Source organism: Suncus etruscus, chromosome 2, assembly GCF_024139225.1.
Source record: "Suncus etruscus isolate mSunEtr1 chromosome 2, mSunEtr1.pri.cur, whole genome shotgun sequence".
Taxonomy (NCBI): Eukaryota; Metazoa; Chordata; class Mammalia; order Eulipotyphla; family Soricidae; genus Suncus; species Suncus etruscus.
Window position 1 is genome coordinate 19,753,287 of NC_064849.1, and position 64,679 is coordinate 19,817,965.

General features: G+C 49.0%; 2 protein-coding genes and 3 non-coding genes across 5 annotated transcripts; 4 read left to right on the top strand and 1 right to left on the bottom strand.

The window, feature by feature from the left end:
• The first annotated feature begins 20,817 nt into the window (after positions 1 to 20,817).
• Positions 20,818 to 30,686, top strand: NCL (nucleolin). Its single transcript, XM_049769307.1, has 14 exons — positions 20,818 to 20,991; positions 22,089 to 22,211; positions 23,402 to 23,882; positions 24,308 to 24,496; positions 24,581 to 24,667; positions 24,860 to 25,001; positions 25,820 to 25,944; positions 27,447 to 27,570; positions 27,882 to 28,039; positions 28,363 to 28,486; positions 28,690 to 28,823; positions 29,472 to 29,598; positions 29,880 to 30,103; positions 30,222 to 30,686. Exons 1-14 carry the CDS (start codon positions 20,974 to 20,976, stop codon positions 30,293 to 30,295), a joined length of 2,130 nt encoding a protein of 709 aa, XP_049625264.1. The 5' UTR covers positions 20,818 to 20,973; the 3' UTR covers positions 30,296 to 30,686.
• Positions 24,720 to 24,791, top strand: LOC126002446 (small nucleolar RNA SNORD82). Its single transcript, XR_007493146.1, has one exon. It is a non-coding gene; the product is annotated as a small nucleolar RNA SNORD82 (small nucleolar RNA).
• On the top strand, positions 28,906 to 28,985 carry LOC126002450 (small nucleolar RNA SNORD20). Its single transcript, XR_007493149.1, has one exon. It is a non-coding gene; the product is annotated as a small nucleolar RNA SNORD20 (small nucleolar RNA).
• Positions 29,646 to 29,778, top strand: LOC126002435 (small nucleolar RNA SNORA75). The gene has a single exon (XR_007493140.1). It is a non-coding gene; the product is annotated as a small nucleolar RNA SNORA75 (small nucleolar RNA).
• Positions 30,687 to 55,867: 25,181 nt separating the features above from the next.
• Positions 55,868 to 58,302, bottom strand: B3GNT7 (UDP-GlcNAc:betaGal beta-1,3-N-acetylglucosaminyltransferase 7). The gene is made up of 3 exons (XM_049768909.1): positions 58,279 to 58,302; positions 57,926 to 58,008; positions 55,868 to 57,716 (listed from the first exon to the last, which is right to left on the bottom strand). Exons 1-3 carry the CDS (start codon positions 58,300 to 58,302, stop codon positions 56,522 to 56,524), a joined length of 1,302 nt encoding a protein of 433 aa, XP_049624866.1. The 3' UTR covers positions 55,868 to 56,521.
• Positions 58,303 to 64,679: the final 6,377 nt, after the last annotated feature.

The window sequence follows — 64,679 nt, forward strand, 5'->3', positions numbered from 1 at the left end:
CCCCCAGTATCCCATATGGTTCCCCCAAGCCAGAGGCAATTTCTTAGTGCTTAGCCAGATGCACCCCTGAGCATCAAACGGGTGTGGCCCTCCCAAAAAAAAAAGAAGTTGATATATTGTCTTCCCAAAATACAGTTATGTCCTTTTTTTTTTTTTTTTTTTTTTTTTTTTTTTGGTTTTTGGGTCGCACTCGGCAGTGCTCAGGGTTACTCCTGGCTCTATGCTCAGAAATCCCCCCTGGCAAGCACAGATACCATATGGGATGCCAGGATTCGAACCATTGTCCTGCATGAAAGGCAAACATGCTATCTCTCCGACCCCGATACAGTTGTGTCTTAAAATTATAATTGAATCTTACTTTGTGCTTATTTTCATCATGGTCCATCTCAATATCTGCTCCTTGTGTGCTCAGGAGATCATGAGGCACAAAGAATTGAACTGGGGTTGGCCACATGCAATGGATACATCTTTCCTACTGTCCTGTGACTCTAGCAGCAATAATTCTGCTGAGAGGGCCCAAGAAGACTATCTCTACTCTGTCTCCTGCCCATCTTCTCCACCCTATTCCATCTTTTCTGCCACAATGAGGTAACCAGTCTGCTTAGTTTCTGGTTCATTCTTTTCTTTGTTTTTGCAGATGAATTCATCATCAAGCAGAAGCAGTTGTTTCAGCAGCAATGCTAGTTCAGAGACTCCAGCTGGCACTCCTGCTGACCATCTGCCTTCTCGTCAGAGGGGTACTCCATCTGGGACTATTGCTGCCACCTGCCTTTTCGTCAGGGGGAACGGGGATCGACCAGCCCTCGATATCAACATGTACCGACCAGTGAACCCATATCAACCGATGAGAATCACCTGGACCCTGCAAAATGGACTAACCCTTGAAACACTGTCTACTATCACCCACGTGACACCCCCCCCCCCCCGACACCTGGTGGCCCAACCTGCAGTCTTGTCTCCAGTTTCTGATTCAAGGGTATGGCAGAACCCAGCCCTTCAAGTCCTGTGAGTATGGATTCTATGCCTTCCAGGGCATGATCCCAAAAGGGCCCGTTATGTGGAGGGGCAGATTAAGGCCTTTTGTGGACAATGGGACTGTGTAACCTCAAATGACAGACTTTGGAAATGGGATTCCCAAAGCTCAGACCTAATAAGGCTATCTTATGTAAATCCAATGCAAGAAGGGTGGCTACCACTAGCAGTCCCCCATGTAAGCGAACAGACTTAGATAGAGTCAAATTACAGTTTATAGAAAAAGGCAGGCAGGACAGGAGATGGTCCTCAGGCTTAACTTGGGGTGTAGTTTACTACTACACGTATGGGTCTAACCAGGGGCCTCAAACTCAACTTACCTGGGGGCTGCAGGAGGCAAAGTTGGGGTGATCCTTGAGTGCAAAGTCAGTAGTAAGCCTTGAACATTGAGGGTGTGACCCAAACAACTAAAACAAAACAAAACAAAAAAAAGATTCCTCTAGGAAAGGGCCACAAAATGTTATACGGAGGGCCGCAAACGGCCTGCGGGTCAAGAGTTTGAGACCCTTGGACCTTCTTTACTGCTGGTGGGCAAATGAAAGACAGAACTTCTTTCTGACCCACTACTCCAACCACCACCATCCAGCCCTACCACCACCACCACCAGCAGCACTGCAACCACTACCACTCCTGCCACTCTACCTGACACTGCATCCTTGGACAACACCACTTGGTCTGAGATGGCACCAAGCATTGCCTACCTAATTAATATGCCGGACCTCTTATGGTCCATGGTCACTGCGGCCGAAAAAGCCTTAAGGTTAGCAAAGCCAGGTACAGAGCTGTGCTGGTTATGTTTTGATCCACACCCACTATATTACGAGGCTATCAGGTTGAATGGCTCATACTTTTATGACAGAGACAGCAACCCTGCCCAATGCAGATGGGATAGCTCCCAAGATTTTCAAGGGGGTCTTGACATGACTCAGGTTCAGGGAATGAGAAGGTGTGTTGGCATGGTCCCTATGGCACAACAACACTGCCAGTATAGATAGCTGGTTGTAGATGTAGGGGTGGGCTGTCCTGAGCATGGGAAGTTGATGATTATGCTCAAAGGCCTCTCTAACTCCATGCCTGACCTGCCTGGTCCTGACTAGTTCCAACGAATGGTGTATCCAAGTCATTATTGTGCCCAAGGCCAAATACGATAACATAACACTCTTTACGGAAAGCTACAACTCAATGGACCATCCCAGGGCAAAAAGGGAAGTCATCACCGTCATTAGCAGAGCAGCACTGGTAGGACTAGGACTGGTGGGGGCCAGAACCGGAATTGCAGCTTTAGCCACTCAGAGCCATGGGTTATCCTCCTTAAAGGCAGCCATTCTGGAGGATCTCTCAGATGTCAGAACATCTATTATTCGTGTAGAAAAGTCTCATTCCTCCCTGGCGGAAGTGGTCCTGCGAAATAGAAGGGAGCTTAATTTGGTTTTTCAACGACAAAATGGAGTTTGCGCAGCCTTAGAGGAAGAGTGTTGTTATTATACTGACCACACGGGGGTGGTGTGGGACTCAGGAAGGAAGGAAGGAAGGAAGGAAGGAAGGAAGGAAGGAAGGAAGGAAGGAAGGAAGGAAGGAAGGAAGGAAGGAAGGAAGGAAGGAAGGAAGGAAGGAAGGAAGGAAGGAAGGAAGGAGGGAGGGAGGGAGGGAGGGAGGGAGGGAGGGAGGGAGGGAGGGAGGAAGGGAGGGAGGAAGGAAGGAAGGAAGGAAGGAAGGGAGAGAGAGAAAGAAAGGAAGGAAGAAAGAAAGAAAGAAAGAAAGAAAGAAAGAAAGAAAGAAAGAAAGAAAGAAAGAAAGAAAGAAAGAAAGAAAGAAAGAAAGAAAGAAAGAAAGAAAGAAAGAAAGAAAGAAAGAAAGAAAGAAAGAAAGAAAGAAAGAAAGAAAGAAAGAAAGAAAGAAAGAAAGAAAGAAAGAAAGAAAGAAAGAAAGAAAGAAAGAAAGAAAGAAAGAAAGAAAGAAGAAAGAAGGAAGGAAGGAAGGAAGGAAGGAAGGAAGGAAGGAAGGAAGGAAGGAAGGAAGGAAGGAAGGAAGGAAGGAAGAGCCAGTCCCCTTGGCTCACCACTCTCATTTCATCCATTGCCGGCCCCCTGAAAATTCTCTTGCTTCTACTGACTTTTGGGCCCTGCATTTTAAAGAAATTGGCCAAGTTTGTTCAGGACTGCATAGATGCAGTATAGTTTTTGGTCTTTTTCTCTTTAGCTTTTGGTCTTAAGGCAGCAACGTCTCTAGTTAGATGCCAATAATGAAAGTGTGGTTTAAAGTGAGATTTTTAGTTTACAGAATTTTGTGCTACCAGGCTTGCAGAGGGACAGTTCCCCTTACCCGTACGGCCTCACTCAGGAACAACCCTGGAAACATCTTGGTTTGGTAATCATACCCCGGATGGGCCCTTAAAACAGCATGCCAAGAAACACTGCACGGTCTGAGGGCCAGGCTGAGCTGTGAGGTCAAGTCGATGAAAAGGGTGGTAAGACATTTCTTTACCATCAATTTTGCATTCCCTTTACTTAACAAAGGTGCTCACCCTTCCCCCTCACCCCCACCCCTTCGCAGATTCTCTGGTGGAGCCATGCTCTGTAGGCCATAACATAAAACGCTCCTAACATCTGCCAGAGAGACCCTGGAATACGACCCCAATTGGGCCCCTTAACTAGGTATTGTCGATTGCCAGTAGAAAACTCTCTAAGCCAGCTCTCAGCTTGGCACAGATGAGCCCAGAGATGGGCTCATTTGATGTGAAGCATACACGGTGGGCAATACTGGAAGCTTGAGCTCCTCTGTTAAGCAACCACTCATTGTCCCCATCCCAATTTTTTTTGTGTGTGTGTGTGTTTTTTTGGTCACACCCGGCAGTGCTCAGGGGTTACTTCTGGCTCCATGCTCAGAAATTGCTCCTGGCAGGCACAGGGGACCATATGGGACGCCGGGATTCGAACCGATGACCTCCTGCATGAAAGGCAAACGCCTTACCTCCATGCTATCTCTCCGGCCCCCATCCCAGTTTTTTGGGTAAATTCGTTTCTAGTCTCGCCATGGGAACACCAACTTTCTCCTGCCGTACAAAGATGCCACTGAATGGGGTTAACCCGAACCTGCAATGACTGCAACACATTCCATGATTGGAATAGTCCCTATAGAAAAAGGGGGGATATGCTAGATTGAAATTTCAGAATTAGTTTTGATTTAAGATGTCTTGATTTGAGTGGTGTGATATGCCCTATGAGGTTATGAGGGGGCAGGATTTGTGCCATTTCCTGAGATTTTTATTGGTGACTTTAAACCTACACAATCTGTAACACCTATGGAATGCTAATTATCATGTGAATTCCCTTAAATGCTTGTGTGCTTGAATGCTTGGGGTGTGACTACAGATCTCCCTGCTGCGCCTGGAGGTTGTGGTGGACCCCAGATGCTCTGAGAATCAATAAGTCTGCGTTGCTGTTTGCATCTCTAAAGGTTTGTGGTCTCAGGGGGCCAGAGTGATAGCACAGCTAAAAGGCGTTTGCCTTGCACAGGACCTGCCTGAAAGGACCAGGGTCCAATCCCATCTGGTTCCCTGAGCCTGCCTGAGCTAAGAGCCTGGAGTAAACCCTGAATGCCACCAGGTGTGGCCCCCAGAAAACAAACAAACAACAAAAACAACAAAAGGTTTGTGCTCTCTAATTTGGTAATGGGCTTCCCGACCCTGGACATCGAGCCCCTGGGTTCTACCTCGGGCCCTGGGCATCTTTCATATTGGGGCTCGAACTCTTTTTTTTTTTTTTCGGGCCACACCCATTTGATGCTCAGGGGTTACTCCTGGCTAAGCGCTCAAAAATTGCCCCTGGCTTGGAGGGACCATATGGGACGCTGGGGGATCGAACCGAGGTCACTATCTTTCCTTGGCTAGCGCTTGCAGGACAGACACCTTACCTCTAGTGTCACCTCACCGGCCCCTAGGGGCATGGACTCTTTTTTTTTTTATTTTTGTGGTTTTTGGGTCACACCCGGCAGTGGTCAGGGGTTATTCCTGGCTCCATGCTCAGAAATTGCTCCTGGCAAGCACGGGAGACCATATGGGACGCTTGGATTCAAACTGATGACCTTCTGCATGAAAGGCAAACACCTTACCTCCATGCTATCTCTCCGGCCTCATGGGCACGGACTCTTAAGGTCCATTTTACCAGGGGTTTGGATACTTGGGGGGCATATAAAGTTCTGAGGATTTTATTGGGGTCAGTCACATGCTATTACTCTGTCCCTTTTCCCCATTTTTTTCAATTGTCCTCATTGTTTATTCCCTCTATCCGTCCTCAGCCCTTCTGGAAGTACGACTGGTGTACTGATGATTGGTTCACATGTCAGGGTGTAATGCTTCTGCTCTGAGCCGCAGTGGTTACTGACATTTGCTCTCTTAGCTGGGATCCTGACTTGGTGGTCACATGAGTTGAGGAACATGGTTTACTCCTCCCTATGTAGGTCCCCCTCCTCTCCATGTCAGTTCCTCTCCTTCCATGTCTGTCTCCGTCCTCTCCATGTTTGCCTCCTCCCTGTGCAGGTCCTCCTCATCATGTCAATCCCCCTCCTCCTCACACTTCTTTAGTTGTGTAGCTTTTCTGGAACAAACATTACCTCCAGAGCTCCAGAAGGGCTGGCCAAGGGCACTTCAAGGGCAGGGCCCAGCACATTGAGGGGAAATCAGTGATGAGGGAGCTGGGAGTTAATATGATTGCTGCCTCTCGTTATTATCTTGGGCCTAAAGGGAAAGAAAAGTTCGGGGGCTGCTTCTATTTAGCAATCATCAAAGTCCCAAGGTGGTGACGGCAGAACAGTGAACCATATCCTAGTAAGTGCGGGTCACTGGCTCAGGAATGCCCGCTGCTACCTCAGAGTCTGGGTTCCCCAGAAAACAATGCTGGGATCTGGTGAAAGGCCTGGACCTCAGATCCCATAGATGGGGAGACTGGCCAGGAAGTACCTCAGCGCTGCCATCTGCTGGACGCCTCGGGCTACTGCACTCGCTGGGGATAAAGTTCTAGGGGGGCTGGGGTGCCTGGAGGGGTGTCCTGAGGGAAGTCACCTTGGCCATTGCACTGCTGTCCTGCTTGGAAGCTCTGCTCTCCCACACTCCCAGGAATTAGAGCGGATATCCCATAGAAATGAGGTAACCTGGGGCCAGAGAGATAGCATGGAGGTAGGGCATTTGCCTTGCATGCAGAAGGATGGTGGTTCGAATCCCAACATCCCATATGGTCCCCCGAGCCTTCCAGGAGCCATTTCTGAGCATAGAGCCAGGAGTAACCCCTGAACTCTGCCAAAAAACAATCAAAAACAAACAAAATACCCAAAAACTAAAAATAAACAAAAAGAAATTAGGTAATCCGAGGTAGTTGGAGCAATAATGGAGCAATAATACAGCAGGTAGGCCTTTTGCTTTGAATGAAGTCGACCCGGGTTTGGTCTCAGGAAGGGCCCCCAGAGGTAATACAGCAGGGAGGGCACTTGTCCTGCACACAGCCAATCCAGATTCGATCCTTGACACCTCATATGGTCCTCTGAGATCTGACAGAATGATTCCTGAGAGCAGAGAGCTAGGAGTAACCCCTAATCATTGCTCTGTGTGACCCCCTAAAAAACAAACAAACAAACAAGCAAACAACAGAACGAAATTAGAATCTAAGGTTCCAGGGGCTGTGAGGGCTTTCAATAAATCCTCTCAATTGTCCATGTACCAATTCCCCATTTTGAAGGATCCAAGGACATTCCCTGCCCTCCCCCCCATTCAAGGCCCCCTTAGGGACTGTGAGGCCTCTATGAGAAGAGTGGAAAATGGGGGGCAGAGAAGAGACAAGCTCTTAGCACTATCTCCCAGAGAATTCAAACAAGTTGGATGGTGCCTTATTTCCCCTTTCCACACTCTGAGTCCTCCTCTCTCTCTCCAGCTGTAGCTATTCTTGGCTCCCCACCTCAGTTCCTCCAAACTGTGGGTTCAGGGGTCGGAGAGATAGCATGGAGGTAGGGCGTTTGCCTTCCATGCAGAAGGATGGTGGTTCGAATCCTGGCATCCCCTATGGTCCCCTGAGCCTGCCAGGAGTGATTTCTGAACATAGAGCCAGGAGTAACAACCCCTGAGAGCTGCCGGGTGTGACCCCCCCCCCAAAAAAAAATCAAACTGTGGGTCCACTTTAAAGTCATTTCCTACAGCCTCTTGTTCAGTTCCTCCCAACAAGGTGAACTGAGCTCCTGCTGTGCTGGATCTCAGGGGAAATAAATCAAATGCTCTCTCTGTGTCCTCACTCCCTACACCTGGATTCTCCATGGATTCTGCTGCTTTTCTCTTTTTTCTGGGGCTGGGCATGGAGCCCAGAGCTCATGCATGTGAAATGGACTTACCTGCTGAGCCACATCCCTGCCCTTGGATGGACTGTCACCTTCTGATTCGTTTGGGCCAGCTTTTCTAGGTGGACAAACAATGTGATCCTGATCCTGGGTACTGGTTTGCCCAGAAGGTTAGTACAATTTTATTTGTCTGATTTTTTTTTTCTTGGATTTTGGGCCACACCTAGCAGTGCTCAGAAGTTACTCCTGGCTCTGTCAGATATTATTCCTGTTAAAAAAAAAGGGGGGGGGCAGTGAGGTGGCGCTAGAGGTAAGGTGTCTGCCTTGCAAGTGCTATCCAAGGAACGGACCGAGGTTCGATCCCCCGGCGTCCCATATGGTCCCTGCAAGCCAGGGGCAATTTCTGAGCGCTTAGCCAGGAGTAACCCCTGAGCATCAAACGGGTGTGGCCTCAAAAACAAAAACAAACAAACAAACAAACAAAAGAATGGGCCCGGAGTGATAGCACAGTGGCGTTTGCCTTGCAAGCAGCCGATCCAAGACCAAAGGTGGTTGGTTCGAATCCCAGTGTCCCATATGGTCCCCCGTGCCTGCCAGGAGCGATTTCTGAGCAGACAGCCAGGAGTAACCCCTGAGCAATGCCGGGTGTGGCCCCCCCAAACCCCCCCAAAAAAAAAAGAAAAAAGAAAAGAAAGAAATTACTCCTGACAGGCTTGGGGGACCACATGGTATGCTGGGGATCAAACCCGGGTTGGCCACATGCAAGGCAATGCCCTACTCGGTACTATGGTTCTGCCCCTTTTTATCTGATTGTTGTGTGTTTGTTTGGGGCCACACCTAATAGTGCTCAGGGCTTATTCCTGCATCTATGCTCAAGGATCACTCCTACAGGTTCTCAAGGAACCATAATGTGGTGCTGGGAAATCAGACCAGAGCTGCTGGGTTATGTGCAAGTAGCTTTGTTACATGCTCCCCTCTTGTCCTATCTCTCCAGCCTAATTAATGCATGTTTAATATGGGTTTCTTTTTGTGTGTGTGTGATATGATTTATATATCAGAGGTCAGGGATGTAATTGAATGGTAGAAGTGTGTGAGGGCCAGAATTGGATCCTCGGCACCATCCCAAACAAATAAAACTTCCCTTGGCTGAAATTGTAGCTAGGAGTAGGGTTAGCCTCCATGCTTGGTCACAGTGCTTGGCTAATCGGCCACAGGGCTAGCTACCTGTCACACTCTTGGTTGCTTTTTTTGTTGGATATAGAGCACATACACAGTGGTACCAGGAATGCCAAACAACACAACTGATGGAACCCAGTTCCATGCATAGGAGTTGTACCAGGGATCAAACTCTAGACCTCACACTTGTAATGTTGGCACTTTTGCTACCGATCTCCCCAGACCTTCTTCATCCTTTTAATCTATACAGTTTGGGCCAAAGAGTATATTGGGCCAAAGAGTATATTGGAGGTGAGATATTTGCCTTGCATGTAACTGGTATGGTTGACCCAGGTTCAATCCCTGGCACTGCCAAGGGTCACTCCTGAGTACAGAGTAAGGAGTAACCCCTAAGCACTGGTGGGTGTGACCTCCCCCCCCCAGAAGAAAATGAATGAGTGAAGTATAAAATTCAAGAGAAAGTGCCTGGGGCTTAAGATACATGCCTTGCATGCAGCTGTTGCTGGAAGCTTGGTGAAGTGGGGAGAAAGAGAGGAGGATTTGAGAAAAAATGTTTCTTCCTCTCTGCTTGACCCACCATGGCCACTGGGACTTGGGGAAATGGCCAGGTCAGGTCAGTCCTAACCTGGGTACAGGCTTTGAGGGTTTGTTGCTTTCCCTCATAGAAAAGTTTCAGAAAAAAAGAGGGGGGCGGAGAGATAGCAAGGAGGTAGAGCATTTGCCTTGCATGTAGAAGGACGGTGGTTCGAATCCCAGCATTCCATTTGGTCCCCCAAGCCTGCCAGGACCAATTTCTGAACGTAGAATCAAGAGTGGAACCCCTGAGGGCTGCCGGGTGTGACCCAAAAACCAAAAAAAAGGGGAAAAGAAAAGAGTTTCAGGAGGTGAAATAGTGAGGCAAGGTAGTTGTTTGTTTTGTTTGTTTTTGGGTCACACCCACTGGCTTTCAAGAATTACTCCTGTTTCTCAGGATCTCTTTTTTGTTTGTTTGTTTGTTTGTTTGTTTTTGGGCCACACTCAGCTGTGCTCAGGGGTTACTCCTGACTGTCTGCTCAGAAATAGCTCCTGGCAGGCACGGGGGACCATATGGGACACCGGGATTCGAACCAACCACCTTTGGTCCTGGATCAGCTGCTAGCAAGGCAAACACCGCTGTGCTATCTCTCCGAGCCCTAGGTTTTGAATTTTTTGTTTTGTTTTGGGGGGTCATACCCGGCAGTGCTCAGGGGTTACTCCTGGCTTTATGCTCAGAAATCGCTCCTGGCAAGCTCAGGGCACCATATGGGATGCCGGGATTCAAACCACCATCCTTCTGCATGCAAGGCAAATGCTCTACCTCTCTGGCCCCTGTTCTGTTTTATTGTGCTATCTCTCCGGGCCCCTTCTCAGGGTCTCTTAACTACTGAAACCTGACACCAGCAATCGTGATTGTGAAGGGCTTTTACTGGGAAAGACTGAGTTTAGTTAACTTAGCATGCATGGAGCTTGTAGTTTTCTTATACCAAGATTCTTCATGGGTAAGGTCTCTCTGTTTTTAGGCTAAAGGTTTTTCCTTTCTGTTTTCCCCAAATTTTGCTGTGCCTATGCAAAGAACAACATCTATTATACACTTTTAATGTATTTTTATCTCTTATCTTTAAAAAAAGAGAGCTTACTAAACCTTCTGCTATGATTTTAATTAATGATTTTATTGGAGATACAATAATGTCCACAAATATACTTGCTATTGAGCTTTCTCTTCCTTTTTCTTCTGTTCCATTTTATTTTATTTTATTTTTTTGTTTGTTTGTTTGTTTTGGGGAGTCACACCCGGCAGTGCTCAGGGGACACTCCTGGCTCCACGCTCAGAAATCGCTCCTGGCAGGCTGGGGGACCATATGGGATGCCGGGATTTGAACCAATGACCTTCTGCATGAAAGGCAAATGCCTTACTTTCATGCTATCTCTCCGGCTCCATTTTTTAGTTTTTTCTTTCTATTTTTTTTCCATTTTTCTCTATAACTTTGCTTTTCCTTATCTTGAAACAAATGGATTATGATCAGTTATGTCAACTATGTGATGCATTTTCTTTTTTTCTTTCTTTCTTTCTTTTTTTTTTTTTTTTTTTGTTTGTTTTTTGGGTCACACCCGACAGCACTCAGGGGTTCCTCCTGACTCCATGCTCAGAAACCGCCCCTGGCAGGCACAGGGGACCATATGGATGCCGGGATTCAAACCACCCTCCTTCTGCATGAAAGGCAAACGCCTGACCTCCATGCTATCTCTCCGCTCCGTGATGCATTTTCTTGAAATAAAAAAAATTAAAAATAATTAAATTAAAAAATATTAAATAAAAAAAATTACTCCTGGGGCCGGGCGGTGGCGCTAAAGGTAAGGTGCCTGCCTTGCCTGTGCTAGCCTCGGACGGACCGCGGTTCGATCCCCCAGCGTCCCATATGGTCCCCCAAGCCAGGAGCGACTTCTGAGCGCATAGCCAGTAGTAACCCCTGAGCGTCACCGGGTGTGGCCCAAAAAAAAAAAAAAATTACTCCTGGTTCTGTCTGTGCTTGGGATCATTCCTGGTGGTGCTGGAAGGACCATTTGGGATGCCAGGGATTAAATCTTGGTTGGCTGTGAACAGGGTAAGCACCTTCCTGCTGTACTATCATTCAAGTCCCTTCCAGTGATTCTTGACCATCCAGATCAGCATGTACTACGATGTGGTACTACGTGGACTGTGCTATGCTGTAGCCTTGGGGGCCTCCAGTACTACACAAAGATATTTGGGGAACTATGAAATACCAGTGATCAAACTATAACTGGCCACATGCAAGGCCTGAGCCTTAACCCTTGAACTGTCTCTATCCCTCTGGTTTTTTGTTTGTTTGTTTTTTGTTTTATTTTGCTTCATTTTTTGTTTTGGGGCCATACCAAGTGGCACACAGGGGTTACTTCTGGCTCTACACTCAAATTGCTCCTGGCAGGGGCCGGTTCAGTGGCGCTATAGGTAAGGTGTCTGCCTTACAAGCGCTAGCCTAGGACGGACCATGGTTCGGTCCCCCAATGTCCCATATGGTCCCCCAAGCCAGGAGCGACTTCTGAGTGCGCATAGCCAGGAATAACCCCTGAGCGTCACAAGTGTGGCCCAAAAACTAAAAAAAAAAAAAAATCGCTCCTGGCAGGCTTGGGGGACCATTTGGGATGCCGGGGTGTTGGGTTACTGATCCTACCCTAATCAATAATTGTGCCCTACCCTAGGGTGTGACCTGGTAATAGTATATTGGATTATTTCTTATTTGGCATTCTGCTCCCACCCTAGGGTGGTACCTGATTCTTGTGTATAAAAGCAAGGGTCTGTGGAAGGCTGGGGCTTTTTTGAGTGGGAATTCCACATCCCACTAGCCCCAGAAAAATATACTATATATATTTTTTCCTTCCTTCTTTCTTTCTTTCTTTCTTTCTTTCTTTCTTTCTTTCTTTCTTTCTTTCTTTCTTTCTTTCTTTCTTTCTTTCTTTCTTTCTATATATAGTATGTTCTAGGGCACAATTATTGATTTATTGATTAGGGTAGGATCAGTAAGATAATAATCTTATGGAAATGTTTTCATATATAACACCAGAACAAACCCAGGCAATTATTTTATCATTGTATTATCTCTTCGGCCCCTCCCTCTGTTTTTTTTGGGGGGGGGCACACCCAGTGATGCTCAGGGGTTACTCCTTGCTATTCACTCAGAAATCGCTCCTGGCTTGGGTGACCATGTGGGACGCCGGGGGATCAAACCATGGTCTTCCTAGGATAGCACGCGTAAGGCAGATGCTTTACACCTTGTGCCTCCTCTCCAGTCCTCCCTTTGTTATTTTTTTACTCTTTGTACAATATCATGTTATCAGCAGGTAAATAATTGTATTTTTTCATTCCAGACTGTATTTCTCCCCTGTTCTTGCCCCACTGAGATGGAACCTCCTGAGCAATTTAAAAGAGAGGTACAGGAACCAGAATGATAGCACAGTGGGTAGGGCACTTGCCTTGCACACTGCCGACCCAGGTTCAATCCTTAGCATTCCATAGAGTACCCCTAGCCTGCCAGGACTGATTCTTGAGAGCAAAGTTTCAGGAATAAACACTGGCCACTGCCAGGTGTGGCCCAAAAAATAAACAAACAAACAAAAAAAAATAAGGATGCAGATACCTCAGGGGCTAGAGAAATAGCACAGGGGCTAATGCACTTGTCTCGCATGCACTTGATCAGTTTGGTCCCCAACATCCTTGGGCATTGCTGGGAGTGACTCCTGAGCTCAGAGCTGAGAATAGCTCTCAAAGAAGACTGGATGTGGCCCACTTACCCCTCAAAAACAGAATGTTGGGGTCAGAGAGATATTACAGAGGGTAGGGCACTTGCCTTGCCCACAACTGACCCAGGTTCCATCCTGTTATACCATATGCTTCCCCTGCATCCCACCAAGAATACTTCCTGTGAGAAGAGTCAGGAGTAATCCCTGAGAATTGCTAGGTGTGGCCCCAAACCAAAAAATAAAACACAACCACAATAACACAATGGTTGATCAAACCCAAGGCTTCTGTGCTTTATTCACCTTTGAACATGAGTTGTACTTCTGCAGTGCTGTTACCTGACTGGGGAAGTTTCCCCCTTCTGCTACTGTGCTGAGGATTTGTGTAGTGGGGTGGGACACTTGGATTTGCCTCTCAGTTCTGGCCCTGAAACTCCTGTTATTCTAGAATGCATGGGCCTCATTCCTGAATGGGTATTTCCTTCCTTCCTTCCTTCCTTCCTCTTTCCTTCCTTCCTTCCTTCCTTCCTTCCTTCCTTCCTTCCTTCCTTCCTTCCTTCCTTCCTTCCTCTCTCTCTCTTTCCTTTCTCTTTCTTTCTTTCTCTTTCTTTCTTTCTTTCTTTCTTTCTTTCTTTCTTTCTTTCTTTCTTTCTTTCTTTCTTTCTTTCTTTCTTTCTTTCTTTCTTTCTTTCCTTCTTTCTTTCTTCTTTCTCCCTCCCTCCCTCCCTCCCTCCCTCCCTCCCTCCCTCCCTCCCTCCCTTCCTTCCTTCCTTCCTTCCTTCCTTCCTTCCTTCCTTCCTTCCTTCCTTCCTTCCTTCCTTCCTTCCTTCTTTTTTTTTGGTTTTTGGGTCACACCCAGCAGCACTCAGGGGTTCCTCCTGGCTCCATGCTCAGAAAATCGCTCCTGGCAGGCTCAGAGGACCATATGGGATGCTGGGATTCAAACCACCATTCTTCTGCATGAAAGGCAAACACCTTACTTCCATGCTATCTCTCCGGCCCCATGAATGGGCATTTCTTAGGCACCCACTGTTTACTAATATTGTGCAGTGATGAGGAGTATGAGTAGGAAAGCTGCTGCTGTGGGCACCTGAAAAGTGTGTCCTCATTCCAGGAGAATATCACAGCCAAGGGGAAGCATTACTATGGGTTTGAGACCCCATGAACTCCACTAAACAGTCTGTGTAAGAGCAGGAGTCAGCGGGCTGGAGAGATAGCATGGAGGTAAGGCATTTGCCTTTCATGCAGGAGGTCATTGGTTCAAATCCCGGCGTCCCATATGGTCCCCCATGCCTGCCAGGAGCCAGGAATAACCCCTGAGCACTGCCGGGTGTGACCCCCCCCCCAAAAAAAAAAGAGCAGGAGTCAGAGCTGCTCCTTGTGATACTTATGGGCCTATGGGTTCAGTGCTAAGGGCCACTGAGCCACATGGGCTATGCTCAGGGAATTGTGCTCTGCTGAGGACTGTACTGGGGGGGGGGGTTTGCACCTGTGGGGCATGTGCACTGTCACTTGAGCCACATTCCAGTTCTTCCTGTTTCAGGGACTGTAGGAGAGGAAGGATAGTGAGTGGACGGTGGAACTGAGGGATCGTGAGTGGTAGTTGAGGGATGGGGAATGGAGCTGAGGGATAGTGGAGCTGATGGATTGTGAACAGATGGTGGAGCTGAAGGATTGTGAGTGTGTGGTTGTGGGTGATGATCGTGAGTGGGTGGTGGAGCTGAAGGAGACTTGGAGCAGCTGCATGGAAAGACTGCTGCATTAGAGAGAGTCCCTGGCTGTCTGCAGGGGAAGGGCTAAGGGTGAGGATGGAGCAGAAGTGGAAGTGGGTGCCCTGTGAAATGAAAGATCGGGGAATTGTGGGGAGAGGTGGGAATTGGAAGGAAGTGAGGGAGCACCCTGAAGAGAAGGGAGGTATGTGAGAGCTTTCAGGGTGGAGGCTTGGGTGTCCTCAGAGCAGCTCCTCCTGCAGTGCTTCCCTTCCTGGATGATGGGCAGCAGAATCAAGGCTACCTGAGGAGGAGGCAGCTACCCAGAACTCAGAAACAACAACCCTGTGGCCCAGGCTCACAGGCACCTTGGTGTCTGCAGTCGGGGAGCTAAGTGGGGGGCCCTGAGCCTCTGAGGGGGCAACTGATGCCTCCAATGAACATGGGGCCTTAAGAAGATCAGGCAGGTGTTCTGAGCTTGGCCCCTGTGCCTGGAACCAGGGGCTCAGGCTCCCATGAGTTGGAGGGAAGGATCCCTCCTGTGGCTGAGTGACGCGGCCTCAAGGGACCCACTCAAGACAGAAATAGGCTGGCTGGCCATGGTTACATTTCTCAGGGCAGATATCCCAGACTTTAGGCTTAGCAGTCTTGGGGCACTTGGACAATTTGAGGCAGGGGGCTCCCCTGAAGGTTGGCCAGACCCCTGCTCTGCTCTAGAGCTTCCCATTGAGTTTTCTCATGGTTTTGGCCATCTTCCATCATGGTATGCCCTCCCTTATGGTCTGTCTCTCCTTCATGGTTAGTCCCTCCTTCATAGACTGTCCCTTCATCATGGCCCTTCCATTTCTCATGGCCTGTTCCTCCCTCAAGGCCCATCCCTTCATCATGACCTGTTCTTCTGTTATGGTCAGTTTCTTCCTCATAGCCAGTCCCTCCACCATGGCCAATCGTTTTCACATGGCTGGTCCCTCCCCCGTAACCAGTATCTACATGGTGGCCAGTCTGTCCCTCATGGTGCCCCTTTCTCATGCCACTGCATTCCATGGACAAGCCTGAGAGTGAGCACAGCCTGAGTGCTCTTGATCCTCTCTGGCATTCCAGCAAACCTTGCTGTGAGTAGCCAGGCTCTGCTGTGTTGGCCAGTGCTGGCTCTCCCAAGGAGCAGCCCATCCGTGTTAGGCTTCCATGGCTCCAAGTGCAGACAACTCCCCCCATAAAGCTGGGGCTGTGTGTGGCTCTGTTTCAAGGCAAAAGAGGTGGCAGTAATGGCCAGCCTGAGGTTCATAGCTGTGTCAAAGGGCCCATAAGTTCCTTGGTAGAGGAGAAAACACAGGGATTTGGGTTTTTGCCTTGAGTATGGCTGAGACAATTCAATCCCTTGCACTGCATGGGGTCCCTTGTACACTGCTGTTTTCCCCCATGCCCCTCAATATGAAAAATGGGGTTATAGGGGCCGGAGAGGTAGCATGGAGGTAAGGTGTTTGCCTTGCATGCAGGAGGATGGTGGTTCGAATCCTGTCATCCCATATGGTCCCCCAGCCTGCCAGGAGCTATTTCTGAGCATAAAGCCAGGAGTAACCCCTGAGTGCTGCCGGGTGTGACCCAAAAACAAAAACAAACAAAAAAATGGGGTTAATAGAGCAGGGTCCCAGTGACCAAAGGGGTGGAAGGAGTGACAAAGGACTTGTCCCTCCCTCCCACTAGCTCCTATTCTACCCTAAATTTCTCAGCTCTATAGCTCCAGGGGCCAAGGTGGGAGACTGGTCCAAGGGAAAGGTCTAAAACCCCATCCTGGTGCAGTGACTGCCAAGAAGGTGTCTGATAACAAAGTAGGAAACTACTCAAGGTCCAGCCCCAGGGCCAGATGATCAAATGAGCCTCCTAGGGACATTCTGTAGCTTCACACAGCCCTGAACACAGGAACAAAGAAGTCTGCGGGAATCTGGAGGTGCATTTATCAGAAATCACTCCTGACAGGCTCCAGGGACCATATGGAATGCTGGGATTTGAACCACTGTTCGTCCTGGGTCAGCTTCGTGCAAGGCAAATGCTACTGCTGTGCTGTCTCTCAGGCCCCAGTTTTTCAGTTTTTATAGTATTGGAAAAGTAGTTCAGATACACAAGCAAACATACTTTTAAGTCCTTTTCCTTTTTTTTTCCTTTTTCCCCTTGGGGTACCCTGGGCAGTGCCTAGAGGTATTTCCTGGTTCTGTGCTTAGGAGTTGCTCCTGGCTATTTAGGGGGACTGTGGGCTGTTCTCCCATGTTTTTGATCTTATTTATCTCTGGGGGGACCACACCCAGCTGGGTTCAATTTATTCCTGGCTCAGGAACTACTGCTGGTTTATTCAGGGTGGGGTGGTCTAAGGCAGTGCCTGATTCACTTGGGCCTAATTTAAAAAAAAAACAACTGGGAGCTGGAGCAATAGCACACCAGCATCCCATTGGTCCTCCAAGCCTGCAGAAGTGTTTTTCTTTCTCCTCTCTCCCTCCCTCCCTTCCTTCCTTCCTTTGTTCTTTAGGCCACACCCAGTGATACTCAGGGGTTACTCCTGGCTATGCGCTCAGAAATCGCTACTGGCTTGGGGAACCATATGGATGCTGGGGGATCAAACCGCGATCAGTCCTAGGTTAGCACATGCAAGGCAAACGCCCTACCGCTTGCACCACTGCTCTGGCCCCCAGAAGTGATTTCTGAGCACAGAGCCAGGAGTAACCCCTGAGCTCCACCAAGTGTGGCAAAAGAAAGAAAAGAAAAGAAAGATAGAAAGAAGAAAGAAAGAGAGAAAGAAAGAAGAAAGAAAGGGAAGGAAGGAAGGAAGGAAGGAAAGAAGGAAGGAAGGAAGGAAGAAGGAAGGAAGGAAGGAAGGAAGGAAGGAAGGAAGAAGGAAGGAAGGAAGGAAGGAAGAAAGAAAGAAAGAAAGAAAGAAAGAAAGAAAGAAAGAAAGAAAGAAAGAAAGAAAGAAAGAAAGAAAGAAAGAAAGAAAGGAAGGAAGGAAGGAAGGAAGGGGCCCGGAGAGATAGCACAGCGGTGTTTGCCTTGCAAGCAGCTGATCCAGGACCAAAGGTGGTTGGTTCGAATCCCGGTGTCCCATATGGTCCCCCGTGCCTGCCAGGAGCTATTTCTGAGTACAGAGCCAGGAATAACCCCTGAGCACCGCCGGGTGTGGTCCAAAAACAAAACAAAACAAAAACCAAAAAAAAAAAAAAAGAAAGAAAGAGGGGCCGGCGAGGTGGCGCTAGAGGTAAGGTGTCTGCCTTGCAAGCGCTAGCCAACCGACGTTCGATCCCCCGGCGTCCCATATGGTCACCCCAAGCCAGGGGCAATTTCTAAGTGCTTAGCCAGGAGTAACCCCTAAGCATCAAATGGGTGTGGCCGGAAAAACGAAAGGAAGGAAGGAAGGAAGGAAGGAAGGAAGGAAGGAAGGAAGGAAGGAAGGAAGGAAGGAAGGAAAAAGAAAAGTGCCACTATCACACCTTTACTATATTTTTTACTCTTATCCTTTAAGGAAAAAATACTACTTACTGAACTTAAAAACAAACAAAAAAAGAAAGAAGAAAAGAAAGGGAAGGAAGGAAGGGAAGGGGGATGAAGGAAGGAAGGAAACAAGGAAGGAAGCAAGGAAGGAAGGAAGGAAGGAAGGGAGGAACCTGGTGAGGGCAGAGAGGTAGTACAGTCATTTGTCTTGCATGGACTGACTGGGTTCAGTAACGGGCATCCCAGAGGGTCTGCTGAGGACCACCAGGAGTAATTCCCGAGTGTAGAGCTAGGAGTAAGCCAGGTGTAGCCCAAAAACTAAAAAACTTTTTTTTTGGGGGGGTGTTTGGGTCACACCCAGCAGCACTCAGGGGTTACTCCTGGCTCTGTACTCAGAAATAGCTCCTGGCAGGCTCGGGGACCATAAGGGATGCCAGGAATTGAACCGGGGTCCATCCTGGATCGGCTACATGCAAGGCAAATGCCCTACCACTGTGCTATTGCTCTGGCCCCTCAAGTTACTTTTGAGTCACCCTAGCAGACTTGAGACCATATGGGACTTCAGGGATTGAACCTGGGTCAGCCTTGTGTGATGTAAGTACCTTACCTGCACTATACTATACTATTCCTCAGTCCCATTGCTCTTTTTTCATTGACAATTATTTCCTCCCTTCGCTGTTCTGATGGGAGGGGGCTACCCATTGGGTTGGGTTGTTCTGACAATTTAGGTCAGTGCCAGGGATCAGATTTAATAGCGGGTCACATGCTGGGACTCCACAGCTTACTACTTTTCTATCCCAGATGCCTTCGATGGAAAGCCTTTGAGCAGCAAGCTGTATTGGTGCTGCCCTCTGCTCCTTCCACGGTCAGTCATTCCTCTTTTTGTGGTTACTATGACCAGGAATAGTATCCTTGGCTGCAGTGTGCTGTGGCACTAGGATCCCCACAGAACAGAGCTGTTGCAGTGGCACACTGGCGTGTGGTGTGTGCAGGGATCAGGCTCCCGATCCTTGTGTACTAGGCAGTCCTTTACCACTGATCTTTCCCTGGGCATTTGTTTATTTAACAGGCATCAATTCATCCACTTCACAAAAAATTTTCAACACTACTGACCCCAGGCCATGCAGGAGGCACTAGGAACAGAGCAGAGCTGTTTTCAGGCCTCTGGGATGGCCCCCTCCTTGGGCAATAAACTACCTAAAAACACGGGAGTAGGATTGGGGGGAGGAGTGTAAAGATTCAGGGTGATGTGAGATGGGGAGTCTTTGAGTGTACCTTTTGTGGGAGGGTTGGGGATGGACATGACAAAGAGCCAGGCATGTCTGTGTGTCTAGTACTCATCCCTGTCACTAGGTTGTGCCCAAAGTCGCAGAAACATGCCCTGTGCCACATGGCTAAGAAACAGGAATCTTGTTCCACCATGCCCTGGCTCATACAATCCGTTTTGTCTCTTGCCACCAAGGGTCCTCATAGTTCTCCATCTCACGGCTAAACATGTGCATCTCTCCAGGGGTTTTCTATAGATGGACCCCCAGTCTTGCCTCTGGTCAGAGTCCCTGGGGCAGGCAGGTGGTGGGCTTCCTACTCCCTCTGTCCCAGGCGTATCCTACTAACAATTGCAAAATAACTCGATGGCTCACAAGAATCCCCATGAGCTCTTGTTAAAATACCAAGCCCGGGGTCCCCAAAGCAGAGCTCTTTAATTAGAATCTCCAGAGACGACTGGAACAGGATCTCTTTAGTGGAATAACGTCATTGCAGAAAGACTTTCTTGTGCGTGTGACAACAATTGGGTAAAGGTGCCAGAGTAACCCGGACCATTTTCGTTTGGGCCTGGTCCCCACAAAGTTCTGTCCACAGTGACACATCTGAGCACGAGGCGAAATCTGGGCACCAAGGAGGGAACTTTCCTTTGGTTCTGCACCATGAGGCGATACTACCTTCAATCCTAAGTAAAAAAAAGGGGAGCTTCTGACGGTCGCTTAACCAAATTCCTCTCCCTAGTGCAGTTATGCCGGCCTGTAGCGTCCAAAAAGTCCCCCTTCCCAGCAGCCAGCTCACCGTGTGGATAAGCCCCCCAAAGCCCAAGTTTTCTGGACAGTTAACACTTGTGCAATGTTCAGCGAGATCGGAAATAAACTTGACTGTCTATTTAAACAGCCTTAGGGCTCTAGGTAAAGTGCTCAGGAGGACCACGACTTCCATGCAGCCTGCGGGGATTTTTTGGGCTCCAGGTTCGCCTACACGTGGGCTAAAGGGGGGGAAATCCCTGAGGTGAGGAGGAGAAACTACTGGTGCCAGCACTTCCGGAGAGCTCAGGTGGGGAGGAAATGGAGGTGCATTCCTCTACTCAAGGCGCCCCCCGGGGAGTCGTAGCGTGGAGATCGGGCCTGGGGAAGCACATGCCAGGTGAGACCACCCAGGTCCGCTGCACCAGGTCCAAGCGTCCAAAAGTCACCAATTCCCGGGACTGGGAGCGCTCGCGGCGCGCCAAAACGCCTTCGCCTCACTGCGCACGCGCCGCCTGTGAGCTACAGGGTGGGGAAGAGGTGAGGGTCGCGCGCCGACGGTCCAATCAGCGCTGGCTTCGCACAAAGCTAGTCCCGCCCTCCCGGGGTGGAGGTGGCTCCGCCGCCGAGCGGAGCCGAGCACTTCCGCTCCTCCCCGCCGGCGGAGCCCGCCCACTCCCACCGTGCCCCGCCCCGCGACGCTCCGAGGCAGCGCGGCTTCTGATTGGCTCCCGGGCCAGGCTGTAAACCCTGATTGGTCAAGGCGGGGTCACGTGGGCGCGCGCGTCGCCTTTCCACAGGCGCTTAGTGGGCAGGCTCGGTCTTTCGCCACTAGTCTCGAGCTCGCGCTGGTAGTCGAGCGTACGGCTCCGAGCTCCTCTTCTCCTTCCAGTCCCCAGCGGCCGCCATCGACTTCGCTCGCGGGGGTGTTCCTGTGAGGGCTCCGCTCGTCTCTGCGTCCGCCATTCCCAGCCGCCATTATGGTGAAGCTCGCGAAGGTAAAGAGAGGCTTTTGAGCCGCGCCAGCACGACGTTAAGGTTGAGGCCTGCTGCTCTTTTTTTTTTTTTTTTTTGAGGGGCGCGCGCACGCCGCCGCGAGGTGGAGAAGGAGGAGGAGCGGGGCCTGCGCGCCGTCCCGGGCGCGTTCGGGGGCGCCATGCTGGAGGGGAAATCTCGCGCGAGTGTGCGTGGAAAGTCTCGCGAGATTTGGCTTGAGGATGGCGCGGCGCTGGAAAAGGCCCGGCCCGGCCCGGGCAGGTGCCGCGCGTCTGGGGGGACTGAGCGGAGTGGAGTGGCGAGACTGAGGCCCGCGCGCTCGACCCGGAGGCCCCGCCCCCCACGCATGCGGCCCGCCACGTGCGCCGCCGCGTGTGCCCCGGAGATCCCCCCCACCCGACGGGGGTGGGCTGCGGAGGCCGCGCTGAGGGTCCCGGACTGCCCGGACACGTGGTGGGCCCCGGAAGAAGCAAGCAGGCAGGGCCACGTGCCACGTGCGGCCCCGCGCGCACACGTGGTAGCCGCGAGGTGACTGAGACTGACGGCCTGACTCCACGTGGCCCGCCGGGTCTGGGAGGGGCGGAGCGGAGCGTGGTGCCCGGGGCCTGCGGGGTCTCCCTGCCCTGCCCCTGCTGTGGCTTCTGAGGACAGATCAGGGAACGCAAGAAAGACGTCGGGCTTTTTTTTCAGGCCGCGACCCCATCCCATGCCATCAGCCTCGTTTGAAGAGTTATCATGGCCGCACATCTCCTTTGTAGGTTTATTACTTGCAGGACAAACCTGCTCGACCGTTGCAGGTTCTGGAGGTGTGCTACCCCCCAGAATTTGCCACTATTTGCCACCTTTTTTTTCCCTCCTCTTGGGGAGGGCTTTTCTTTTTCTTTTCTTTTTTTTTTCTTTGGCTTCAGGGGGAAAGAAAAAAAGGACCAGGAGGTGGCTAGCTATGATCCATCTCAAACTATAAGGCGCCCCACCACCTCAGTTTGTTCATGGGAAGTTGAAGTAGGGCAAGTGTTCCCGTAGTTGGCTTGAGTGTGTGCCCTGTCCGAAATGAAATGTTGGGTGTAACTGGAGAAATCTAATTTTCCCCCCCTTTCAGGCCAGTAAAGGGGACACCAAGAAAATGGCTCCTCCCCCCAAGGAGGTGGAAGAAGATAGTGATGAGGAAATGTCCGAAGATGAAGACGATGAGAGCAGTGAAGAAGAGGAGGAGGAGGAGGAGGTAATTGTATATATATAATTGGATGCCCTTTAATGTGGAAAGGTGTGAAGTTGCAAAATGGAGCTTCAGTTCAGATTCTGGGAACTTGGACATACTGGCTGTCCGGTAAACAGGACCAGGCATCGAGATGTGTATCATGAGGAAGATATGGATTGTGGAGACCTGGAGTCTTTCACTGTACTCTTTGGCCAATATAGGACTGGGTAGTATTAACTTGGCTTTTTGTTTGTAGTGAGGCACACCTAGAGGGACTCAGAGGGTGTTGAGGATCATAAGGGATACTGAGGAATGAACCCAGATTGGGTGTGTGCAAGACACAACGTCCTTAACCCTTGTACTATTGATACCACCTCTGCCCCAAGATTTGACAACGTTTTTGTTTGGTGTTTCGGGTTACACTTGTATCACTCAACAGTTTCTGGGATCATATGGGATGTCCAGGATTGGAGTCAGGTCAACCGCCTACCTGTAAGGCAAACATCTTTACCTTTTTTTGGGTGGGTTAGGGCCACACACAGGGATGCTCAATTATTCCTGGCTATGCACTCCTGGCTTGGGGGAACCATATGGGATGCCGAGAATCAAACTAGGTCTGTCCTGGATCAGCTGCATGCAAGGCAAATGCCCCTACCGCTGTGCTATTGCTCCAGCCCCAAGCCAGCAGTATGTAGGGCTTTCTGTCTCTGCTTAGGGGTTACTCTACATTTTTCAGGGAACATGAAGTACTGGGAATTTGGAATGGAATTTGCTGGATACAATGCAAGCATCTTCTTAATCCTTAGGACTCTTATACACTTAGGTTTTTTTTCTGTTGAATAATTTGTGTTGAATTTTATCTCATGCTTGTTTTCTTCCACATAATGGGAAGATGAGGGAGACACCCTGCTGTGCTAATGTCTAAAGCTCATGGTTTGGTTTTTGGGCCACACCCGGTAACGCTCTGGGGTTACTCCTGGCTATGCGCTCAGAAGTTGCTCCTGGCTTGGGGGACCATATGGGACACCTGAGGATCGAACCGCGGTCCGTCCAAGGCTAGCGCAGGCTAGGCAGGCACCTTACCTTTAGCGCTACCGCCCGGCCCCAAGCTCATGGTTTTGATCTGAGGTAGTGTGGATTTAGCACTTGGCACATAGGACATCTTGAGTTTGAGATGATAAAACCTTTTTTTTTTTTAATTATTTATCCTGAAGATTATCATCCCTCAGAAGAAAGGCAAGAAGGCTGTGGCAACTCCAGCAAAGAAGATGATGGTTTCCCCAGCTAAAAAAGGTGCAATGGTCACACCAGCTAAAAAAGCAGTTGTTACCCCTGGGAAAAAAGGGGCAGCTCCTCCATCATCCAAGAAAGCAATTACACCAGCCAAGGCTGTAGCGACACCTGGCAAGAAAGGTGGTGGCATGCCAGGTAAAGCACAAGTACCAGTATCTGGTAAGAAGGGGGCAGTCCCCCCTGCCAAGGGCGCAAAAAATGGCAAGAATGCCAAGAAGGAAGACAGCGATGAGGACGATGAGGATGATGAGGATGACAGTGAAGAAGATGAGGACGATGAGGACGATGATGAATTTGCGCCAGCAATGATAAAAGCAGCAGCTGCTGTTGCCCATGCTTCAGATGACGAAGATGACGATGATGAGGATGAAGATGAAGACGAGGATGATGAGGATGAAGAGGGTAAAGAATTCTTTTGCTATTTATGAAGTGGTAAATTTTTTTATTTTGGAGCCGCACCGAGTCGTGCTCAGGGGTTAATTTTTGTTTCTACACTTAGGCTCAGTGGGTTTGGGTGCCATACAGTATGCGAGGGGTCAGACCCCTCAGGTCTGGTGCCAAGGTAAATGGCCTACTTGTTGTATACTAATCTGATTCCATGAGTTCGCAAGCAACATGCCCAGCAGGTATACTTACAGTATTTCTGGCTCTGCTCAGTCATTTTTGTCGCGGAGGGGGGGGGAGCACGTGTACTTGCCATTATTAAATCAGACTTTGTCAAAGCAAGTGATTTAATCCCATTATTTGTTTCTTCATACTTTATAACTTAGTGTTGGTTTGGTCTAAGAATTCTCAAGTTTTGACGAGGTGGTTTCTGTTCCTTTTAGAATCTGAAGAAGAACCTATGGATACTGCCCCAGCGAAAGGAAAGAAAACTCCCGCAAAAGCTGCTCCTGTGAAGGCTAAGAATATGGCTGAGGAGGATGACGATGATGAGGATGAAGATGATGAAGAGGACGATGACGACGACGATGATGAGGATGAGGAGGATGATGAGGAAGAGGACGAGGAGGAAGGTAATTTGATTAGCATGACTTATTAGACTGAGGCACTTAAGTATGTGGTTACTTGTGGGTAATACTTGTTCAAATCTTGTCCAGAGCCTGTCAAAGAAGCACCTGTAAAAAGAAAGAAGGAAATGGCCAAACAGAAAGCTGCTCCAGAAGCCAAGAAACAGAAAGTGGAAGGTAAGGATGCTAGTAGCAGAAGAGGGGTCTGCTGCTTAATGACAGTGACAATAGCACAATGATGAATGACAAAGGGACTTAATGCTGAGACTTTTGATGTTACATTCTTGATGTCCTGATGTGCTGGATTTAGAAAAATTATTAACTTATTTCATACTCTCTGGCTCCACTAATTTAAATATTTTGGCATAGGCAATGAACCAACTACATCTTTCAATCTCTTTGTTGGGAACCTGAACTTCAACAAATCTGCCCCCGAGTTAAAAACGGGTATCAGCGATCTTTTTGCTAAAAATGACCTTGCTGTTGTAGATGTCAGAATTGGTGTGTCTAGGTAAGTATGGGGAGTCATTTGGCCTTTTATTCTATTAGAATCATAATTGTGCACTAGTATGTACAACCTCCAAGTCTTATTTAACTTTCAAAAGTAGCTCACAGTTTTAATCCTGAAATTCTCTAAAAAAGTTTCCAAATTGACATTTTTCATTATTTAATTTGGGATAGTTCACAATTTTAAATTATGAGCTTTTGGTGCTTGATTTAGTGAAATATATAAAGCTGCTAGCCCTGAATAGTGGTGATAAGCATACTTTTAGCCAGATGGAACTTGACTCTTCATGTCTTGGTCAGTTTTTTATTTGCCTTTGCCTGAGGCCATCTTCAACCCATATAGTTCCCCAAACACCTCCAGAATTAATTCCTGAATGGAGGCAAACAGGAGTAGCCCTTGGGCAGAGCATTGGCAGGTGGCCCAAAAGCAAAAACTTTTGATCTGCTATTGTGAATTGCGGGAGTGTGGGCTAAAGAGCTAATGCAGCAGGTAGGGCACTTGCCTTGCATTTTGCTGACCTGAGTGAACCTGGCAGCCCAGCCAAGAATGATTCATGAGCTCAGTGCCAATAATAAGTCCTGAGCAGAGCATATAGCCCAGGAACAACTTGCCAATTAGCAATTGAACAGCTAATAGAACGGAGAATAACACGGGTCTTCGTACTTAAAGGGTTAAAACTTCCTCAGAGAGACCCAGTTTTGGCTTTGTTTTGTAAATGCTGTTGCTATTTTAATTTAAATTTTACACTATCATAGTATTTTATAATTGTCCAGGAATATAGGTGCCTTGTATGAACTAATTTTCCTCTTACTGCTATAAAGGAAGTTCGGTTATGTGGATTTTGAATCTGCTGAAGACTTGGAAAAAGCCTTGGAACTTACTGGTTTAAAAATGTTTGGCAATGAAATTAAATTAGAAAAACCAAAAGGGAAAGACAGTAAGAAAGGTATGTAAGATTTAAGGTAATTGTATTAATAAGTGATTTCCAGTTAATTTGGGTGGTTTCATACCCTTTTTTTCTTTTTTTTTTTTCCTAAAGGATAAGGTGTTTTAATATATTTAAGTATATTAGAGGTCTGGTTCTGTCCCTCAAAGGAGCTAGACCTAAATCAGTAATCGTTTTACCTTTTATTCTGCACACTTTTTTTTTGGTTTTTGGGTCACACCTGGCAGTGCTCAGGGGTTACTCCTTGCTCTGTGATCAGAAATTGCTCCTGGCAGGCAAAGGCCTTACCTCCATGCTCTCTCCAGCCCCTCTGCACAACTTTTGTATTAAAATTTGTTTGAAACTGGAGATCAAAGGCTTAGTATTAGCACATTTTTAGATGGGGACACCACACTTTAATCATCTCCACACTGTCCCCTAGAACTGCCATGTTTGCCATGCCTGAACTTCCACATTCCCAAATATATCAATGGCCTGATGGTTTGAAATTTAAGTATTCAGGGACTGGAGAGATAGCACAGCGGCCTTTGTCTTGCAAGCAGCCCACCCAGGACCTAAGGTGGTTGGTTCGAATCCTGGTGTCCCATATGGTCCCCCATGCCTTCCAGGAACTTTCTGAGCAGATAGCCAGGAGTAACCCCTGAGCGCCGCCAGGTGTGGCCCAAAAACCAAAAAAAATTTTTAAGTATTCAGGAGCCAGAGAGATAGCATGGAAGTAAGGCTTTTGCCTTGCATGCAGGACAGTGATTTGAATCCTGGCATCCCATATGGTCCTCTGAGCCTGCCAGGAGCAATTTCTGAGCATAGAGCCAGGAGTAACCCCTGAGTGCTGCTGGGTGTGGCCCAAAAACCAAAATATTTTTTTTTTTTTGGCTTTTTGGGCCACACCTGGCGGTGCTCAGGGGTTACTCCTGGCTGTCTGCTCAGAAATAGCTCCTGGCAGGCACGGGGGACCATGTGGGACACCGGGATTCGAACCAACCACCTTTGGTCCTGGATCGGCTGCTTGCAAGGCAAACGCCGCTATGCTATCTCTCCGGGCCCCCCAATTTTTTTTTTAAAGTATTTAGGGCATTTGCCTTGCCACACAGCTGACTTGGCTTCAGTCCTAGCATCCCATATGGTCCCCCCACCCCACCCCAAGCCAGGAGTAACTGCTGAATTCTGCCAGGTGTGATCCAAAAACCAAAAAGGTTTGATAACCTGACACTAAACTTGTTCCATTCCCCTGGCATGTATACCCTATGGTCATCTGAATACTGCCAAGTATACCACATATAGTTGAGTGCCTTTAGCAAAGCAGTGGAGGATCATGACTTGATATCTAATTTTCAGAGCTACGTTAGCTTTGTGTTGGTAGAAGAGTGCTTTTAGCAGTGCTCTAAGGGAAGCATACCACGACACTGAATTGAGCCTAGGCCTCCTGCAAAACCAATGTGATTCCTCTGTAGGAATCAATTGCTCTTTTGGGAGGGTCTTTAAATCATTTTTGTTTCCTACAGAAAGAGATGCAAGAACACTTCTGGCTAAAAACCTGCCTTACAAAGTTACTCAGGATGAATTAAAGGAAGTATTTGATGATGCAATGGAGATCAGATTAGTCAGCAAGGATGGGAAGAGTAGAGGGTATGTTAATGTGTCTATTGAAATGTTGACTTATTCAAAAATGATAATGATGCTGTTTTTGTTTTTGGACAAATTTCTATTTGAACATTTTCTTCAATTCTGTATTACGTAGCATTTTTATTTGTGGAATGATTTTTGAAATATGAGCTATTCTGTATATAGAACTGGAATGTAGCTTATTTACAATGTAAATTCAAAGGCTGTCTAATTATTCTTATCCCGAACAAAGTTTCATTGTAAGATAGCATTTTTGTGTGTAAAAGGATTTATAAGGTTTTAGAAATCACAACTTCCCCTTTTTCCTGTTGCAGGATTGCTTACATTGAATTTAAAACAGAAGCTGATGCAGAGAAAACATTTGAGGAGAAGCAGGGAACAGAGATAGATGGACGATCCATTTCCTTGTACTACACTGGAGAGAAAGGTCAAAATCAGGACTACAGAGGTGGAAAGAATAGCACCTGGAGTGGTAAGTATTTAACATAATACCTATAACATTGTCAGTTGGTGGACAGAAGTCCCTTTAGGCATGTGCCCTATTTGCTGTGCCCTCACTTCAGTACTGTTATGGTAAGCACGCAGTAAGGCATCACAAGGCATCACGCATCGCCTTCCCCACGCTAGCCTAGGACGGACCACAGTTCAATTCCCCTGGTGAGCGTATTTCTGAGCGCATAGCCAGGAGTAACTCCCGAATGTCACCGGATGTGGTCCTAAGATTAAAAGGGGGGGGGGAACAAGATGTGGTATGAATAAGTCCATCATTACAGTCTCAATGTTTTCTTTTTATAGGTGAATCAAAAACTCTGGTTTTAAGCAATCTTTCCTATAGTGCAACAGAAGAAACTCTTCAGGAAGTATTTGAGAAAGCAACTTTAATCAAAGTGCCCCAAAACCAAAATGGCAAATCTAAAGGGTAAAGGATCAGCCTTTATATTGACATTTAAGGGTTGTGTATGTGTATAGATTAAAAGACTAAAAGTCCTTTTCAAGTGTTGGTGTAATCGGAGTTGTTCCCTACCATACACATATCAATATAAAATAAAACATAGTTTTCTTGCTCTTGAGACATAGCTGCATGTGCTTGCTAACATTGTTAACTGTTGGTTTCATTCGCAGGTATGCATTTATAGAATTTGCCTCATTTGAAGATGCTAAGGAAGCTTTAAATTCATGTAATAAAAGGGAAATTGAGGGCAGAGCAATTAGGCTGGAGTTGCAAGGACCCAGGGGATCGCCTAATGCAAGAAGCCGTAAGTTACTGTTGCAGGGTATTGGGATGTTCCTGATCTAGATAGATATGACCGTTTTCCCCGTGTTGTGAGGAAATCACACTGGACATGATGACTGATTATCTGAGAAATAACTGATGAAACATCAAGAAAATTCCTCTAGATAGTCAAGTTCTGATCCAGTTGTCTGGTCCCTGGCTGCAGTCACAGGAATTTGGACTGTTTATTCCTGCTTTTTGGAATTTGCTTTATTGGTTGGTTAGTAGCAGCTAAGTTGCTTTTACCTTTTTTACTCTTGGTGAGGGAAGGCCATTCCTGGTTGTACTTAGGTCTTGCTTCTGGCAGGACTCAGAAGTTTTGGGTTTTGGGGCCACACCTGGTATGTTCAGGAGTTACTCCTGGTGGGCATGGAGACCATATGGGATGTCAGGGATCAAATCTGGGCTAGCTATATGCAAATGTCTTGGGTAAATGCCCTATTTACTGTGCTATCTCCTGCCCTGGGACCTAAATTTAGCATAGTGCTTGTAGTGTCTCAGTGAGTGCTTGGTGTCACCATTTTTAAGTCACAGGCTGGCTTTTTGTCAGTGGTTGTGATGTCTATGCAAATTAAGCATTGGGTCATTACAATCCATGATTATAAATAAAAGACTAATTTTTCTCTTCTAGAACCATCCAAAACATTGTTTGTCAAAGGTTTGTCTGAGGAAACCACGGAAGAGACGTTAAAAGAGTCCTTTGATGGCTCTCTCCGTGCAAGGATAGTCACTGACCGTGAGACCGGGTCCTCCAAAGGGTAAGAGGAAGAAACTTCTGGGAATGAGAGTTCTACAGGATCAGAATGTCTTCTCATTGAGCTCCTTTCTGTCCACCAGTGGCAGTTTATGGATTCGCACGAGAAGAAGAGACAATTCACAAAGCTAGCATGCATTTGCCTTCTGTCTTGGGGCACATTTTGCTGTTTTGTGAGACATGGCACCTCAAGTGATTAATAAATCATATTGGTTACTTGGGTCTTTGTGCATCACTAAACTATGAAACTGCTTGGTTTAAGTGGGTTTTTTTTTTCTTTTAAAGGTTTGGTTTTGTAGATTTCAGCAGTGAAGAAGATGCCAAAGCTGCCAAGGAGGCCATGGAAGATGGAGAAATTGATGGAAACAAAGTTATTTTGGACTGGGCCAAGCCTAAGGGTGATGGTGGTTTCGGTGGTCGTGGTGGAGGCCGTGGTGGCTTTGGCGGCAGAGGTGGTGGCAGAGGAGGTCGAGGCGGCTTTGGTGGCCGAGGTCGGGGAGGCTTTGGAGGTAAGGAGGGGTCACCTCATACATGCATGTGTGTGTCTTGTGCTAGGCCCACAGTGACCTAGGAGGGGAAGATTTAGGGCAACTTCTCAGTCCTTCTTAAATGGTTTCTTTTTTACAGGACGAGGTGGCTTCCGAGGAGGCAGAGGAGGTGGAGATCACAAGCCACAAGGGAAGAAGACGAAATTTGAATAGTTGATTATATCCCTCGAGTTTTTCTTCTTCCGTTTGAAAGGACTCTGAGGTTTTTATTCTGTTACCTGATCAATGGCAGAGCCTTCTGAGGACATTCCAAGACAGTATACAGTCCTGTGGTCTACTTGGAAATCATATAGATAACATTTCAAGGGAGAATACTGTTGGTTTTGACTGGATATTCGTATAAACTTTTTAAAGAGATGAGTGATAGAGCTAACCCTTATCTGTAAGTTTTGAATTTATATTGTTTCTTCCTATGTACAAAACCATTTTTTCCTACAAATAGTTGTTTGTTTTGTGTTTGGGGGTGTAAAGGAAAGCAGAATGTTTTATGTTTTTTTGCTTCAGCTAATTTGGGACAAATTAAAAGTCCTGAACTCTGGTGCCAGACTTGTACTTACTAGTGTTTCTTCTAGAATGTTGATGGCACGTTGGCAAAACCAGCTCTACCACACCAGGTCCACCCTACCCTATTTCTAACAAAGATGCTTTGAGTTCACATGGCCTGGCCTTAAGATTTGGTGAAATAATTGATGGGCTGAACCACTTGATTTGTACTGTTGTGTCATGTATTGGAGTGTCCCTACTTGGTTAATTTTCCATAGTAATAGAGCTGCTGAGGGCATGGAGCTGGAGTTGACAAGAGTGGTGAGTGGTGAAGAGCTTTCAAGCTGGTGGTGGAAGGGAACCAGTGGAAGCTGTGTTCTGTGAAGTTTTTCAACTTAGCTTGCCTTGATCCAAAGGCCTTAAGGTTGCCACTGAATAGTGCTTAGTCTGGTGAAAAACATTCTCCACTGACCCATCTCTGACCAACAGGGTAAAGTCTGATATGAGAAGTCTAAGGTAAGACTTTTTCACTGTAAGTAACACCCTCAATTGGTGCAAAGATAGTTTGTGGGGTTATTTTCATCCCGTCCCCTATGTTCTGGTGTGGCTACAGAGATGGATTTCAGAGACTATCTGGCAAATATGATTATCAACCCTTGGAGCTACCTATCTTATGTGCCTGTTAGAATTAAAGGTTGTATCACTTTGGGGGGGGGTGTCACACTTGGCTCAGGGATTACTTCTGGCTCTGCACTCAGAAATCTCTCCTGGGAGGCACAGGATGCTGGGATTCAAACCACTGTCATCCTGGATTGGCTGCATGCAAGGCAAACACCCTACTGCTGTGCTTTTTTAATGAAACCATTGTGATCTATAAAGTCCTGCATAGTTGCATTTTCGATAAACAGTGAATCAGGGTCATTCCCATCACCAGTGTTAACCTCCCTCCGTTAATGAACCCAGAGTGCATCCTATACCACCATCCTTTGGACGACACACACACACACACACACACACACACACACACACACACACACACACACACACACCAGCCTGCCAGTGTAACAGGGCCCATTTAAAATTAGATTGTTAAAAGTTTAGGCATCTTGGGGGGCTGGAGAGATAGCACAGTGGCGTTTGCCTTGCCAAGCAGCCAACCCAGGACTTGAGGTGGTTGGTTCGAATCCTAGTGTCCCATATGGTCCCTTGTGCCTGCCAGGAGCGATTTCTGAGCAGGTACACACCCCTGAGTGCCACCAGGTGTGGCCCAACCCATTCCCCCCCAAAAAAAGTTTAGGTGTCTTGAGGCTGAAGCAGTGGTAGGGCATTTGCCGTGCACACAGCTGACCTAGGATGGACTGCGGTTCGATCCCTGTCTCTTGGTCCCCAAGCCAGGAGTAACTCCTGAGCCTCACTGGATATGGCCCAAAAAAAAAAAGTTGAGGTCTCCTGTTCTTTCTTCCCTTTTTTTTTTTTTTTTTTTTTTTTTTTTTGGTGCTCTGGTTACTCCTGGCTTTATGCACAGAAATCGCTCCTGGGGACCATATAGGATGCTGGGATTTGAACCATCGACCTTCTGCATGAAAGACAAATGCCTTACCTCTATGCTATCTCTTGGGGCCCTGAGGTCTCGATTCTATTGTCATTAATTTTGGCTGGTACATTTAGTTATTATATTTTCTCCACAAATGTATCTGAGACCCCTTGGCCCACACCCTTCTTATTTTTGTAAGAAATGGGGCCAGCGTGGTGGCGCTAGGGGTAAGCACCTTGCCAGCACTAGCCTTGGACAGACTGTGGTTCCGTCCCCAGCCAGGAGTGACTTGAGCGCGTAGCCAGGAGTGACTTGAGCGCGTAGCCAGGAGTAACGCCTGAGCCTCACCGGGTGTGGCCCAAAAACCAAAAAAAGAAAAAGAAAAATGCAGAAATATGTGGTAAAACTAACCTCTGTATCCCAAGGTTCTATGAAAAAGGTAGGAGACCAAGATTGTAAGGATTCAAACCCCATGTGTATTATTCAGGGACCAGAGTGGCTGACAAGGTCCCCTAAGCCAGGAGCAGTTTCTGAGTGCATAGCTAGGAGTATAACGTCTGAGTGTCACCGGCCCTTCCCCAAAGAACAAAAAAGTACAAAAAGTACATATATTACTCAGAAATGAGGTGACCCGGTCTGAATTTAGGCAGTATGTGAGACCTGCCAGAGGTAGGTAGAATCCCTGTTGGTTAATATTACTACTTTTGTAAAGATGAGTGGAATTGGTGTTGAACTTGGAGCATTTCGCTTTGAGAGGCAGAGATTTTGTTTGGTTTTTGGGTCACACTCAGCAGCGCTCAGGGGTTATTCCTGGCTATATGCTCAGAAATCACTCCTGGCAGGCCCAGGGGACCATATGGGATACCGGGATTTGAAACGATGACCTTCTGCGTGAAAAGCAAACACCTTACCTCCATGCTATCTCTGGCCCCAAGAGGCAGAGATTTTGAAGGACTTGTCTTTTGAAGTTCATTCCAGAACCTTTAGCCAAGTATTGGTACCTACATTGCCTGGAGTCCTGTAATCGCCTTTCTAGAAGCATGAGTTGGGAATGCTAATCTAGTGGATTTTGTTTCTGGGCAATACCTGAAGATGCTTAACATTACTCATTCCTTGCTCTGCACTTGGGGACCATATGAGATGCTTGGAATCAACCAGGGTCAGCCATGCACAAGACTAGTGCCCCATCTACCTGTATTGTGTCTCCATTTCCTGGTGCTCCAGTTGGAGTTTTTTGGGCCACACCCAGCATTGCTCAGGGGTTACTCCTGGCTGTCTGCTCAGAAATAGCTCCTGGCAGGCACGGGGGACCATATGGGACACCGGGATTCGAACCAACCACCTTTGGTCCTGGATCGGCTGCTTGCAAGGCAAACACTGCTGTGCTATCTCTCCGGGCCCATCCAGTTGGAGTTTTTGACCTGAGGAGCTTGTGAGTGATTCCTTAGTCAAGAGGAGACTTAATTTTTATCTAGTTGATTTAGTGACCTACTCAGAGGAATTAATTTGGGCTTTGTAGGAAGGATGCAAGTCAGTACTCACCCTTGTACCCCCACAGTATAGCAGATGTACCACAGCCAATGTAGAATCCTGCAGAGCAGTTCTTTGCTTTCTGTGAGGAAAGGTAGCAGTAATTCTTAGTGCTGGTTTATTCTGATTCCTTGTGCAATGAGTGACTAGGAGGTTGGGTGGTGGTCATACGGTGCTGCTATGCCAGAGGGGCTCTAGGGACTAGTTATGCACCAATTCTGCATGCATTTTTTTTTTTCAATTTTGGGTCACACCCTGTGGCACCCAGAGGTTACTCCTGGCTCTATGCCCAGAAATCGCTCCTAGCAGGCTCTGGACCTTATGGGATGCTGGGATTCAAACCACTGTCCTGCATGCAAGGCAAAATACTTACATCCATGCTATCTTTCCGGCCCCAATTCTGCATGCATCTTGTGTGCTTGCTGCCTCTGCTTCCTATACCTGATTGTGAATTTGATTTTGGTGAGGATTTTGCAGCCATTTTAGAAAAGAATTCTCTTAGCCAATGGTACTGTTTCGATTGTCCAGCAGGTGGCAGCACATCTGTAAGGATGTGGAAATGTGCTAGGTGTGCAGAGGGAAGCTTTATAATCTTTGGCTCCTATCTCCCCTTAGCTAAGAGTGCCAAACAATCTCTTTGATAAAGATGCTGACACTTTACCCCAGCTTGCTGAGGGCCTCATGCCTACCTTCTACCTTGGAATCCACATGGTGACACTTGTTAACCATCATGTAAGTTCAGCTGTCAATCATCAGTTCCTTTGTAGCTGATAAGAATCCCTCAAATTTCAACCTTATGGAACTGGGCAGACTTCAGTGTGGGGGCAAGCTTTAGAACTTGGCTTAGATAAGTAAGACATTTGTGTTCAGTCCCTGTTAGGTGTAACTTTAAACACCATCAAGAAAAGGCTTTGGTAATAGACGCATCTAACGTGATGTCTGGGGCTGGAGAGATAGCATGGAGGTAAAGTGCGCAGAAGGACAGGGTTTCAAATCCCGGCACCCAATATTGTCCCCTGAATGCTGCCAGGTGTGACACCCCCACCCCCAAAATGATGGCTTCTTGTGGTTACCCAATGCTATGAGATCTGAAGGCCCTGGTAATGCCACCTAGGTCTCAGTTAAGACCATGAGGAGACTGGTACTAGCAGGAGGTAAGTCAGGACAAGGAGTTGGAGTTTTAACAGTGCAAAGAATATTATTTCTTGGCAATGCTTACGGACCATGTGTGGTGCTACATAAGCAGAGCAAGTGCCCTATCCTGATATATGGAAATATTCGGAGAAAGGTTCAGAAGGCCTCATTAGATTTCCCAAGAGAATTCCTACCAGCCTCAGAACACTGGAAACTTCATTTGCTGGGTAGGGGAGTGACAGACAGTATTGAGCTATACTGCATTGCTTAGGCAATAATAAACCTATAGTCACTACAAAAAGTAGTTTAAACCCTGTTGTAGCATCAGAGCCCTTTGTCCTCCAGCTCAGGACTACGTGGCTGCATCCCCCTCCAACCGGCGGGTCATCAGATTCAGGTAGTGGCGAGTAAATCATCCACACAGGTTCCAAGAAATATCAGAAATATTCATGCCTGGGCCCGGAGAGATAGCACAGCGCCATTTGCCTTGCAAGCAGCTGATCCAGGACCTAAGGTGGTTGGTTCGAATCCCGGTGTCCCATATGGTCCCCGTGCCTGCCAGGAGCTATCTGAGCAGACAGCCAGGAGTAACCCCTGAGCACTGCCGGGTGTGGCCCAAAAACCAAAAAAAAAAAACAAATATTCATGCCATAGCCCCACCACGGGTGTGTGGCCTATTATAACCATTTATGCTGGATCCTTATTCAGCCCTGCATTGTACCTTATTTCTCAGCCATCTGCTTTCTCCATGCTGCATCCAGGCAAAATCCCCTTTTGCCCCTCAGGCAAAACATTTTATAACCTTCTGAGACCAGAAATGGGAAGTAAGGTTACACCCGAGGAAATGGTGTGTGTGGTTACACCTGTAACTAAGTTCAAATCTTTTTTTTGTTTGTTTTCTTGGGTCACACCCATTTGATGCTCGGGTTACTCCTGGCTCTGTACTCAAATCACCCTGCCTCCATGCTATCTCTCCAGCCCTGATAAGTTCAAATCTTACTGGGTTTTAAGGAAATGATAGCTGAATTACTAAAATGCACAATTTAGGGCCTGGAGCAGTAGAGCAATAGTGTCTTGTACATGGCTAACCCAGGTTCAAAAGATGTGTGCATATGGGGCCGGTGAGGTGGCGCTAGAGGTAAGGTGTCTGCCTTGCAAGCGCTATCCAATGAAGGACCGCGGTTCGATTCCCCAGCATCCCATATGGTCCCCCCAAGCCAGGGGTAGTTTCTGACCCCTTAGCCAGGAGTAACCCGAGGATCAAATGGGTGTGGCCCCCCCAAAAAAAAACAAAAAGATGTATACATATAAGTGTTTAAAATAGTTCCGTTAGGGCTAGACAGATAGCATGGAGGTAGGATGTTTGCCTTGCATGCAAGAAGACAGTGATTTGAATCCTGGCATTCCATATGGCCCCCTCGAGGCTGCCAGGTGTGACCCAAAAAAGAATCTATTAGGTCTAACTAAAATAGGTGCTGAGAGAGGCTTGTTGCTCTTGACATGATGCCCTAGATGCCAGTAGGTGTAGCCCCAAAGTTTTTTTTTTTTTTTTTTGCTCAGGGGTTATCCTGGCTGTCTGCTCAGAAACAGCTTCTGGCAGGCATGGGACACCGGGATTCGAACCAACCACCTTAGGTCCTGGATCGGCTGCTTGCAAGGCAAACACCGCTGTGCCCCCCAAAGTTTTTTTGTTTTGTTTTTTGTTTTTTTGGACCACACCCGCTGATCCTCAGGCTTATCCTGGCTTGGAGAACCATATGGGACACTGGGGGATTGAACCTTGGTCCATTCTCTGTATCATTCCAATTTTAGTATGTGCTGCCCAAGCGAGCACAGCCTCAAAAAATTTTTTTTGTTGTTTTTGGAGCCACACCCAGTGACGCTCAGGGGTTACTCCTGGCTATGGGCTCAGGAGTCGTTCCTGGCTTGGGGGACCATATGGGACACGGGGATTGAACTGTGGTCCGTCCTAGGCTAGCACTGGCAAGGCAGACACCTTACTGCTTGTGCCACTGCTCCGGCCCCTGACTGCAAGGGCAGCCAGAGATAGTGAAGGAGTGAAGTACTTAATAGTTTGGTCCCTGGTACCACATATGGTCCTTCTAGCATTTCCAGAAATAAACTTGAGCATGGGGTGTGTCTACCCCCCCGAGAAGGGGAAAAAACCGTCAGGCAAGAAGGCTTCCCAGACACTCAGTGATAGCTAACTTTTTTTTTTTTTTTTTTTTTTTTTTTTGGTTTTTGGGTCACACCCGAAGTGCTCAGGGGTTACTCCTGGCTCTATGCTCAGAAATCGCTCCTGGCAGGCACGGGGGACCATATGGGATGCCGGGATTTGAACCACGGACCTTCTGCATGAAAGGCAAACACCTTACCTCCATGCTATCTCTCTGGCCCCAATAGCTAACCTTTTTAAGCCCGAGTACCAAAACTGCTGCATAAAACTGCACAAAATTTCCTCAAAGTGCCAGCACTCCAATTAAACCTTAATAACAAGATTTTACTGCATATCTTAATTAGGAACCTTCTTGTGTGCCAGCTGCAAGGCCTTCTCGTGCTACCGCTGACACTCATGCCATAGGTTTGCCATTGCTGCCCTAGAACAACTCAACTCATCTGCTCAGAGCATTGATAACCTCAGGCATTTCTCAACACAGTGTATTCCATCAGTCAGTTTTAGGCTGAACTAAAATGCCCTACTACTCAAAAAGACAAATGCTAGGACAAAATTCAGGAGTGGTGCTTTAACCATCACAATGCAATAGAAAAGTCATTTGAGGGGCCGTAGCCATAGCACAGCAGTAAAACATTTGCCTTGCATACGCCAACACAGGACGTACCCCTCGTTTGAATCAGTCTATGAGCCTGCCAGGAGCGACTTCTGAGCACAGAGCCTGGAGTAATTCCTGAATACCACTGGATGTGACACCTCCCAAAAAACATTTGACATCAGCCTGGAAAGGAAAATAGCTTAAAAGGTTGGAGTAGGTCTGTTGTGTGAGCATAAGGGTATCCTGGTACTGCATGGGCTATCAAGTACTACCAGGAGCAACTTTCAAATTGCCTGGTGGGATCTGGAGTGATAGCACGGCTTGGCACATGGCCTGCCTGTGTTAAATCCTAGCATGTATATGGTCCCCCAAGCCTGCCAGGAGTAGCTCCCCTGATGTTGGATTTTTGCCCAAAAACAAAAACACAACTACCAGGTATAAGGCCAAAAAAATCTAAAAAGAGGGACAGAAAAGGGGCCGGGCGGTGGCGCTGGAGGTAAGGTGCCTGCCTTACCTGCGCTAGCCTAGGAGACGGACCGCGGTTCGATCCCCCGGCGTCCCATATGGTCCCCCAAGCCAGGAGCGACTTCTGAGCGCATAGCCAGGAGTAACCCCTGAGCGTTACCGGGTGTGGCCCAAAAACCAAAAAAAAAAAAAGAGGGACAGAAAAATAAAAATTAGGGGCCAGAGGGATAACATACCGGTAAGGCGTTTGCCTTGCATGAAGGACAGTGGTTCGAATCTCAGCATCCCATATGGTCCTCTGAGCCTGCCGGGGGTGATTTCTGGAGCCAGGAGTAACCCCTGAGCACTGCTGGGTGTGACCCTCCCCCCCAAAAAAAATTAAAATTAAAAAACAGGCCGGAGTGATTGTACATCCTTGCATGCAGCTGACCTGGGTTTATTCCCTCATACCTCATATGGTCCCCTGAGCACTGCAGGTATGGCCCAAAACATTAAAAAATAAAATAGACATACAATCAAGTATGGAAATGTCAATTGAGAAAAGTTAAGCATATTAAAATTTGCATGTACAGATAATGTGTATGGGGAGGAAAGTTTGTTTTATGTTACTCCCTCCCCCAACTTATTTTGCTCACCTTTAGAAGCAGACTTGCCCACATGGGAGAGGTCGTTGGCTTCATGTTTTGCTGACCTTGAGGGGCTAAGGAGGGTCAGGGGCAAGAGGATAGATTGGGAGAGATTCTGGAGGAGAGAGGATTTAGCAAGAGTGGGCTGGTAGAGACATGGTTGAATGCAGGGCTACTTAAAAGGTTAAGAACTTAGGAGCCACACATGATGGCTAGTGCCTTAATAAAGTTGATGTCTCCTGAAACCTGACTTACTGTGGATCATTTCCTTGTGGGCTATCCTGAAGCTTCAGACATGCTGGCTGGAGGAAGTTGCAGGCGCATGGCCCGGGCTGGAGGAGAAATGCCTCTCTCCATCCCTCCATCTCACCATCCAGGACTCTAATATGTTTATCTACAGTTTTGTATTGTTGGGATCACACCAAGCGGCCCTCAGGGGTTAAGCACTCAAAAATCCGCTTCTGGCAGGCTCGGGACCATAAGGGATGCCGGGATTCGAACCACCATCTGTCCTGGGTTGGCTGCGTGCAAGGCACTACCACTATGCTATCTCTTTTTTTTTTTTTTTTTTTTTTTTTGGTTTTTGGGCCACACCCTGTGACGCTCAGGGGTTACTCCTGGCTATGTGCTCAGAAGTTGCTCCTGGCTTGGGGGACCATATGGGACACCGGGGGATCGAACCGCGGTCCGTCCAAGGTTAGCGCAGGCAAGGCAGGCACCTTACCTTTAGCGCCACCGCCCGGCCCTCACTATGCTATCTCTGACCCGTTTATTTTTGTACCACATCTGACAATGCACTGAGTTTTTGGTTCAAGGGGATAGGATGCTGGGAATTGAACCTGGGTTGGTTGTGTGCAAGGCAAGCACCCTATCTGCTGTATTATCAACTTCAGTCTCAGGAGGAGGAATAGTGATTAAAATACAGAGGATTTCTAAAGAGAGACCCAAGGAAAGAACCAAATAAAAATTCTAAGATTGGGGGCGGGAGTGGGGCCACAAGCGGTAAAGCCTTGCCCGCGCTAGCCTAGGACAGCCTAGGACTGATCGTAGTTTGATCCCCTGGCATCCCATGTGGTTCCCCAAGCCTGGAGCGATTTCTGAGCGTGTAGCCAGGAGAAACCCCTGAGTGTCACTGGGTATGTCCCCAAAACAAAAAATTCCTAGGATTGAGTTGAAATACTACAAGAGTTAAGACACTTGCCTTGCAAATAACTATATAAATAGTCATTATATATATTTTATATATATATATATCTGGCCCCGCAAATGACTATTTTAACACATTATTTTAAAATACCTTTTTTAGCCAGTCCTAGGGATAATTCCTGCTTCTGTACTTAGTCATTTATCATTGGTGTGTGCTTGAGGATGCCAGGGATCCCTGAGTCAGCCAAGTGCAAGACAAATACAATGCCTCCTGTCCCAAACCTTTAAAAATATTTCAGAGTACATTACAAAAAATAAGGGACTTTCATTTATTATCTATATACTACCTTAACGGTTCTTTGAGGGGCCATAGAGGTAGCATGGAGGTAGGGAGTTTGCCTTGCATGCATAAGGACATTGGTTCAAATCCCGGCATCCCATATGTTCCCAGGAGCAATTTCTGAGCATAGAGCCAGGAGTAAACCCTCAGCACTGCTGGGTGTGACCCCAAAACAAAACAAAAAATGGTTCTCGAGTGCAGTGGTGTTTGCAATTAATTGATCACAGCCAGCTACAGATTTCTTTGTTCCTTCTCCACTCCCACTGCTTCACTGGACTAGAAAATGGTTCTTTGAGCTGGAGAGGTGATGGTACAGTGGGAATTGCTCCTGACCAACTCAGCTTCAATTCTTGGTACCCATATGGTCTCCCAAGTCCCACCAAGTATGATCCCTGAGAGGCTAGAACTTGGAGGGTGATTGCCTTGTATGTGGCTAAGCCAGGTTTGATCTTCTGTATCTCATATGTCCCTTGAGCATTGCCAGAAGTAATTCCTGAGTGCAGAGTCAGGAGTAGTCCTGAGTACTGCCAGTGAACCCCCAAAATAGTGATTTCTGAGCACCTCTAGATGTGACTTATTCCTCTCCCCTGTACTCCAAAACCTAGAACCTGGGGCCAGAGATAGTACAGCAGGTATGGTATTTGCCTTGCATATACAAAGGGTCCTTACCTTGGATGCAGCTGACTCAGATCCAATCCTCTGTCATCCTACAGGGTGATCCCCTGAGCACCACCAGGAGTAATGCCAGGAGTAAGCCCTCAGCACTTCCACAGGTGGCCCGAAGTCAAAAGTCCTATAACTGAAAAATATACAGGGATGTCATTTTATTGTTCTTCACTTTATTGCACTGTATAAATTGGCATTTTGCAATACAGTTAGCAGGTTGGTGCTTTTGTTTTGTTTTGTGATAATGCTGTTCTGACTGTGCTCAAGTGTCATTCCCAAAGCTGTGGATCAAGGTGAGGCTGGGGAGTGAAACCAGGCTTCTTTGCATGCAAACTATGTATTTAGTCCTTTTTGGAGCAATGAATGTTTCTTTTTTCTTTTTTTTTTTTTTTTTGTGGTTTTTGGGTCACACCCAGCAGTGCTCAGGGGTTACTCCTGGCTCCATGCTCAGAAATTGCTCCTGGCAGGCATGGGGGACCATATGGGATGCTGGGATTTGAACCGATGACCTTCTGCATGAAAGGCAAATGCCTTACCTCCATGCTATCTCTCCGGCCCCAATAGCTCCTGGCAGGCACGGGGGACCATATGGGACACCGGGATTTGAACCAACCACCTTTGGTCCTGAGTCGGCTGCTTGCAAGGCAAACGCTGCTGTGCTATCTGAATTTTTCAAATCGAAGCATGTACATTGATTTTTCAAAGAATGTTATTGCTCATAACTTACATGTCCCCCTGGTAAGCCAAAAAAAAAAAAAATACTTGGGCTTGGAGAGAGAGCACAGCGGCAGCACAGCGGCGTTTGCCTTGCAAGCAGCCGATCCAGGACCTAAGGTGGTTGGTTCGAATCCCGGTGTCCCATATGGTCCCCCGTGCCTGCCAGGAGCTATTTCTGAGCAGACAGCCAGGAGTAACCCCTGAGCACCGCTGGGTGTGGCCCAAAAACAAACAAACAAACAAAAAACCTCAATTTGCCTCACTTGCATGTGGGGCCAGAAGGGTGGTGCAAGTGGTAGGGTACTCAGCCTTGCACAGGGCTGAACCAGGACGGACCTTGATTGGATCCCCAGCGACCCATGTGGTCCCCCAAGCCAGGAACAATTTCTGAGTGCATTATTCAGGAGTCACCCCTGAGTGTCATTGGGTGTGGCCCAAAAACAAACAAACAAAAATAAGTTAGGATAGAACAAAAGTTAGAACACTAAAGCCCTATAATAGATCCACACTTAGTCTCAGCAGTACTTAGTGAAAATGGACCACACAATTAGAAAAGGGGGGGGGGTGGAACATGGCGCTAGAGATAAGGCATCTGCCTTGCTAGCACTAGCCAAGGACGGGACCGCGGTTCTATCCCCCGGCGTTCCATATGGTCCCCCCCAAGCCAGGAGTGATTTCTGAGTGCTTGGATGGCAAGGATCAAACCCTGGTCTGGGACCGGAGAGAGAGCACAGCAGTAAGGCACTTGCCTTGCATGCAGCTGACCGAGGATGGACAGTGGTTTGAATCCAGGCATTTCGTATGGTCCCACATGCCTGCCAGGAGCGATTTCTGAGTGCAGAGCCAGGAGTAACCAGGAGTGACCCAAAAACCAGGGGGAAAAAACCAGGGTCCATCCTGGGTCATCCGAGTGTAAGGCAAACACCCTACTGCTGTGCTATCACTCCAGCCCTCTAAGGCTATTTAGAGAGAATCACCTTGAATATAAAGACAGGTAAAAAAGAATTCAGAAACATAGGCTGTAAGGTGCTTACCTTGACCTAAGCCAACAGAAGTTCAAACACCTGAAGTCACTTTCTTTTTCTTTTTTTTTTTTTTGGTTTTTAGATCACACCCAGCAGTGCAGGGATCTCTGAAATCTGTGCTCAGAAATTGCTCCTGGTAGGCATGGGACCAAATGGGATGCTGGAATTCGAACCACCATCAGTCCTGGAACTGGCTGCGTGAAAGGCAAATGCCCTACTGCTGTGGTATCTCTCTGGCCCTGAAGTCACTTTTTTTTCTTGTTTGGTTTTTTTTTTTTTTTTTTTGGTGGGGGGGGTCACACTTGGCAGTGCTTAGGGGTTACTCCTGGCTCTATGCTCAGAAATCGCCCCCGGCAGGCTCGGGGGACCACATAGGATACTGGGATTCGAACCACCGTCCTTCTGCATGCCAGGCAAACTTCCTATCTCCATGCTATCTCTCCAGCCCCCTGAAGTCACTTTTGAACACAGCTAAATAGCCTCTGAGCAAGGTGCAGATACAGCCAGATGCAGCCCCCCTCAATATAAAACAAATGAGGAGATGCACCGTATTTGTGGATTGGAAGACTTATCTGATAGTCTCCACATTTGTATAGATTGAAAGTGATCATCTAGAAAACCCCTGAGGTGGGAGAGGGGTCACATGGGATTCAGGGTCCAGCCCAGTGCCTTGCATTCCAGACTTGTATTCTACCACTTAAGCCAAGCCTCTGGCCTTCAGGACATTTTTTCCCCTAATATCTTTAAGCACCATGTTATAAACAAGTTTGTAGTTGAGTTTCAGTCATAGAAAGTACATCCCCCTTTACCAGTGCAACTTTCCCTCTGCCCCCCCCACCATCCTCCCCCACAGGACACTTTTAAAATTATTTAAAATTTATAGTCGATGGGTCCAGAGAGATGGCATGGAGGTAGGGTGTTTGCCTTGCATGCAGAAGGATGGTGGCTTGAATCCCAGCATCCCATATGGTCCCTGAGTCTGCCAGGAGTGATTTCTGAGCATAGAGCCAGGAGTAACCCCTGAGCGCTGCTGGGTGTGACCCCCCCAAAAAAAATTATAGCTGGGCCAGAGCAAATATATAGTGGCAGATTTTGTGCCTTTGTGCCTTGCATGCAACCAACACGGGACCAACCCTGGTTCAATTCCTGGCATCCCATATGATCCCTCCCTCACCCCAACTTTCCAGGAGTTTTGGGGCCAGGTTGATGGCTCAGTGGGCTTGTGTAACCCCTCCCACAACTTCCACCTGTCTTACCTGGATGGAAGGGGTCTGTGTTTGTGAATAAAGGGGTTTCTTGAGGGGTAATAGGGGGTTCAGGGAGAGATTCAGCAAGAGATTCAGGAAGAAGCTTCAAGAGGAAGAAGCAGCATGGAGAGATAAGAGACAGGTTGGGTGCAAAGAGGCTGTTTAGCTTAAAAGCCACACATGGTGGCTAGGGCCTATTTATAATAAAGCTTCATGTCTCCTGAAATCTGACTGCTGTGGGTAATTTCTTCACTGTTACCCTGGACCCTCAAATCCACCAGGCCAAAGAAGCTGCAGGCGCCTGGCCTGACTGAGAAAGGCCTCACCATCCATCCACCATCATCCAGCACCATCAAGGAGTTATATTAAATTATTTAATTCTGGGGCTGGAGAGATAGCATGGAGGTAAAGCATTTGCCTTGCATGCAGAAGGTCAGTGGTTCAATCTCGTATGGTCCCCTGAGCCTCCCAAGAACGATTTCTGAACATAGAGCCAGGAGTAACCCCTGAGCGCTGCCAGGTGTGACCCCCCCCCAAAAAATTTAATTCTACAGGCCTGATCTCAGGCTTTGCATGCAGGAGTTCTAAGTTATTTATTCATGTTATTGGGGGTGGGGGGGGAATCATACCCAGCAGTGCTCAGGGCTTACTCCTGGCTTTGCACTCTGGAATTACTCCTGGCAGTGTTCAGGGGACCATATAGAATGCCAGGGATCTGCCATGTGATAACACAGCAATAGGGCATTTGCTTTGTGCAGTGCTGACCCAAGATGGCCCGGGTTCAATCCCTAGAATCCTAAACCTGAGCACAGACCCAAGAGTAATCCCTTGAGCACCTCCCTGTGGCCCAAAAACCACAAAAGAAAGAAAGGAAGGGAAGGGGAAGGGGGGGATGGAAGGAAGAAGGAAGGAAGGAAGGAAGGAAGGAAGGAAGGAAGGAAGGAAGGAAGGAAGAAGGAAGGAAGAAGGAAGGAAGGAAAGGGGGGCCGGAGCGATAGCACAGCAGGCACAGCAGTAGGCGGCTGACCCAGGATGGACGTGGTCCCATATGGTCCCCTGAGCCAGGAGCGATTTCTTTTCTTTTCTTTTTTTTTTTTTTTTTTTTTTTTTTTTTTTTGTGGTTTTTGGGTCACACCCGGCAGTGCTCGGGTTATTCCTGGCTCCAGGCTCAGAAACTGCTCCTGGCAGGCACGGGGGACCATATGGGGTGCCGGGATTCGAACGGATGACCTCCTGCATGAAGGGCAAACGCCTTACCTCCATGCTATCTCTCTGGCCTCCAGGAGCAATTTCTTGAGTGCAGAGCCAGGAGTAATCCCTGAGCGCCTCCAGGTTTTTCCCAAAAATAAAGGAAGGAAGAAGGGAGGGAGGGAAGGAAGGAAGGAAGGGAGGAAGGGAGGGAAGGGAGGAAGGGAAGGAGGGAGGGAGGGTAAGAAAAGAATGCCAGAGATCAAACCCAGGTTGGCTGCTCAGCACCTCCCTCATATGAGTTCCCCAGGAATGATCCCTGAACACTGTCAGGTGTGGTGGCCCCTAATCCTTAATCCTCATCCCCTCAAGAAAGACAGAACAGTGATGATCTCTGTTGGAAGAACTCAAGAGAATTTGTGTTGATGGAAAGTGTCTAGATAACAGCTGGGGTCTTGCATACTCAGATGTAAGTATGAAGTTGCCAAAATACACAAAAGTAAACCATATGATTTTGTGCGCGAGCGTGTGTGTTTTGTTTGCTTTGAGCCACAACCAGTGGTGTTCGGGTTCAAAGCCAGGAGACTGTCTGTAGTAGTGAAATCAAGTATATGAACATCCTATGTGTGACCTCTGATCACAGCCACAACAAAAGGGATGGGAAGGGAAATAAATGCAAAGGGGGCAGAATGACAGTATGGTGGGAAGGACATTTGCCTTCCACATAGCCGGCCAGGGTTTAATCCCCAGTATCCTGAACCCAACAGGAATGAATTCTGAGTGCAGTTAAGAGTAACCCCTGGGGGCCGGGCGGTGGCGCTGGAGGTAAGGTGCCTGCCTTGCCTGCGCTAGCCTAGGACGGACCGAGGTTCGATCCCCCGGCGTCCCATATGGTCCCCCAAGAAGCCAGGAGCAACTTCTGAGCGCATAGCCAGGAGTAACCCTGAGCGTCACAGGTGTGGCCCAAAAACCAAAAAAAAAAAAAAAAAAAAAAAAGAGTAACCCCTGGATGGGGCCGGAGAGATAGCAAGGAGGTAAGGCGTTTACCTTTCATGCAGAAAGTCATCGGTTCGAATCCCGGCATCCCATATGGTTCCCTGTGCCTGCCAGGATCAATTTCTGAGCATGAAGCCAAGAGTAACCCCTGAGCACTGCCGGGTGTGACCCAAAAACCACACACACACACACACATACACACACACACACACACACACACACAAAGAGTAACCCCTGGGCCGGAGAGATAGCACAAAGGCAGGGTGTTTGCCTTGCATGCAGAAGGTCGGTGGTTCGAATCCCGGCATCCCATATGGCCCCCCACGCCTGCCAGGAGCGATTTTTGAGCCTAGAGCTAGGAGTAACTCCTGAGCGCTGCTAGGTGTGACCCAAAAACCAAAAAAAAAAAAAAAAAAAAAAGAGTAACCCCTGAGGGACTGGAGTGATTGCCTTGCATGCAGCTGTCCTAGGATAGATGCAGGTTGGATCCCTGGCATCCCATATGGTCCCCTGAGCCAGGAGTGATTTCTGAATACATCTGGTTGTGGCCCAAAATACAACAACAAAAAAGAGTAATCCCTGAGCACCACCAGTGGTTTGTTTTGGCCCAAAAACAAACAAAAAGGAAAAAATTGCTATAGAGTGATCTTTGATACTTATAAGTCTGTACATCTAATTGTTTCATTTTTCTTTGATAGAGTATTAGAGAGATGGTACAAGAATTAAGGTGTTTGCCTTACACACTGCCCAACTGAATTTTATTTGCTTTGGGGTCACACTGAGTGATGCTCAAGGGTTTCTCCTGAATCTGCACTCATAGATCACTTTTGGTAGCTTGGGGTACCATATGGGTTACTAGAGATTGAACCTGGTTGGCTGTGCCTTGCACACTGTATCACTTTTGTCCTGTGTAGTGATTTGGGGGGGGGGGTGGGGGCAACACCTGGTGGTTCTCAGATTTACTCCTGGCTCTGTGCTCAGAAATCACTCCTGGAAGGCTCAGGGGACCATATGAGATACCAAGGATCAAACTTGGGTCCATCCTGGGTCAGCTGCATGCAAGGCAAACACCCTACTGGTATGCTATTGCCCTGGCTTTGTGATATTTTTGTTGTTGTTTTGGGGCCACATCAGGCAGCACTCAGGGATTATTCCTGGCTCTGTGCTCAGAAATTACTCCTGGCAGGCTCAGGGGACCATATGGAATGACAATGGAACTCGGGTTGACCGCATGCAAGGCTAATGCCCTACTCACTGTGCTATTGCCCCCTTTTATTTTTTGCTGTTGTTGTTGTTTCATGGGCCATATCCAGCAATTCTCAAGGCTTACTCCTGGCTCAGCATTCAGAAATTATTTCTGGAGCCGGAGAAATAGCATGAAGGTAGGGTGCTTGCCTTGCATGCAGAAGGATGGTGGTTCGAATCTCGGCATCTCATATGGTCCTCCGAGCCTGCTAGGAGCGATTTCTGAGCGTAGAGCTAGGAGGAACCCCTGAGCGCTGCCGGGTGTGACCCAAAAACCAAAAACAAAAAATTATTTCTGGCGATGCTGGGGGACCATATGGGTTGCCAAGGATTGAACCCAGGTTGGTTGCATACAATGCAAGCACCTTAATGTGCTATTGCTTTGGCCCCATGTGGTGATTCTTTAAGTTCCAAACCACATTTTAAATTGCATAAAACAAATGGAGATAGAAAGCTTGTCTAGGTCTTTCAGGAAAGAAGAAAATCTACCAGGTCAAATATGTCTTTGACAAAAGATTATTTTCCTGGATAGGGCGTGCAGATACTGAGGAGAGGCCCTCAGAGAGATCTAGATCTGTACAGGGGGCTTCTATGAGTGTTTCTCTTGTGAAAAACCAGCAGGGAGGAGGCAAGACCTCAGTTGGTTTCCTGTACTTTTTGGGAGTTACCTCCATCTCTTTCTCCTCCTCCAGGCCCCCTGCATCAGCTCAGCTATTTAAGGGGGCATCTAAGAACCAGTGTGAGGGACTCAGCTTTTCCTAGTCTCCCCCATGTGTACAATTCACAAATCAATTTCTCCTTACTTTCCCTTTCTTTGGATGACAGTTGGGCCTACACTCACTTAGTGTTGCTCAGGGCTTACTCCTGGCTCTTCGCTCAGAGATCACTCCTGGTGGTGCTCAGGAGATTATACATGGTGCCTGGGATAGAATCCAGATTGGTTGCAAATAAGTCAAGTGCCCTACCCACTGTCCAGTCTCTCTGGCCCTCCTACATTTCCTTTTATCAGTCTGCCTGATGCTTATTTGATGGATTGTCCAACCAGATGATTCATTTGCAGCCAGACTATCTGGATGTACCACCTAACTGGAGTCTGGCCTCCTGGCCAGCATCTGGTTTGAGCTGAGTAGTGAAGCTATGGTGAGTGGCCAGCTGTACCTCAACCTCCCTACAGGTCTTCTGGGTAATATGCCTGAGTTTAGAACAGTGGCCTAGCTGCCTATGCAGATCCTACCTACCACCTGGTGCCCAGGTGGTTTTTGTTTTTGGTTTTTGGGCCATACCCAGTGACACTCAGGGATTACTCCTGGCTATGGGCTCAGAAATGGTTCCTGGCTTGGGGGACCATATAGGACACTGGGGGATCCTAAACACTGCAAGAAGCTCACAGAGCTTCGCAGAGCCCTCACAGAGCCAGAAGTCCCCAGTCTCCACCCAAAAACTACAGGATATGGCCCCAAATCCTCCTCCAACTCTCAGTTAAGCCAGAAAGAAAAGAATAAAATAGGGGCCAGAGAGATAGTAAAATGTGGAGGGCACTTCACCACTGCAAAAAAAAAAAGAAAAGAATAAAATAAAAGGGTTCAATCCTACTGGAACCCCGTTTCCATAAAACAGATCCTGATGAACAGTCTGCTGTGGAACATTCCAGTTGTTTTCTTTCTTTTTGGGGGGGGGGTCACACCCGGCAGCGCTCAGGGGTTACTCCTGGGTCTATGCTCAGAAATCGCTTCTGGCAGGCTCGGGGACCATATGGGATGCCAGGATTCGAACCATTGTCCTTCTGCATGCAAGGCAAATGTACTACCTCCATGCTATCTCTCCGGCCCTCCAGTTGTTTTTTTTTTGGGGGGGGGGATGTACTGTGAGGGATGTTGTATGCATGCGTGTGTGTGTATGTGTGTGTGTGAGTGTGTGTGTGTGCACACAAGCAACACTCCCAGCTGTCCTTGAGGACTATTTGCGGTGCCTGGGATCCATCCTGGGTGGGCTGTATGCATGCAAGGCAAATAATACCTCTCTAGCCTTTTCCAACCTGTTTTTGTTTGTTTGTTTGTTTGTTTTTGGGTCACACCTGATGGCGCTCCTGTCAGGCTCAGTGGACCATATGGTATGCGGGGATTCGAAACACCTTCTATCCTGGGTCGACTGCGTGCAAGGTAAATGCCCTACCACTGTGCTATGTCTCCGGCCCCTTCCAACCTGTTTTGAGGCACACCTGTCCCTAGAGAACGTGAAAGACCCAAACTTCCATCAGTGACTAGAATCTGAGCTCCTTAGGGGCACCATGCTCTCGTGGCCAGCTGGGGGCGCTCTTGTCCATCCCTGTGTAACACCAAGCGCAGACTGCCAGTCCTTGCCCTGTCTCAGGCTGGTGCTTGTGAGGGAGAATCTGGTTAATGCCCCAAATCCTGAGAGCCCTGATTCCAATACAGTGGAGACCACTTTCACCCCAGCACAGTGCGATTAACCCTAGTGCCTGCTAGAGGAGTATGATGTGGGGGTGGGAGAACCTGGAAATATCCACTATAAAAATTGACCCTGGGGCATCCAAGGCAGAACTGGGGACCTTGCACCTGAGAGTAAAGGACTTTCTTAGAGAACTTTCACTGATAAGCTGCCATCCAACTCCAGGGCTGACTTGGGGAGAACAGAATTGCATGTGTGTAGAGGAAAACTGCAAAGGATTAAATCAAAGATAGCTTTCTCTCACCCCCTTCCTGAGCCCTGGTGAACAGCTTCTCTTGAGGCTCCAACTCCCCCATTGCTAGGGGTCCCCTACTGACAAGGTGCCTGGCCGCTTCAGGAGAGCCTGGCAGACACTCTTGGGGGAGAAGCATGGCAGGTGCTAGAGACAGGCCTGCAGTGACCTCTGGAAGACCCTGTCCCTGATGCCAGCACCCTCTATCTGCCTGGGATTCCAGGCTGGGGGTGAGGCACAGGAATTCCTGGCATTCCTGCAGCCTTCACCACACCTGAGTAAAACTGTGAGAAAAACAGCATAAAGATTGTATCTGAACCTCAGTCCTGGCCAGGAAGTCCTAGTGGGGTGTCTGCCTAGAGAGTTACACAGACTGTACCCTAGGCTGCTTGCATTCTCAAGTCCAGTGCTATGCAAGCAGCTCTGCACTTCTGAAGAATCAAGTAATTTTTCAAAGCTTACTCAAGGGGAGGGTTTGCTTTTTTTTTTTTTTTTTTTTTTTTAATTTCAGGTGGAGCTCCTAGGGGGAAGGTCACAGCTCTGTTCAGCTCACTGTCAAGAGAGAATGCATGCTTTGAAGGAGAAACCTGCATCCTCTGCATTTCTCCTGCATGACTACCGTTCTACCTCCGCCAGCAGCTGGGGAAAGGTGCTTTGTGGGGAAAGGCAAATAAAGAGCTTTCATACAGAGTACAAAAATACCCAAGCTTAATTTTACTTTCCTATGAGGGCAGACACTCAGCCAGTCTTCACAGACTGTCAAAGAGCCCAAACTGACATGGTGGGAAGGAATTGAATTGCCAGCTAAGGAAAACTGGTTTTTCCAGCAGATGAAAGTCAGGGGGAAGCCTCTGGACAAGATAAGCCTATGCCCAGGGCAGTAATGCCTGCGACTACACTGGGGTTGGTACCCAAGGGCAAAGTGGTTCAAATTGGAAGATGAAGGCATTGTCTAAGGCCCTGCAATGGCGAACCTATGGCATGCGTGCCAACTGTGGCACGCGAAGGCCTTGCAGCTGGCATGCAGGAAGGTCCGCAATTAATAAATTTATAAAATTTACAAAGAGTTTTTAGATACTAAAATCTTATTATTAAGGTTTAATTGACGTGCTGGCACTTTGAGAAAATTCTTTGGTTTTGTGCAGCAGTTTGGACACTCGGGCTCAAAAAGGTTAGCCATCACTGGAAGCCAACCAATACATATAGGGCTTCAGAAGGACACAAAGCTTATTTCCAGGCTCTTTGCTGTTTCCCAAAAGACTCACATGTTTGCACATTGGCTATGAAGCTTATGAAGTCAGTGTAGTCGCTGGGGACTACTCTATTTGTGGTGCTAATTTGTTTATTTTTTTGTTTTGTCAAGGGCCACACCTGGCGGCGGCTGCAGCGGTGGCGGCAATGGTAGTGGCGGCAGTGGGTTATCCTGGCTCTGCTCTCAGAAATCACTCCTGGTAGGCTCAGGGGACCATGTGGAATGCTGGGAATTGAATTGGGGTCATCCTGTGTTGGCCAAGTGCAAGACAAACACCCTGCCATTGTGCTATCTCTCAGGCCCCAGGACTTGTTTGTTTGGAGGGCCACACCTGGTGGTGCTCAAGGCTTACTTCTGGCTCTGCACTCTGGAATCACTCCTGGTTCAAGGTAGTATGGAGACCTTACCCATTGTCCTATCTGCCCACCCCTTTTAAAATAATAATAGTGCTTGGGGCTACTGTTTTGCTTTGTTTTGATGCCTAGGGTTTATTTCTGGCTCTCTGCTCAGGAATTACTCCTGGTGGTGCTTTGAGAGATTATATGGGATGCCTGATTAAACTTGGTCAGTCATGTGCATGGTAAACTGCAAGGCAAAAATCCTATCTGTTTTTACTGTCACGCCCTAGGGCTACACACTCTCTCTCTCTTTTTTGGTTTTTGGGTCACACCGGTGGCGCTCAGGGCTTACTCCTGGCTATGCACTCAGAAATTGCTCCTGGCTTGGGGGACCATATGGGATGTCGGGGGATTGAACCATGGTCCATACTAGGTCAGCTGCGTGTAAGGCAAATGCTCTACCACTGTGCTATCACTCATGGGGCTACTCTTGACTTAGTGCTTGGAGGTCATTCCTGGAGGTGCAAAGGAGCCTTGCTGTACTAAGGATAGGACCCTGGTCATCCATCTTTGAAATCTGCCCTCCAGTCCAGTGATCTATCTCTCTAGCCCCAGCTCACACACCTTTTGTCAGGCAGGGGGGTGTTTGTATGTGTGTTCTTATAGCAGTACTCACATATATCCGCTGTTTGTGGAGTTGACATGGTGACATGGGGGATCTCAAAGCATAGAGCTTCTGGGACTATATGTGGGAACTGCTTGTCAGGGCAGCCCTGGGAATCAAATCTGACCCTTGAGGCCAACTCTGTGACCATTGGGCTGTCCTCTGGCCTCTTTACAATACTTGAAATAATGGCCTAACATTTTGTTTGTTTTGTTTCGTGGCTACACCTGTGTTAAGAGATCTCTACTGGGGGCCGGGCGGTGGCACTAGAGGTAAGGTGCCTGCCTTGCCTGCGCTAGCCTTGGACGGACCGTGGTTCGATCCCCTGGCGTCCCATATGGTCCCCCAAGCCAGGAGCAACTTCTGAGTACATAGCCAGGAGTAACCCCTGAGCGTTACTGGGTGTGGCCCAAAAACCAAAAAAAAAAAAAAAGAGAAGTGGGGAATAAAAGGTAAAATAAATAAAATCATTTAAAAAAAAAAAAGAGATCTCTACTGGCAAGGCTTGAGGAAGTACGTGTGGTGCTAGAGGTCTAACTCAGGCTGGCTTTGTTCAAGGCAAGCACTCTGAATCCCTGTACTGTCTCATTTGCCCCTTAAGTAATAATCATCTGAGGAAGAAATTCTCATACTGCAGGCTTCCTCAAACACCCAAACCCCATACTTCCAGTAATACACATAAATTTTTCTAGGAGTTTTGGGTAACATTCCTACCCCACCTCAGATGCATGCAGCTATTCCTGAGGAAAAGGAGGCGGTGGAATCTCCCTGGCTGGAGGGAGCAGAGACCTGAGTTTCGTCTCCTGTCACAGTCATGCAGTCACAGTGGGACTCTTCTCCGGGGGCCTCCATGTCTTCACCGGAAGTGGTATTCTAATGGGGTTTTAGAAGCTTCCGTGGGGCCTTTCTCAGTTATACAAATATGGGCACCCTTCAGCATTGGAAGGGAAAACAGACCTTTTTTGTTTGTTTTTGTTTTAGGGCCATTTTGGAGAGACTCAGGGGTTATTTCTGGCTCTGGAATTACTTAAGGCTGTGTTTAGGGGACCATATGGGATGCCAGGGATCAAATAAGGGTCAGCTGTATGCAATCAATTGCCCTACCCTCTGTCCTATCTCTCCAGCCACAGAAAAGGACCTTTTGACAAAGGTCTGTCAAAGAACCCCTGTAGGGACCCCCCTGGAACACTAGGAAGAGGGGGGTGAGCTGGGCATATGTGTTATGGGGAGCCAGAACAGCCCCACAGTCAGCTCCCCAAGATCAGGTTAGAGGTTCTTTAAAATGGATACTTTAGAGAGTATAAATTTGCAGAGACTCCTAGGCAACCCAGAGCCATAGAGCCCTGCACCCCTCCATAGAACCCTATTCTCCACAAAATTTAGCATCCTCCATAGAACCCTACACCCCTCTACACAACTCTGCACACTTCTATAGAACCCTGAACTCTCCTAGAACCCAGAAACCTTCCATAAAACCCAGAAACCTTTCATAGAACCCTGTACCCCTCACAGAACCCTGCAACCTCCACAGAACCTTACACACCTACATAGAATCTTGCACCCCTAAATAGAACCCCACACTACTCCACGAAACCCTATACTCCTCCACAGAATACAGTGCATTCCTCAGAACTATATTTGTGCATGTAACCCTGCACCCTCCAGAGAACCTGCACACACCCCTCACAGAACCTTACACCCATCTGCTGAGTGCTGTACTCTTCCACAGGACCCTGCGTCCCCCACAGAACCTTGAACTCCCCCACAGAACCAAGGCCCCTTCCACAGAATTCTGCACCCTTCATAGAATCCTGCGCCCTCACTCTAGCTGTCTTTTGGGGAGTCTGACTTGGGGAGGATGATAGAGTTTGGGGTCCTTAGTGTTGACTTTTTTGCCTTTGTGTGTCCCAAGGGAGTCCCAAGAGTCCCCAAAACTGTATTGGAAGCTGCTGCTGCCCCTCAACTTTGCAGAAAACATGCCCTGAGGACAATTCCACAGTGTGGGGTGACAGTTGCTAGGAGGTAAAATTAGAGTTTTTACTTAGTGTGAATAATAAGCGGCTCCCCATCCTTTGCCAAATCATAATTCTTTTTGTTTGTTTTGTTTTGGGGTCACACCCAGTGCTCATTAGGGGTTACTCCTGGCTCTATGCTCAGAAGTCACTCCTGGTAGGCTCAAGGGACCATATGGGATTCAGGGAATCAAACCACCGACCTTCTGCATGCAAGGCAAATGCCTTACCTCCATGCTATCTCTCCAGCACCTCATTTTTTATTTTTATGTTTTATTTCATTTTGTTTGGTTTTTGGGCCACACCCGGTGATGCTCAGGGGTTACTCCTGGCTCTGTGCTCAGAAATCGCTCCTGGTAGATTTGGGAATCATATGGGATGCTGGAGATTGAACCCAGGTCTGTCTTGAGGCAAATGCCCTTCTGCTGAGAGCACCTTAACTTGACTAAAGCCCAGCTCTGACAGAGTGCCCTAATTTTTTTGGGGGGGAGAGGGGCCACACCTTGTCCTCCTCAGGGCTGAATCCTACTCTGCTTTCTTTGCAGAATTCAGTCTTATATGGAGACCATATGGGATGACCAAAATCAAACCCAGGTTGGCCACATACTAGTTGTCTGCCCCACTGTTCTATGGCCCTGGTTGAGCACCCTAATCCTGCATGAAGTGAGCCTTTCTTATAAGGCCCCCTTTTCCAGCGCTGCCCCTGGCACTGATCTGGCCCCGTGGTTGAAGCCTAGCCCATCTTCAGCCCTGGGGGAGACAAAGATAGGAAATTCAGCTATTGGACAACCCCCTACACCCATGCCAATCTCAGGCAGGGGCTCCTGGATTCACAATGGGGACCCAGGGACTCTTCCTGAGTGCTGCCCACTCCACCCTGGAGGTCGGTGGCTCGGGGTTTCCCCATAATGGGCTCCATTGAGTTTTCAGTCTCCTGTCTTCTTACTAATGCTTCCTTCCAGACTGGCTGGGCAGTTATGGGTAGTCCGGTGGGCTTGAGCACTGGCTTGGGAGCCTCCAGACATGCCCTCCTGCCCTAGCAGCTCCAGATTTGCACACTTCCACTCTTCCCTTTCTAGATTGAGCCCAGTGATCCTCACCTTGGTTCTAGTCCTCTCTTCCCTCTGAACCCAAGGTGTCCTGGGTGTCCCAGCCAGGAATGAGGAACAGGTCTTCACCCTGATGGGTCCACAGGCAGCATGACTCCCAAACTCACACCAAGGAAACCAGTCTTTTATTTATTGATTTATTTTGGGGGAACCATACCCAGCAGCGCTCAGAAATCACTCCTGACACTGCTCAGTTATCACTCCTGGTGTGCTCAGCGCTTACTCCTGAGTCTGCTTTCAGGAATTATTCCTCAAAGTGCTTGGGGGCCAGATGGAGTGTTGGGGGATTGAATCCAGGTTGGCTATGTGCAAGGCAAATGCCCTACCCACTGTACTTTGGCTCAGGTTCCAAAAGCAGCCTCTTATTGAGAAGAGGTGACCTACCCATCAGTTCCTATGTCAAAGGCTGTATAATGAGGTGTCAGCCACACTCCTCAACCCTGTTGTAGGGCCCCTGAATCAGGGTCTTGCGCCCCTCTACGGGGCAAAATGCTGATCAGTGGGGAGGCCTTGGAGAACCAGGGTATGGGCTGGGCTCTGAAGGGGGATGCCGGGTTTTGGGGGGTATTCAGTAGTGGCTGAGAAGGTGGTTTGTTGAAACGAGGGACAGGAGGACGCCTAGCACCTTCCCTCCTCTTGGTTCTTCATAAATAACACTTCACAGTTGGAGAAACATCCAGATTCTGGGCTGGGGTCAGAGAGGCTGCAGGAGGTCCTGACCACACTTTGTAAGGGGTTGGGGGGGGCAGAGCACTGCTCTTCTGCCTGTGGGTGGGTGGGGCAGCCGCCCACACTCTCTGGAGGTTCTGAGGGTCACTGAGGTAGTTGGGGTGGCCATCGAGGCTGTGGGACATCCAGGACGGAGCCAGTGGGTGCCAAGGCACCATGGGGAGACTTGGGTAGGAGCACCTGTGAGCCAGCACAGGCTTGAGCATCTGGGGAGAGGACCACTGGGTGAGGGAACCCCTTATCTCTCAAGAAGAGAGGAATGTCCGCAGATCCAGCCCCTGTAACAGGCAGGCAGGCAGCCAGCCCTCCCCTACTTCCAGCTCAAACCTTTCCTTCCTGGGTCTGGCCACTTCTCTGGAGGATCTGGGGCCTCAACTCTCCTTCACTGGAGAAAACCTTCGTGGGAGACCCCTCTCTGGCGTTCTCTGCACCTCCCTCCCCAAGGGGGCTCCCTGGGGAGCTCAGAACACCTGCAGCTGGCGGGCACACGTGAGGTTACCATGTACCAGCCTCCACATGGTCAGCAGCTCAGCGGGCAGCAGCTTATGTACCACCAACATGGAGCGGAAAAAGCAGGGCTCCGAGTTCATGCGGCTGTGGCGGTTGCGGGAGATGCCGAAGGTCTTAAAACCCTCGTGGGCACGGGGCTGTACACCCAGTACCTGCAGGCACATGCCCAGGAAGACGTCGTCGATGGGGTAAAGCTCCAGCGTGGAGCAGGCCCGGTGCAAGCGGTGGGCCAGGCCGCCGGCCATCAAGAAGCCCCCTCCACCCGCATAAGGCGGGTAGCTGGCCTTGGGGTACAAGCTGACTGGGATATAGTATTTGTTGTCTTTGCGGCGAATGGGCCTAGCATGCTGCAGTACATCCCCCACAAACAGGTCCTCGTGGGGCTGCCGGTCCAGCAGAAACTCCAGCAGGTTGTCAGGGTGGACGAAGACGTCATCGTCCCCCTTGAAGACAAAGTGCACATCGGGGCAGTAGATGTGCAGCCACTTGAGAAAGTGGGTCTCTTTGAGGGTCAGGTTGAAGAAGCTGTCCAGAAAGTCCCACTGCAGGATGTCGCCGTACAGGCGGTCCTCGTAGGTCAGCAGCTGTTGGTAGTGGGCCCGCTCCTCACGCTTGGATGCGGTGCCCAGCAGAAAGAGGGTACGCACTGCGCCCAGCCCTGGCCCGGCTGATGCCCGTTCTGTGCCCCAAGTGCGCCGGATGGCCTCCCGCCGATCATGCTGTGTGATCACAGACTTCACCACCACGAGCAGGTGCACGGGGCCTTGGCACTTTTCAGGGTGATTCAGGAGCATGGGGAAGAAGCGGCAGTGGCGGTACAGGAGGAACTGCTGGAAATGAGGTTCCAAGCCCTGGAACCACGGCTGCTGCGTCAGGTTCACGTTGGCCGTGCAGTTGACACTGGTCACATCCCAGGCCTGCGGCCCCCGAGAGGCTGTCTCCACTGTGGGCGTGGAGGGGACCGCATCTTGGGGGGTCTTCCAGAAGTCCTGGGGTTGCGATGAGGCCCCACTGGGTTTTTGCAGCCTGAACTGGAGAGCCGGGGAACCCTGGAGGAACTGGCTGGGGGTGAGGCTGCGCTGGAACACGGTGACAACCACCAGCAGGGCTAGTGCCAGGAAGACACTCTTGGAGATGGTTTTCTTCCTGCAGAGGAGGGCAGGGTAAGACACCCCGGATTCTCACAGACAGGAGGGAAGAGGGTCCTGCTCTCCCCATTCCAACCCCTGGGAACTAACTCAGGGACCCTCCATGGCCCCCCAATCTTGCTTCTTTCTTCCGAGAAAGAAGGGTAACGGGGTCTGCCACCAGTTGAGGGTCTGGGGTGATCTCAAAATGCTGCTCCTGCCCTGTACCCCTTCTGTTGGCCCTTTCTGGTGCCAGCACAGCAAACTGCAGAGGTGACCACCAGGAGGGTCTCGTCTGCTGTCTGGGAGTCCTAGAATATAGGGGGAGAGGTAGAGACGGGTGAAAACTCTAGCCTGAGGTGGGCCCCTTTTCTCTGACCCAGGCTGCCCCGGGGAAGGCGACAGGGACAGCTTTGAGCAGGACGCCCTGCTCTTTTCACTGTCCTTCAACATCTGGCACCCTCCTCGGAGAAATAAAGCCCCCCAGCTCCTCTATCTTGGAAGGGGAACACACAGGAGAGAATCCCTCCCAATTCTTCTAGAAACCTTCTAGACCAAAAAAAAAACAGCTAGCAAGATACGAGTTTTCGAAAAGTGTCAGCCATGCTCGCTCGATCTTTCCTCAGTTCACACTGCTGTGGGGACAGCAAGCAGAGCAGCAAAGAGGCCCTGGGGGAACCCAGAAAGATGCCCGGGGCCCGGAGAGATAGCACAGCAGCGTTTGCCTTGCAAGCAGCCGATCCAGGACCAAAGGTGGTTGGTTCGAATCCCGGTGTCCCATATGGTCCCCCGTGCCTGCCAGGAGCTATTTCTGAGCAGACAGCCAGGAGTAACCCCTGAGCACCGCCGGGTGTGGCCCAAAAACCAAAAACCAAAAAAAAAAAAAAGAAAGATGCCCCGCAGATGGGGGAAAGGCAGGGCTCGCAGAGGAACTGGGGGTACCGCATCAGGTGGTTTCCTGGCACCACTGGGGAAAAGTTAGGTCCCACCACACCACCCATGGTTTCCCAGGAGACCCTAACATTCACCCCTGGGGCCAGTTTGGCTGTTTTGTGCATGAGCTGGGGTGATGGCCGGTGACCCAAGCAAGTCCTCCCCTGCCAGTCTCCCTCTCACAGTCCAGTTACCCTGGGGGTTACCCCAGGAGAAAGAAAGAGGCCGACCCCAACTCCACCTACGCTCCTCCGGCCAGCAGTTGGCAAGATCCTGCAAGGGCATCTGCGGGGATGGAGGTGGTAGAGGACGGGGGAAGTGGGAGTCCACTCGGAGATACCCACAGATGCCCAGAGTGGCCCAGCACCAAGGTCCAAAAAGTGGGGGGCCCAGGGGTCCCCGGAGTGTCCGAGATGGACGGTTGTGGGAGCGACGGGCCCTGCCCTCCCGGGGAAACTGAGGCCGGCTGCGGGACGCCTTGCACCGCAGTGCCCATCCCTGCGCCCCGGCACCCCGGATCCGCCCGGGCCCCACGGAGCCCCCCACTCACCACTGAGACATGGCGGCCCCGGCGGAGCGGGCGCGCGGCTCAGCTCTGGCCGCGGGACGGGGCGGGCGGACCGGGCAGGCGGGGAGGGACCGAGGGCGGCGGCCCAGGTGCCTTAACCCCTTCGCGCCTGCAGCCTCGAGCTGCGCTGGTCCTCTCGGGCCGGACACTCTCACCCCGTACCCCCTGTTTCCGTATGGGGGCTGCCTGCAGCGTTCAGGATCCAGGCTGGTCTGATGGGGAGAGGAACTGGGCCCCCAAGCAGCCGGCCCTCTCCACCTCCGGTCCTCTCTTGCAGCGCTCAGTTGTCCCCAGCCTCCTGACCTCTTTCCTCCACAGCCCACATTTTATGAAACGGAGATGTGCCAGACCCAGCTCCTTATTTATGTGTGTATGTATTTGTTTGTTTTGGGGGGTACCCACAAGCAGCGGTGCTCAGGGGCTCTTCCTGGCTCTGCATGCAAGAGACCATAGTGGGTGCTGGGGTTCAAACCCAGGTCAGCACATGCAAGTGCAAATGTCCTACCTCCTATGCTCTTGTTTCTCATTTACTTACTCAAGTTATTTCTAACTCTGGGGGCCTCATCCAGAGGTGCCCGAGTTTTCCCTGGGGGCCTGGAGGTTGCCTCTGGGGGATCTGGGGCCTCCGACAGGTAAAACATGTTTTAGCCCTTCCAGGATCTGTGCCCAGCCAGGTGACTTTGAGGCTCTGACATCTCACCCTCCCAGCCACTTCTCTCCCACCCCCCCCCACCCCTGGTCTGATCGTCCATCCTGCTGTTTCCAAATGTCGGCTCTTATCTCGTCCCTCTCCCAGGGCAGAGTAGGACATCAGGATATCAGGAAGGGCTGCAGAACAGAAGGGGAAGCTCTTTATGCTCCAATAGTTGTCTTTGCCAACTGTGCAATTGCAAATGGATGGCTCACCTGATCCCAGGGTCATGAATTATTTTTAATTTTTAAATTTTTTTTTTTTTTTGTGTGTGTGTGGTTTTTGGGTCACACCCGGCAGTGCTCAGGGGTTATTCCTGGCTCCAGGCTCAGAAATTGCTCCTGGCAGGCACGGGGGACCATATGGGATGCCAGGATTCGAACCGATGACCTCCTGCAAATGCCTTACCTCCATGCTATCTCTCCGGTCCAATTTTTAATTTTTTTCTTTTTTTTTTTTTTTTTTTTGGTTTTTGGGCCACACCCGGTGACGCTCAGGGGTTACTCCTGGCTAAGCGCTCAGAAGTCGCTCCTGGCTTGGGGGACCATATGGGCCGCCGGGGGATCGAACCGCGGTCCATCCTAGGCTAGCACAGGCAAGGCAGGCACCTTACCTCTTGCGCCACTGCCCGGCCCCATAATTTTTAAATTTTTTTAGGATTTTTTTTTTTTTTTTTTTGGCCACACCTAGTGAAAACCAGGAGTTACTCCTGGCTGGGGCTGGAGCAATAGCACAGCAACTCCAGCGTTTGCCTTGTATGTAGCCGACCTGGGCTTGATCCCCGGCATCCTACATGGTCTCCCGAGCCTGCTAGGAGTAATTTCTGAGTGCAGAGCCAGAAGTGACCCCTGAGTACCATTTGGTATGGTCCATAAACAAAAACAAAAAAATCACTTCTGGCAGGCTTGGGGGACCATATAGGAGGCTGGGAATCAAACCTGGGGATCAAATCTGGGTTGGCCACGAGCAAGGAAAACACCCTGCCCGCTTGGCTATCACTCCACCCCCTCACAAATCATTATTCTCTCCACAAGAAGAAGGTGTAAGTGGTAGAGGTAAGTCCATGTGAGATTTCCTAGTGAGCATGTAAACCCAGGAGGCCTGCCTGGTGGTAGAAGTGGGTGACAAGCTTTTCACAAGGGGAGAATGGTGTCCTGAAGATACTTAGCTGCCAGCATTCCCCCAGGAGCAGTCAAGTGTCTAAAGAGTCTCTTTAGGGGCCCGGAGAAATAGCACAGCGGCCTTTGCCTTGCAAGCAGCTGATCCAGAACCAAAGGTGGTTGGTTTGAATCCCAGTGTCCCATATGGTCCCCCGTGCCTGCCAGGAGCTATTTCTGAGCAGAAGGCCAGGAGTAACCCCTGAGCACCGCCGGGTGTGGCCCAAAAAACCAAAAAAAAAAAAAAAAAAAAAGAGTCTCTTTAGGGGTGGGAGAGATAGCATGGAGGTAAGGCGTTTGCCTTTCATGCAGAAGGTTATTGGTTCAAATCCTGGCATCCCATATGATCCCTGGTGCCTGCCAGGAGCGATTTCTGAGCGTGGAGCCAGGAGTAATTTCTGAACACTGCCGGGTGTGACCCAAAAACCAAAAAAAAAAAAAAAAAAAAAGAAGAGTCTCTTTATATCAAGTAGGGCTCCACATCCTCAAAGTGGAGAACAAGGAAACATTCACCCTTTTTCTCAAGGGTTTTTTTTTTTTTAGGAACAAGAAAAAAAACAAGGAACAAGGTGGGGCCAGAACCATAGAACAGAAAAACCCAAGGTAGGGCCAGATCCATAGCACAGCGGGTATGGTATTTGCCTAGCACACGACTAACTTGGGTTCAGTCCCTGGCATACTAATTGGTCCTGGAGCACTGCCAGAAGTGGTTGCTGAGGGCAGAATCAGGAGTAAGATCTGAGCACCGCCCAATGAGACCAAAAGATAAAAAAAAAAAAAAAAAAAAAAAAAAGACTCAAAGTGCAGAAGAACTTTGTGGGGGACAGTGACGCTAGTCTTGTCCCCAAGATAGCTCCACCTTTCAGTGGGATAAAGCTGGATTTGCCCTGGGTGCTAGCCACCCCCAGCCACCAGCTCCTCCTTCTTCCCAGCTTGACCTGGCCATTTTGCTCTAGTGTCCCTGCCTCTGGGGTTCCTGGTCCCTGCTGCCCTTTAGGAGCTGCCCCCTAAACCACCTCCCCCATGTGGACAAACACCCAGATCAACATGCAGGCCAGGTCAGGGGCTCAGAGCACAGTTGGGGACTGGATGATGGGTTCAGTTTCCGGCTCTGAGCTTCCTGACAGTCACTAGGGAGACCTCAGCTTCCTGCCAGCCCTGGGTGGCCGTGGTGTCGCCTGTAAACCAACAAATGTGTCATAGGATCAGTGACATCAGGAGGGGGGGGGGCTGCCTCTCAGAGAGGTTCAGACTGGTCAATGATGGGGTTGTGGGTGGGAGGATCCAGCCAGGAACCTGGTCCCTAAAAGGAAGTGCCTGCTGTCACACCCCCCTAGCCTATGCCTAGCCCCAGATGGTGATGTGGGGACTCGACACACCTTCCTGGGGGTAGGTGGACTCCAGGCCAGGCTGGGAGGGATAGTTTTCTTGGTGCTGCCAGCAGGCTCCTGAGAGTGACCACGGCTAGGATCCCCTTTTGCCCCTCACTGGAGAGTGGAACCAGCCCTGGGCCACATGGGGGAGGGAGGAACTTTCAAGAGGGGCTGAAGTCATAGACAGGGGTGTCCAGGAGTCTTAGAGTTCCTTGTGTCTACTCCAGCAGAGGGGGAGAGGGTGATACTGAGCGGGAACTTCAAAAAGTTCTTCTGGCGGTCGGAGAGATGATATAATAGGTAGGGCATTTGCCTTGCACACAGCAGACATGGGTTCGATCCTCTGCAACCCATATGGTGAGTACCACCAGGGGTGATCCCTGAGTGCAGAATCAGAAATGACCCCTGAGCACTGCTGGGTCTGGCCCAGTAAGAACAAAAATAACAGCACAAAAAAGGAGGATCCAGACCCCCCTACAGGCAGCAGACCAGGCACCCCCGTATCAGTAGAGGGGTCACATCCTGTGGGGGGGGGCTGCCTTTGAGGGGTTGGGTTCAAAAGAAGCAGGTAGGATGAGACTGGAGAGATAGCATGGAGGTAGGGCATTTGCCTTGCATGCAGAAGGATGGTGGTTCGAATCCCGGCGTCCCATATGGTTCCCCGAGCCTGCCTGGAGTGATTTCTGAGCATGGAGCCAGAAGGAACCCCTGAGCGCTGCTGGGTACGACCCAAAAACAAAACAAACAAACAAACAAACAAAAAAAGAAGCAGTCAGGGAGGTAGGGGCTGCACAGGGAAGAGAGAGGGCCCTCAAAGGGCAGGGTGTTTTGTGGGGGTTTAGGGTCACATCCAACATGGCCAGGGGTCACTCAGAGAGGTGTTCGGGACCTTAGAGGGTGCTATGGTTGCAACCTAGGTGGGCGGCATGCAAGGGAAGGGCTCTCTCTACCAGCATATGTCTCCAGCCCCAGGCAGGCCTGGCTTCTACAATCATGGTGGAAGTTTGGGAAATCCGGGCCCAAGAGCAATTCTGGCCCACAGGGAGTGAGAGATAATAGAAGTTTACAGGAGGTCCTGGCAGGGGCAATCCAACAGGCTGCCCCAAGATGCCCTTGGATGGACAAATCCTAACAGATACAGGAGCAGCTCTGCTCCAAGCAAGGGCCATCCTAAAGCTTTTTCAGGATTTTTTTTTGTTTTGTTTTGGAGTCACACCTGGCAGTGCTCAGGGCTTACACCTGAGTTCGAACTCAGGAGTTGCTACTGGTAGGGTTCCAGGACCTTATGGGATGCGGAGATGATATCAAACCCAGGTCAGCTGCGGGGCAAGGCTTGCACTCTCCCCCTGTACTATAGCTCTGGGGCCCAGCTTCAGGGTCTGAATTCCAGAGCTGCCTGTAGGAAATCTGATGGAGCTTGGAGCTTATTTTCCCAGAGACCTCCAAGCAAGCTTTTCCCAGGACCTCCAAGCCCAGCTGAGATTTCTTACTCCTGTGAGCATGGGGAAAAGAGAAATGATAGTAGGTAGGGGAGGCAGCTCTCAGGGACCCCAAGACCAGAAAGCAGACAGTGGGTGAGGGGTGAGGGTGGAGTTTGAGAAGGTGGGAAGGTCAGGGAATAAAGCCAGGAGAGTGAGAGTCAGGTAAAACAGCTTGAATACCCTGGCCACAGCTGAGCACTTTTGGAAAGGCGGAAACTAGGGGTTGAGGGAAGTCCCAGTTCCAGCTATGCCAGACCGCCCACTAGGGTCTGTTGGGAGCTGAATTCTGAATAATGTGTTACCACTTTGTAAAAGCCACATGGCAGGCTTCTTAGGTTCTAAGCAGGGAGAAACACCATTTTGTAAGGACCACATGGTGTGAGCTACATGCTGGGGCTTCAGAAGCCTATTTCCATAGACCCCGCCTCAGTCTACCTGGCTATACTAGGTAGCCTATCAGGGAAGGACCAGGGAGTAGTAGGAAGGTACCCCTAGACAAGGGCCAATTATTTTAAAGATCATCAGAAAGCTAGAACCTCCCTATATCCCTATCCTATATAATTCTATTCATGACCTTGGGCGGGGTTCTTTCATCCCTCATGGGAGAGAATCCTGACCGGTCAGTTAGGAGCTGTTGGCAGGCGGAATAAAGTTTAAACTTTACTCCAATTTGTGTGGTCTTGCCCTTCATCCTTCGATATCTAGACCCTAACAGGGTCCCTAGCTCAAGGGAAAGGCTGCTTGCCTCATTTATTCCCCCCCATGTCTTTGCACCTGGG

Bases quoted from the DNA above. Each gene is read 5' to 3' on its own strand.
- NCL (XM_049769307.1), top strand. The intron at 23,883-24,307 runs GTAAAGAATTCT...TGTTCCTTTTAG, and splicing joins GGATGATGAGGATGAAGAGG to AATCTGAAGAAGAACCTATG. The intron at 27,571-27,881 runs GTATGTTAATGT...TTCCTGTTGCAG, and splicing joins AAGGATGGGAAGAGTAGAGG to GATTGCTTACATTGAATTTA.
- B3GNT7 (XM_049768909.1), bottom strand. From the start codon at position 58,302: ATGGCTGACACTTTTCGAAAACTC. The intron at 58,009-58,278 runs GTATCTTGCTAG...CCTATATTCTAG, and splicing joins CTGACACTTTTCGAAAACTC to GACTCCCAGACAGCAGACGA. The intron at 57,717-57,925 runs GTACAGGGCAGG...CCTCCTCTGCAG, and splicing joins AGAAAGGGCCAACAGAAGGG to GAAGAAAACCATCTCCAAGA.